At 31.1% G+C, this 72,089-nt stretch overlaps 3 protein-coding genes and 4 pseudogenes across 8 annotated transcripts; 3 read left to right on the top strand and 4 right to left on the bottom strand.

Annotated features, from left to right (window-relative positions):
- The first annotated feature begins 13,426 nt into the window (after positions 1–13,426).
- LOC111289960 (dof zinc finger protein DOF4.6-like) lies at positions 13,427–15,821 on the top strand. The gene is made up of 2 exons (XM_022881327.2): positions 13,427–13,904; positions 14,452–15,821. Exons 1-2 carry the CDS (start codon positions 13,881–13,883, stop codon positions 15,247–15,249), a joined length of 822 nt encoding a protein of 273 aa, XP_022737062.1. The 5' UTR covers positions 13,427–13,880; the 3' UTR covers positions 15,250–15,821.
- A 74-nt stretch (positions 15,822–15,895) lies between these two features.
- LOC111290150 (pentatricopeptide repeat-containing protein At2g13600-like) lies at positions 15,896–20,924 on the top strand (annotated as a pseudogene).
- On the bottom strand, positions 20,830–24,137 carry LOC111290151 (uncharacterized; annotated as a pseudogene). The gene is made up of 6 exons (XR_016346307.1): positions 23,946–24,137; positions 23,264–23,809; positions 22,969–23,174; positions 22,562–22,660; positions 21,609–21,682; positions 20,830–21,380 (listed from the first exon to the last, which is right to left on the bottom strand). The product of XR_016346307.1 is annotated as an uncharacterized LOC111290151 (transcript).
- Positions 24,138–24,188: 51 nt separating this feature from the next.
- Positions 24,189–25,822, bottom strand: LOC111291480 (protein yippee-like At4g27745). 4 transcript variants are annotated; one of them, XM_089767964.1, is made up of 3 exons: positions 25,804–25,822; positions 25,135–25,262; positions 24,189–24,685 (listed from the first exon to the last, which is right to left on the bottom strand). In XM_089767964.1, the coding sequence occupies exons 2-3, from the start codon at positions 25,225–25,227 to the stop codon at positions 24,458–24,460; spliced, it is 321 nt and encodes a 106-aa protein (XP_089624090.1). In that variant the 5' UTR covers positions 25,228–25,262; positions 25,804–25,822; the 3' UTR covers positions 24,189–24,457. The 4 variants fall into 4 exon arrangements, with proteins under 4 accessions (XP_089624090.1, XP_089624089.1, XP_089624087.1 ...); XM_089767963.1 differs by lacking the exon at positions 25,804–25,822 and adding an exon at positions 25,378–25,712; XM_089767961.1 differs by lacking the exon at positions 25,804–25,822 and adding an exon at positions 25,440–25,711.
- A 20,003-nt stretch (positions 25,823–45,825) lies between these two features.
- On the bottom strand, positions 45,826–46,431 carry LOC149516032 (protein yippee-like At4g27740 pseudogene; annotated as a pseudogene).
- A 5,123-nt stretch (positions 46,432–51,554) lies between these two features.
- Positions 51,555–54,469, top strand: LOC111289931 (RNA-binding protein 2-like; annotated as a pseudogene). The gene is made up of 6 exons (XR_016346308.1): positions 51,555–52,007; positions 53,141–53,262; positions 53,365–53,602; positions 53,680–53,741; positions 53,815–53,896; positions 54,149–54,469. The product of XR_016346308.1 is annotated as an RNA-binding protein 2-like (transcript).
- Positions 54,470–60,398: 5,929 nt separating this feature from the next.
- On the bottom strand, positions 60,399–65,071 carry LOC111291125 (U-box domain-containing protein 44-like). Its single transcript, XM_022882717.2, has 5 exons — positions 64,923–65,071; positions 63,119–64,539; positions 62,572–62,875; positions 61,908–62,398; positions 60,399–61,653 (listed from the first exon to the last, which is right to left on the bottom strand). Exons 2-5 carry the CDS (start codon positions 64,340–64,342, stop codon positions 60,658–60,660), a joined length of 3,015 nt encoding a protein of 1,004 aa, XP_022738452.2. The 5' UTR covers positions 64,343–64,539; positions 64,923–65,071; the 3' UTR covers positions 60,399–60,657.
- Between the last annotated feature and the right edge of the window lie 7,018 nt (positions 65,072–72,089).

The following is a 72,089-nucleotide window of genomic DNA, read 5'->3' on the forward strand; positions in this document are numbered from 1 at the left end:
ATGTAAGATAAAAATATTGATAAAAAATATGAAAGGAAAAAGAATAGTAATTTTCAAACATGTTTAAATGAATTATCTCTAACAAGATTTGAGATGTTAAAATAATTCATATTTGATTAAATTTTAATTTTGTTAAAGATATTTAGTGGTTAAACGGATACAGTGATATTTTTTTAGGTTAGAAGCCTTTAGTAAATAGTTAAGGATAATTTCAACATTTGTACCGACCTAACTTGTCAAGTTGATTAATACACTTTGTGCCACATCAGCTTGGTCACGTCTTTATTATCCCCTAATAGTCCTTTTATTGCTTATCTGTAAAAACGAAGGTCCAGTACCATTAAGGTAAATTCAATCTACTTTTAATTCTCTTTACTACTTTCATTCTAACCTCACTTATTTTGACTTGCATATCAGAGTGCAAATGCATAAAACATTTATTGCCTTTGTCTCTAACTGTTCTTTTTTTTTGTCTTTCCAAGAATACCCTAAGAGTAGAGCTCGACACAAACATTTGATATGTCAGGTAAGGGCTTTTTCCACTCACTAGTCAGCACAAAACATTGCCACCTAAAAAAAAACTTTAGAGGAATTGAATACCGTCATCTAGGCCGGAATGGAAACTCACAATTGCCAACACTCAAACTGACTTGTCCCACCATAAACTAGCCCAACCATGGAACAATTTCAAGCTTTTCATTAAGCAGATACATGCCCTCAAACAAATGCTACAAACCATAACCCCACCATAAGTTTTGAAAATGCTTGATCTAATCACCCCTGGCTGAGAAACCGCAGTAAGATAGCCAAGTTATGAAGAGATGAAAGCCTTATCGGCCTCTAAATAAAAGGAACATAATACCCTAGACCACAGTCATAATTCGACACATGTTACGACCCAAAAATTCAAACAAACAAACCTCGAACCCCAACTAAATAAAGACCTAAAAGCTTGAATGTAGGCCATGGAGAAAGAGCTAAAAATAAAAGCAGTAGCATTCAAGGAAGAGCTTAAATTTCTTGAAACTTCATCCTTTATCAAAGAGATCGATAGAGCCATGCCTCCCAAAAGGTTTAAATGTTGACCTTAGAAACCTACGATGGTACTTCTGACCTCTTCGATCATTTAGAACTTTATAGGACTAACATGATGATGCAATGTGCAGACGAGGCTTTAATGTGTAAGAGTTTTGGTACCACTCTAAAATGCACAGTTGGGTCTTGGTATAATAGTCAAAATCGAGGTCAATTACAACATTCAAAAAGCTCAGCCACTTTTTTTTGTCTCTATTTGTAAGTAGTCGAAAATGAAAAAGATAACTTTGAGTTTGATGTCGATCCATTAAGGTCGCCATGAATCTTTGGAGAGCTATGTCATGTGTTTTAATGCGAAAGCTCGTAGGTTAAAGAATTGGAGCAATCGACTGCTATAGCTACCCTGACAAGTGAACTTAATGACAAAGAGTACCATCTAAAGTTGACATTATCACTAGAATCACCTAAAACTCTGGTTGATGTCCTACTTATAGTTGAAAAATATATAAATGTTGAAGGTATAATGAGAAACAATCGAGGTGAGAGAAGTTTATCTCCCTTATTTGATGATTGAAGTAAGAAAGGTTCATCCTCCTTCATTAATTGTAAGAAAGGTAAGGATTTTTATGATATTCTCCCATAAAAGAGACAACATAAAGCTAGAAGTACTAGTGAAAAAAAGAACTACATTGCATTGAATACCTCCCAAGAGAAGATTCTAATGCAAATTGAAAGAAATCCTAACTTCAGATGATCGAAGCCATTGAAATAGAACACAGAAAAAGATTCAACCAAATGATGTGCCTTTCATAGGGATATAGGCCATAATACTGAAGATTGTGTTGACCTTAAAAATGAGATCAAAGCTCTAATAAAGAGAGGTCAGTTGAGAAAGTTTGTAGAGCAGTAAAGACATGGTCAACCCAAAATAGACTACAGACAAGACAAAAGAAAGCCCATCCAAGGTAAAAAATGAAGGCCAAAAAATAAAAGAAAGAAAGTCTGAAGAGATGAACTGAGACGAGAAAAAGTTTGAATAGATAACAATAGCCCGATCATTGAGGTGATTAATGTGATCACTTGAGGCAGCTTAACCTCAACAAAAAAAAAATTCAATCCAAGCATGATCATGTCATAAATACCTCGATAAAAAAAAGAAAAAGACTAGAAAGATAAACTGATCTCATTCAATTTAAAAAATTTGAAAGAAATCCAGCACTCACATGATAATGCTATAGTAATTACAACTGTAGTATACAATTATATAGTCAAAAAAATATTATTCGATAATGAGAGTTCAACTGACATCATATACTATTGGACCATAAAGAAAATAGAAATTGGTGAAGACCAGTTACAGTCAATCAACACAACACTAGGAAGATTTAAGAATGAACAAGTTTCAGTGAAAAGAACCATTAAGCTGTCGATCTCTTCGGGGGCAGAACCAAAGACCATCACATCGATCATAAAATTTATGGTTGTGGATGTTTCATTTGCATACAATATGATATTAGGCCAACCTAATCAATCTGTTATGTGACTTATAGGTTCAACTCCCCATCTGAAGATAAAATTCTCAACACCTAATGGGGTCGTAGAGGTTAGGGGAGACCAATCTGCGGTATGACAATGTTATGTCATAATAATGAAAAAAAAAACTGAAAAGTAGACTTATAGTTCAGCTGTAACTGAGAGCATTGAGAAAGGTCAAACAATGAAAACAAAGAATAAGCAAGAAACCATGAGCAAAAACATACAATAAAAGACTGACCTAACAAAAGCACACTTTTAAGCTGCTCTAAGCTTTTAAGCTCCAACAAAAAGATATGTTTTGTTTCATTTTAAAAATTTTTGAAATAACTCTAAAGATGACCGAGCTCTTACGACAGCGTAAATAATTACATGTCATTTGGATTGAGCTGATACACTGATCAAAATATAGCTTGAAATGAAAAATACGTACTAATTCAACCATGCATTTTAGCAAGTACTAATCATAAAATCAAGATTTATCTTCATAGAAAATGGTCTCAACCTAACCAAACAAAAAAAGATAATTACCAAATATTAAACTCAAGCAAAAATTAACCTAAGTCAATCTAGAATCTTGTAGCTATACCATTTTGAGATAGCGTCCCTAAAAAATACATGCATGTTAAAACTAAACTTTAGCATAAGGATTAGTTAATTCAACTTTTGAGAAATAATACCAATCTGTTTACCTAGGCATAATTCAATATGCTTGAAATTGATACCAAGATGATGGTCTATAGGTTTTACATTAATCTCAAGGTAAAATTAGTTTGGTAAAAGAAGAGAACCTTTACCTCAGAAAGATAAAGCACTATCGAGGAAGAGGTTAACATATTATCGCAAGCATGCTTTATCAGAGGGTCTATTACCTTAAATAAATAGCCAATGTGGTCATAATAAAAAAGCATAACGAAAAATAAAAAATATATATTGACTTTATCGACCTGAACAAAGCATGCTTAAAAGATAGCTTTTTCCTCCTTAGCATAAATTGATTAGTGAATGATAGTGCTGAACATGGCTTTTTTAGCTTGATGGATGCCTACTGATTACAATCAAATCAAGATACTAAAGGACAATAAAGAAAAAGTAGCTTTTATTATCGAAAAAGGCATTTACTGTTACAAGGTGATGCCATTTGGATTAAAAAATACAATGGTGACCTACCAAATGTTTATCAACAAGGTGTTTAAAAACCAAATCAGTCACAACATGAAAGTATATGTAGACAACATAATAGTCAAGAGCAAAAGCTTGATTGAGCACTTGAAAAACCTCAGAGAAACCTTTAACACCATAAAAAATGTAATATAGGTATTAACTCGAGCAAATGTGCTTTTGAAGTCACGTGGGTAAATTTTTCGATTACATGATTAATAAAAAAGGGATAGAAGTGAATCCAAAAAAGGTTAAGGCAATCCTAAACATGAAGGCATCGACCTTGGTAAAAGAAATACAAATACTAACTAGAAGAATAATCCCCTTAAGTCGATTCATGTCCAGGTTAGTAAAATGATGTCTATCATTCTTCAAAATTTTTAAAAATATTTTTGACTTTAGGTGTATCTCTCAGTGCCAAAAAGCTTTTGAAGAGCTCAAATAGTTCTTATCCTCTCCACATATCCTCTCTAAGTAAAGATCCAATGAAATCTTGTACTTAAACATGGCCACCACGAACCAGGCCATCAACTCAATCTTGGTTTAAAAAGAAGAAGAAAAGTAAAAACCAATCTATTTTATGAGTAAAATATTGATAGGGCTAGAAATTAACTATAATTGTATAAAAAAAATTAGCTTATGCGATTGTCACTTAGGCCTAAAAACTCAAGCCTATGTGATCTATGTATTGACCGATCAACCACTGAGACAAGTTTTACAAAAGTTAAAAATGTTAGAGAGGTTAATCAAATAGGCAACAGAGCTTAGCGAGTTTAACTTACACATATTACCCAAGTAAACTTTGAAACCTCAAGTGCTAATAGAATTTGTTGTAGAACTCATCTTTATCCACATTGAAAGATAACCCAAAGAAAATGAGAAAACCTCAAACTAGAAAAGTTGGAAGTTTTTTGTTGATGGACAAACCATAAACCATTGTGGAAAAATTGACCTTATTTTAATCAACTCGAAAGGACTGCAATATCCATATGCTTTGAGATTTAAATTTAGGGCATCTTACAATGTGATGGAGTATGAGGCATTGATTGCTGGATTAAGATTGACAATCGAGTTGAATATTCAATATATAATCGTGTATAATGACTTTTAATTAGTGATCGGCCAAATCAATGAGGAGTTCTAAGCTTGGAAAGAAAAAATTCAAAAATACCTAGATAAAGAACTGGCTCTAGTTTCTAGTTTTACTAAGGTTGAGGGAAAAAAAATATCAATGTCTGAAAATTTATTAGTAGATTCTTGATCTAAGTTGGCTTTAAGAATAATGACAAAAAGCTTGGATCAAGTCCTGGTAAAAGAACTAGCACATAAAAGCAAAGAGGAAAAGTTTGTAGGGTAAATCATGAAAAAATAAACTTGGATGACGTTAATCAAAACATATTTAACTACAAGAATGCTACTCGAAGATAGTATCTAAGCTAAAGCTTGATGAGAAAGGCTTCTTGATATACGATGATTAAGAAAAAAATTATACAAAAAATCTTTTAGCCTGCCTTATCTAAGATGCATTGATAAGGAAAAGACAAACTACATTTTACGAGAAATCCATAAAAGAATATGTGGAAGCCACCTTAGACCTCGACCATTAGCCTACAAAGTGTTTAGGCTATTATTAGCCTACCATCAAAAGGCACGTGACTAAATTAGTTAAGAAATATGATAAATGTTAGAGGTTTGCTCATATGCAACATCTTTCTCGATTGAGCTCACCTCTATCATCAGTTTGTGGTCTTCATGCAGTGAGGAATGGATGTTCTTGGACTGTTCACCCCAGTTATAGGTCAAAGAAAATTTATTTTAGTAACAGTAGACTACTTTGCAAAATTGCTTGAAGTCGAGGCCTTGGTCACTACGATAGAGGCTCAAGTTAAAAAATTTATATGAAAGAATATAGTTTGTAGATTCAACCTACCTTGGTCCATAATAACAAAAAATGGCAAACAATTCGAAAACTAGAGGTTTAAGGAATAATATTCAAACCTTCACATCAACTTGAGATTCAAGTTAGTCGTCTACCTTCAATTCAATGGACAGGTTGAAGTAACAAAAAAGACAATATTAGAAGCCCTAAAAAAAAAACTGGCCACAACAAAGGGGAAATAGGTCGATAAACTACCAGGGTTCTATGGGTTCTGAAGATGACCACTAAGGTACTAACAGATGAACTATTGTTTCATCTAGCATTTGGAATAGAGGTCGTGGTACCTATCAAGATCAATTTTTCAAGCTTAAAGGTCGAATTAAAGTTAAAAAAAAAATGAAAAAGCGTTTAGGGTCGATCTAGACCTCATCGAAAAACAAAAAGCATAGCCCTAACACAAAAATAACTTATCAGTAAAAGGTGTCTAGCTATTATAACAAAAGGATCTGACGTAAGCACATTAAAAAAGGTGACTGGTGCTTAAAAAAGTTAAAGTTTTAAAAGTAGATAATCAAGGTGACAAATTAACCCTAACCAGAAAAGAACTATATGTAGTTAAAGAGATTGTCCATAATGTGACCTACAAGCTATAGGATATGAATGGTAACACCATCCAAAGAACGTGAAATGTGAATAACTTAGAAATCTATTACTAATAGCTACAACTAAATTGAGCTCATATTTGTATTTTGTACTTGAATATAAAAATTAAATTATGTTCATCTGTTGACACTTACGCTTACATAGAGCTCATACCCCAACTGATCTAATAAAATCTAACTTGAAACTTAGATAAATTTTTAAGTTAGTTTAATTCGAGATATTTCTAAGTGATTAGGTCTCATGCACCTCATGCTTGACCCTTAGAGCTATCTCGAGTTTAGCATCATGGCATCATCATCATCTTCTTTCTCTTTCTCTTTTTCTTACTCAGGTTAACTTGAATAAAGCTTTGATATGATATTATTGATATTAATATCAGAGAGATCGAGATTAAGGTTGGTAAATTTGAATTGTACTTCATCTTTAGCCAGATCAAAGGCACCAAACACATTAACTTTGGAAAACTTTACTTAGAGTTGGAAGAATACACAAGAAGCCTTGAAGTTCTCAATAGCTTTATTTTTCAAAATTTTTTTTTCTTTTCACTAGCCTCTAACTCAAATTTTAGCCTTGCTATCTCGATTTAAAGATCATTAAGCTTGAGCGTCGAAGCTCTTCCTGTATTTTTCAGCCAAGATAGCCATATCTTTTTTAGCTTTCAACAGGTAGGCCATAGCAAGGTAGACGTGGTGGAGGGCCTAACTAGTGTTGTTTAAGGGCTGAGCTGAGAGCTTTTATTTGATCGCATAGGAGGAACTCAAACTTAAGTAAAATGAATAACAATAAGAAAGGGAGAGATCACGACCTTACAAAACCTCTTCATTATGTCGAAGCTCTTGGTGGGGTCATCAGTGGGTGTATACTCTAATCTTGTGTAAATTCTTTCTGAGCTGAACCTTAACACCCCTTACTTTAAAATTTTTTAAGATGGAAAAAAGATACTTTAACCTTTAGTTTCTTGGTAGGATGAGGTGTTACAAAGGGCTTTTGACAAGATATGGACTTCATTTTTTAAACTACAGGAGAGTGTTGAGTTGAAAGGTTAATGACCTTGTCTTCTCTGAAAAAGGAGGACCCAAGTTGAATTTTTTTGCTCTAAGCCTTTTTAGACTTAGTGGTATACTAGAACAGAAAAAAAGTTGAAGTCTATATTAATGGACTTCTCAACAAAATCGAGCTAATAATTAGATAAAAAATCAGGTTAAAATAAAATCTTATAAGGTTACTTCAGACCTATTCCAATACTTCATCTCATTTATTACTTTGGGAGAAGTCAGCCTGTAGGCATTAATTACAAGCTCCCCTTATGAGTGTACTCTATTATTTTATCCCAATATGATAGATCTAAGATGAAAAAAGCTATTGGTGCATCCATAAAAACATCGAACCCATTTATTATCTCTCATGCCTCAACCTCAGCAATGACCCTAACCTCGATCTCACTATTTTTATTTATTTTTTATTTTTGAAGGCAAAAGAAAAGTAACTTCTAATTCTCTATAGAGCTCAGACAATCAGTGAATAATTTTTTATTAGATCGAGCTGTTACGTAGTACCACCTCTTATCATTAGGATGCTTTTTAATGAAAAAAAATTTTTTTAATAGAGAAAGAGTGAGAAGAATGTTTAGATGTTGACAAAGAATAATAAAGCCTATTACGTACCATATATAATTAGGAATGAGTTAAGTGATAGTTAAATTATAAGAATTAAAAATTTAAATAAATAAAAAATGAAGTGAAAACCTTAAACCAACCACGAATGAATCCCAATATATATAAAGCCAATGTGGTTGCAGTTTATCAGTGACTCGATTTGAGGAGTTTGGCATTAATATACTATACCCCTATCTGGAAAAAAAGAAAGTAGTCACTAGAGCTTTGATGTAATGAGCTAAACACATGTTAGATAATTTTCAAGATTAGCCATGTCTTCTAGTTCCTTTATCACGTCCTTGGAGATTATACTGAGATCATAAAGAGTATATACAAAAACCTTGGTCAACTTATCCTGCTCCGCTTAATTTTTCTATTCGCTATCATTTTCCCCAATCGAGGTACTCCCTTCTTCCTATTCATTTTTGAAACCCTTATTATCATCAGAATCTTCACCACTAGAAGATCTGACTCTTAAGCAGAAGTAAGATTCTAAGGTTGAATTATGGCTGAAAACAACATGACCTCAAAGGAAGAAGAACGAGATAAGGACCCTTGAGGAGAAGAAGTAATCTCAACAAGAATTGATGAAGGAAGTATAGAAGTGACAACATGAGCATCTATAAGTGGCAGAGCAGAAGTAAAAGAAAACTTATGAGACTGAACCCTAGAAAGGGAATAGCTGAAGATGAAAAAAGGTCAGCCATAGAAGATGGACTAACCTGAAAGAGAAAAAAATAGATTTTCTAAGTCAAAATCTATTTGAGCACATAGTTTCTCTGTGCTTAGTACCCATTATCCCCTTGCCTAAGCATTGTCCTTGTTTCGCTGCTGCTTTTCTTTATACATCGAATGGAACCAAAAGACCATCTTTTAACAATCACAACCTTTGATGAGTGGCCAAATTTAGTCATCGTTGTTCTGCTTGAGCTAACCCTCTAGGTTCTACCTTGAAACTCCCAGCCTTCCCAAAACTAAATCTAGAAACATAATTGAAAGTACGTATCGAAGAAAGTGGAGAAAATGCACAATAAGAAAAACAACAATAAGGTCGAAAAGTTTTTTAGATAGAAAAATTTAGACCGAATGAACATCAAAGAAAATAAAAAAGTAAAAGTTGAAAGCTCTAACAGCCTTTTATATAGTCACGTCTTAGATCAGATGAACGACATAAACTATGTCATATGTCAGAGCGAAGATAGGAAGATATATTTTCGTTTTTCTTTTTAAAATTTTCTTATTCAAACTACCTCTTTCCCCATTTAATGCCACCAGACTGACCAAATCGGACGGACCTCAAGTTAAATCAACTAGATCAAATGATTTCCCATGATAGGCTGGATGCCTAATTCTTTGTCAACGTTTAAAATAGAGGCTCAAATCCAGACTCTATAAATAAAACACAAGTCCCACATCGATCAAATAAACTCCAACACTAGTCTTGGATCATCCTAAACAATTGACACTTTGGCAACCTTTAAGCTGGCTATACACTCAACCCAAGACATACATGCAAGAACAAACCCCCACTTGGTCAGAACACGACTTAAGTACTAATGGTCTCTCAACACCAACCTCTTCTATGACGTTGGTTGTGAAGAATCAAATTTGACATCATCTTCTTTTACCTATTCGCTTTGCATGGAATGCATCGATTGCATACCCATTAGTCTGATACTCAAACTATTTAATGGAAGACAGAATGTTGGGTATATTTAGTGGTTAAAAGGGTATAGTGATCTTTCTCCATGTTAGAAGCCTTCAACAGACAACCAGAGGTAATTTCGATATTTGTACCGACCTGACATGTCAGGTTGATCTAATACACTCAGTGCCATATCAACGTAGCCAAATCCTTATTGTCTCTTAATGATCCCCTATCGCTTATCTATAAATATGAAAGTCAATGCACCATTAAGGCAAGTTTAATCTATTATTAATTCTCCTTACTACTTTTTTTTCAACCTCACTCATTCTGACTTGAGCTTCAGAGTGGAAAAGCAAGGAACACTCCCTACCTTTGCCTTTAATCATCCTTCTCTTCTGTTTTTTCAAGAATACCTTAAGATCGGAACTCGGTACAAACAAATTTATTTCAATAACATAGAATTAATTTTTTTTTTAAATCGAAGATCGAGTCAGGTTTTCTTTCTAAAGTCAAGTTCGAATTAAAGTTGAATTTTAGATGGCATCACACTAAATCCAATCCAAATATATATTTATAATATTTTTTATTATTTGTTTACTTTTTATTTATATATGTATTATATTAATAAAATTATTATTTAATATTTTAATTTTAAATATTAATTTAATAAAAATATTATATTTATGTATAATTAAGATATAATTTATATTAAAAAATAAAATTTAATAAATATTATACTTAATTAAAATTATTAAAATAATTTCAAATCAAATTGAATCAATTACAATTTATAAATATACAAATTAGATTAATTATAAAAAATAATATTTTAATACCAGATAACATTCGGGTATAAATATCAAGGGGTTAGGATCAGGTCAAAGTTAGATCAAACGAAAACTTATCATGACTCAATTCATTGTCCATCTCCAAATGAAACCCACGTTTTTCCTTTACCATTTTGTCCTTTTAAAATTTATAATGAGAATAAATAAAAGCAAAGAAAAGTCTTGTGAATGAATCACGACTTCATGAATTTTCACGTGTTAACTCTGTAGCGAGTGGCAGTGGCGTAACCAGAACATTCTTTCAATTGGATCTATTAGTTATAATCTGTGTCTCATTATTATTATTTTTTTTGTTCATGTGTCTCATTTTTTTTATTTTCCAATGGCAATTACTATTATTATTTTTTATATTTCAAATTTATTTATATATGTTATTTTTTATCTAAAAATTATGAAACATCAATTTTAATAAAAAACAAAAAAATTTTAATATAAAATACACTAAACTTGAAACTTTTTTAATCTCTAAAATAATTAAAATGGGACATACAAAAATGAACTGAAAGAGCATTACTTTCACAATACATAAATATATAAATATAAAATTTTCATACATAATCTTTACATAACAACAATATATTTCATTACAAAAAATTAAGATAAATTAATAACAAAAAATATACATTATGAAGATTTTTTTTTTTCACAATTACCACAAACAAGCTTTTATATTTTAATATTGTTGTATAATTGCTTCATCATCAACATTTCCAAATGATATCTTTCTTGTTTTTATTAAATTTTTGGTTAATTTTTTAAAGACAAAAGATAAATATGTGATTTTTAGCTTCTATTAATTATAAATTGATCCTCAAAATTTTATATTTAATAAATTGACCTCTCAAATTCATTTTTAGTGAGATCAATTTGTAAATTATCCAATATTATATAAAAGAATGTTAAATTTTAATGGAATCAAATGACTCCACTAGTTTGGAATTAATTACGCCCCTGGCCAATGATGAATCCACAATTTTTTTTGAACGTGTCCACTTATAATTTATATAAAAAAAATTATCAATTTTATAAGTAAAAAAGATTTTTAGAGAAAATTTTTTTTATTTTTTAATTTTTGAGGTGTTCATTGAAAAATTTTAAATGTGTCCGAATTTTTTTCAATTTTTTTTTTAATTTTTGGACTTGAATTCAATGAAGTGGTTTTTTTTTTTTTTTTGGGTCATTTTAATTTTTAGCTCCACATTTCTATTTTAAAAGTTTAAACTAATAAGAAATGATTTAATTATTTATTTAAGTATTAGTATTTTTTTTTATTATAAGAGATCATAGTTTTGCAATAATAAAGAGATTACATATATTAAGATTTAAATTTTAAATATATTAAATATAATCTTTTAAAGATGATTACGTAAATTAATTGAATTAAGTTTTAGTTAATAGTAATATAATTTTTTTTTTCATAAAGGAAAGGCTAAGAGGTCAAAAATGACCTTAAACTATAATTTTATAATCATTTAAGTCAGTAATAATTTATTGCAATCAGTTAAGTTTTTAATCTTTTATTTCAATTCAATTTGATTCTTAAATTAATGAAATTTAGTCACGTGATAAAATTTAATCAATCAATCTTTAAGTTATAGTCAATTAAATCAGGATCTTAGAAAGAAAGGAAATAAAGAAAAAAAAGAAAAAAAGTTTATTTTATTTAATTTTTACATATATTAATTGTTCCAATAACAAACTTTCATCTATTTTATTGAAGTAACATGACATTTTAATTTAGTTGGAAAAAAAATTAATGGTGTTAACTTTTTTTATTAAGATAAAGTGTTAATTGAATGTAAATAAATATAGGAGGAGTTGATTAATTGCAGTAAAAAATAAAGGTTTGGATAATTTTTTTATTATAATTAAAGGTTTTTTTTATACTCTTTACCTTAAAGAAAACTGTATTTTGGGAATAAAAAAAGGTTATACATATTATAATTTGAATTTTAAACTTGTTAAATATTCTTTAAAAATAATTGTATTAAATTTTTTTTAATATAATGGTATGAAATAATTAAAATAAATTTATTATTAATTAATATGTTTTTTCTTGCAATAAGATGAATGAGTAAAAATTTTATATATGAATTCAAATATAAAAAATGTAACTTCAAAATGATTAGAGAAATTAAGCAAAGCACAATAAACAAAAAGATATTAAATTAAAATTAGATTTGATAATTTGTATCATTGTGTTGTGTTTTGTGTCAAATATGATGCAAATAGTCTTGATTTAAATACAAAATGAATATTTAAATAACACAAATAATTTAAGCATGAATTTGACACGTTTATTATATATATTACACATGACATTATATAACTAACATATTTTCATCTATTACAAGAATGAATAATAAAATACGACATAATTAACATGATTAGACATGATTAACTTAATTAAATACAATTAACACTAAAATATCGAATCAACAATTCAACATTAAACTAAAATAATAACATAATAAAAATATTAAAACCTTAAACACAATTAACACTTTAGTGGAATATTTTCCATGAGAAAACAAACATAACTATAACATAAATGTAAATAATTATAAGAAAAAGATATCACTTACATGTGTTATAAACGTGCTATTTATATGTGCTGACATGATAACACAATTAAAATATAATTAATTAATTATGTCTTAAACATGTGATAAACACAAAAAATGAAATACGATACTTATAATATTAATATAATTAAAATATAAAATATGATTATATAAAATATATACATAATTTATAAAATATTATTTTTATATCATATTATTTGTCTAATTTAAAATTATCAAATTAATTAAAATGGAATAATAAATTATTTTAAAAACTTAAAATGATAAAAGAAAATGACTAAATATTTAAATTTCAACATTTTAACTTTGTTGGGAATTGAAGCAAACCGATTATTAGCTTGCGCTCTTTCTATTCTCATTTCTCTCTCTCTGTACCAAGAAAAAAAAAAAACCAGTGGAAAGAGAATGGGAGAAGAATCCTTTTAGTCAGAAAAGAACCAACTAAAGTCTACAGTGCAGACGCACTCGGCACACCCCCAACAAAAAACAAGATCGAGTGACTGACTGGCTATTGCAAGAATTCAACAATATTTTTAATTGGAAAAAACATGGATGCAATTTACAGAAATTTCCCATATGTATACTGTGTAGAAACTAGTCAGGTTTTTTCTTTTTAACTATACAATAATGAAATAAGAACAGAACCGACAAAATTGTCCCTGTTTCAAGTGCGCTCTTTCATTCTCTCTCTTTCATTTCATATTAGTAGTAGGCCAACACATGGAACCACCACAAATACCATCCCTCAAAGTGTATCATCTTTTACTTTTGGCTTTAAGACCAGCTTCCTAGCAAAGTGGGGTGATTTTCCTCTCTTTGAAGACTCCATAGCTTTTTCTTTTCGTCTTTCCCCTTTTTCTAACTCTTTAATCCATGGATACAGCTCAGTGGCCACAGGTAAAGAAGGGTCTTCTTCTCTTTTTGTTTTTCTCCTCATGAAATCATGATTTCCTTTTTTTTTTTCTTTCCTGTTTTGAGTTTTTCAAAGCTCATTATATATTTATATATATGTGTGTATATATATATATATATATATATATATATGTAGCTTTGGGTTTTGAATTTTTGTTGATTACTCGCTTTAAAGTTGCACTTTTTTTTGCCATGAGATGATGTTGTTCAGCCCCACTAATGGTTGAATTTATGTTGCTGTCGTTTAAGATCTTTCATTTTTTTCTGTTTGAGAAAGTACTGCACTTTTTTCTTTCTTTTTCCGCCATCTGATAAAGGACCCGGTAAAAAGTTACTATTATTATTTGTTTTTATTGGTGGTGTAATCTTTCAAAGTGCAAAGCAGCGTCCTTTGTTTTTCTCTGTCGTGTTTGTTTCTTCTTTCATCTTTATTATCAAGTTTAGTTTTGTGAGAGACAAACGCTTTTCTTTGATCATCAAGTCATGGATTTTTCCCTTTTTTTTGTTTCTTTTTCCCTGTTAAAAATTTCAGGGAATTGGGATAGTTAAGCCCATGGAAGCTTCAAGACCTATGGTGGAGAGAAGGGCTAGGCCTCAAAAGGATCAAGCTTTGAACTGTCCCAGGTGCAATTCAACTAACACCAAGTTTTGTTACTATAATAACTACAGTCTTTCTCAGCCAAGATACTTCTGTAAGACTTGTCGAAGGTATTGGACCGATGGTGGTTCCCTCAGGAATGTTCCTGTTGGAGGAGGTTCAAGGAAGAACAAGAGATCTTCATCATCATCACCAGCTTCATCAAAGAAGCTTGGTGATCTGACTTCACCTGGTCTTCCTCATTCTGCTTCTCAAAACCCTAAGATCCATGAAGGTCAAGACCTTAACATAGCTTATCCACCACCAACTGAAGACTACGATATCTTGTCAAAATTCGTAGAGATGCCCTATAGCGCAGGTAACAAAAGTAACCAGCAAAACTCTAGCTCCTCAACTTCGACTCATCTCAATGCTATGGAGCTGCTGAAGACTGGTATTAATTCAACAGGCTTGAGTTCATTCATGTCAATGCCAATTTCTGATTCCAACACAGTGTACTCAAGTGGGTTTCCAATGCAAGACTTTAAACCGACTCTCAATTTTTCTCTTGATGGATTTGAAACTGGCTATGGGAATCTTCAAGGGATACAAGAAAGTGGTGCTAGGCTTTTGTTTCCAATGGAGGAATTGAAGCAGGTTTCAAGCAGCACCACTAACGAATTGGAGCAGAATAGAGTGCAAGGAGGATCTACTGGATATTGGAGTGGAATGTTGGACGGAGGACATTGGTGAAATGAACAGCTAAATATAACATGGTTAAACAGGGAGATGGTGGTGTTTTTCCTTTTCTTCTTACATGCTCGGTGACTAGTTTGATGTTTGATTACTAACAGTCAGGGTACATGGGGCTTCAGCCTTTCTTTCAACTTTAGCCTTTTACCTCTTTCCCTTTTACTTGTAATGCTGTAGTACCTTTCTCTACTCTTTTGATCAGTGTGGTTGTTTGAAGCTTCTTTTAGGTCAGCTTCAAAAGGTTGACATAAATGCTGTGCATAAATGTAAAAGCAGCAGGAGACTCTTTTTTCTTTGTTTCTTTTGAGAGCTTCAGCTATAAGACAAGAAAGGAGCTAGAGTTCTTGGCTACTTGCTGCTTCTTGGGGTTGCAATGCACACAGTTGCACTGTGACTTTTGTTCACATGTTTTCCACCACAGCTTGGGTTGTGATTCAAGGACCCCTTCTCCGGTGTTTTATGTTGTTGATCTTCTAATAATGTGCCATGTCGTTAATTAGGTAGCCAAAAGTTTTAAAAAAAGAAGAATGTTAGCAGTTTCATGAACAGATAATGATTTTGGTTTAATTTAACACTAGCTTTTGCGGGGGAAATTGGTACTAATTACAGCCATGGATTTTCCTTGAGCTCCAAGTGAGTTGGAATAATGGCCGTCAATGTTTTGCAGCATACTTTTCCTTCTTTTTTTGCTTTGTCAACAAGTCACAAGGGTAAGGTCTTATCGGCACATCTGGGTTTTGAGAGATTCTTCCAACCCCCTTAACCTTCAGAAGCAAGTGTACTGTCTTGAGAAGGAATATAACCAAGAAATGAATTACCGACCCCATATGAGCCATACCCCTCCCTGCACATGCTTTTCCACTTTCTGTTGCAGGCTTGGTACCTACGATCTTTATCCTTTTTTTCTTTGGTACAAACCTTTTCTTTTAAACGTGATCGGGGATGATTAATTTTGGTTCTTATAATTATTTTGAATGATTTCATGACATAAATGTAAGAATAAATATTTTAGACTAAGGTCTAGATTACTTAAAATAATCTATATGTTTTATTTATGGTTTTCTAGAACACATATCTTCCTCCCATTTAACCAGTAACATATATATTCTTATTTTTTATATATATATATATATATATATTGTGATATATATATTGTGATTTCTGTCTTGCATAGCAATGAGCTCCATTTCCATTTACTTGCCACCGTCCCACCGCATTTTCTTTCTTTACTAGTAAAATCGAAGACAAGAAGCTCTTAGCTTGACTAGGATTCCCAAATGCGGTCTGAAATGGGACCCAAAAACATTCTCCTTGGGAGCTGTGCCCAGGAATAATTTCATCCACCCTTGGCAAAATCTTTCACAGATTGTCCTACTCCTATAGATTCCATGATTTATTTATATATTAATTATTACTTATGGAACAAGTAGTGGATATATGTAGCATTAGACCCAATGGTAGTATTATATTATTTTGTCCAAGGTGTTCACCACTAAAGGGTGTTTCAAAGCCGTGAATTGAGGTTAACCAATCACTACCCCCATCATGGAGGTCTCTTTCTTGCCAAACTTGGGCATCAGAAGCTGTATTATTTTTTCCTTGGGATGGTTTTCCTTTTGCTGTCCTGAAATTGTCAATGCTATGGGGCAAGATTTTCAAACCATTCCGAGTCAGCCTCTAGAGTGTCGGTGATAATTAGAAATTATGTACGTTTTACCAGTTTTTGGCCTCCTTTTTACTGTTAAGATCAACTTTCACCAATGAAATACAAGAATATGCCTTCAGAAATATTTGCCTGCATATAGTCTCATGGTCATTAACATCAATAAGAAACCTTCCATAAGATTTGAATTAGAAAATTACCAGCTTGATTAACATATTGAAAAATCCTGAAAAGAGAGCAGCTCCTATAGCTACTACCTGTATAAGAATTCAAACATCTTAGCTTTGGAACTGTACTTCTTTTGATCTCCACAAGCTATAGCCAAATATTCCTTGTGTGCATGCCATAATTTCTCTAATCCTGAGTCGTGACCAACCGAGAAAATTACTTACAGCAAAACAGGTTTAATTTTGTGAGGTTTTTCCATTAAAGTGTCGACATGCCCCGCAACTTGCACATTGCTGGCAATAGGGGGCGTCACATATGAAACTGTTAAGCTATGTTGAAAGCCGGTGATGGTGATCGGCTTTCCGCAATGTCACCATCAGATTTGAACTTGGCATTTGCATATAACCCTTCTTTATTATTATTATTTTTTTTGTGGGGGTTATTGGTTCACGAAGGACACAAATCAAGTCATGTCGTGCGGGATAATTCTATAATTAGTGTATGCCACAACAAGTACTGCAGACAGAGCACAGCTTGAATAAATGTTGTTTTTTTGGAATGGTTTTTCTTTTTGTTATCTGAAATGAGGTATTGGTAGGGCTTTCGTATTTAAAGGTGCAATTAACAGTTCTGGGCACATGATGAATCTCTAATAGATTACAAACAAAAAGCAGGTGAAGCAGTATTGAAAATTTACGCACTTTGTTTAGCAGGAAGGCAAATTGAACAAAGGAAAAAAAATGAAAAATGAAAAATTTCTTTCCTGCACTAGGCCATAAGTACCCATGGGCGTCCTTATAACCAAGCAGACCCATAAAGATCTTTGAAAGGCAAGCTGACAGCAAAGCAACAACATTAGAATTGTGTTAATAATGACATTGCACATGTTGGTAACTCCTTGCTTTCCGTTTATAGTACTTGAGTTGGCTACCTGCCTACCTCCCATGCTCAGAAAATGATTGCTCAAATGTGGGAAACCATCACCGTCCCACCACCTTCACCATCACTTCGCCAAAATCCCTCCTAAACCTCACTTTCACATGCCCAACACTCTTGTTGCTTGATAAACATGTAAGTTCAAGCACCTGTGCTTGAATTCTCGAATCTTGCAATAACCCAATCCTTGGAAAACAGGTCCAAGCTCATAATTTCAAGTGTATGTGAAGTTTGGTTGTTTGAATGATGCGGATTTGTCATTTGATAAAATGACGCTTAGAAACTTGTATTCTTGGACAGCTATCTTTAGCTTGTATGTGGATTATGAGCTTTTTGAAGACACATTTTACCCTTTTTGAGAAATTACTGTTTGAGGATATTTTATTGGACATTTTTGTGTTTCCTGTTAATATTAAAAATTTGTTGTGGTCTTGGTAACATGGAAATAGGATGACAATTACATGGGATTTTGATTAAATATCAATTTGTTTCTAATATTTGTGTAGGTAATGCTTTGATTGATATGTATGGTAAATGTGGAAGCTTGGATCATGCTAAGAAAGTTCTAGAGACAATACCTGAAAAGGATCATGGGTCATGGAGTGCTGTTGTTACCGCTTGTGCTACCAATGGGAGGTGAACGAAGAAATAGTTTTTTCTTTTTTAAAATTTTATAAAAAAATGCTTTATTTGAGAATTCAAGACCAAATCTTGTTTCTTGCAGTGCGGCTAATTAGTAGAGGTTTCTCACAAAGTGGTTATGATGAGGAGCCATTGAGAAGTTTAGAATGGTACCAATTTCACAAACTCTAGCTAGTGTTCTTCCAGCTTGTGCTAGATCACAAAAGTTGAGCCTCGGCAAAGAATTTCATGGATATATCACGAGGCATAGGTTTATGTCTAACCCTATTGTTGTCAATGGGTTAATTGATGTGTATAGGAGGTCTGGTGATATGGCAAGTGCTTTCCGTTGGAAAGTTTTCAATTGTTTTCAAGTTCCAAGTGAAAAATGTGGTTTCTTGTAATACAGGGATTGTTGGGTGGTAATGTTTTCAAGGCCAATGAGCTATTTGATCAGATGGGGATTATGGCTATCAAGAAGGATTTAGTTTCATGGAACTCTATGATACCTGGATATATAAGCAACTTCCTGTTTCATGAAGCTTTGAACTTATTTAAGCACGTTCTGATGGAACATGGAATGCTTCGATATCTGGCTATGCCCCCGGCAATCAGATTTAAAACATTCAGCATCTGTTTAGAAAAATGAAAGAAGATGGTTTTGAACAAATGTTTATGCGTGGAATGGTATTATTTCCGGCCATGTATAAAATGACCTATACGACAAAGCCATACAGTTGGTCTCTGAAATGCAGAATTCAAAAATGAGGCCTGACTGGCATTTATACTTACTGGAATAAATTCTACCTACTTGTTCAGGGTCGGCCACCATTGAGCATGAAAGCAGGTTCATGGACATTCAATTAGATGTGGTTATGATGCTGATGTCTAAATAGGAGCAGCCCTTGTCGACATGTATGGTAAATGTGGGGAGTACACAGTACCCACTTCTAGCATATAATAGAATCTCAGACCCAAATTTGGTGTGTCCCACGATGCCGTGCTTAGAGCATATGCAATATGTCACAGGTCGAGACTTAAGTTTAGAATTTGCGTGATTCCAGGATTTGGGCATCCATTCATCTGACTTTTCAGATCAGTTTATCTGTCACGGTTCACATCCTTGTAAGGTATTGTTCGTTTTGACTCCCCCTGATCTCATGGTTTTATCTTACAAAAGGCGTCTTACAAAGAAGAGATGGTATGAACTCGATGTGGGATTCTATTGACCTCATGGTTTTGTCTTACAAAAGACGCCTCACAAGAAAGAGATGGTGTGAACTCGATGTGGGATTCAAGACTTCTCCAGGTCCGTAATATTCTCTCCCACCCAACCTCGTGACGTCTGCATCACGGAAGCTGGCCACTTTACCTACCTCTTTCAAAGCGTTTTGATACCACTTGTCACGGTTCGAGATCGAACGGTTTAAGGTTAGCTCTGATACTACTTGTCACGGGTCGAGATTTAAGCTTCAAACTCGTACGGCTCCGAGATCCGGGCATCCACTCATCCAACGTCTCAAATCAACTTACTTACCACGATTCACATACTTGTGAGGTATTGTTCGCTCTGATCTCCCTAACCTCACGATTTTATCTTACAAAAGGCATCTTTTAAAGAAAAAATAATGTGAACTCTTATATATCCCAATGATTTTTTTTTATATTCAATGTGAAATTCAAAATTTTTTCTTAAGTCCGTAACACATGCATGGACGTGAGAGGGTGGAATGGAATTGCTCTCTTTAGAAGAATGATAGCAAATGGCTTTACGCCAGATCATGTCAATTTTCTTTCCACTCTTTCTTCATGTGTTCATGTTGGATCGGTTGAGATGGGTCAGGAATTATATGATCTGATGCAGCCTTATAATGTCAAACCTACCATAAAGCACCATACATGCATGATTGATCTGCTAAGTCAATCAGATCAGCTTAAAGAAGCTTATGAACTTATCAAGCGAGTTCCAATGGAAGCTGATTCAGTGACGTGAGGCGCCTTGCTTGGCGGCTGTGTCATTCATTTAATGTTGAGTTGGGAAAAATTGCAGCAGGGGTACTCACAGCATTGGAGCCAAATAATACTGTACTGTTGGCAAAATTATACGCTTACACTGGAAAATGGTCTCATCTGGCAAGAACAAGACAAAATAATAATAATAAAGATTTTGCAATGTTTCCAAGGATGCAATTGGATTGAGGACACAGATGATATTCATTTTTTTCTTGCATATTACAAGTCCCATGAGAGAACAAAAGACATCTATGCTATACTTTGGATAAGCTAACCCTTCACAATAAAACAATCGCTTTGTAAATGCACGTAACTTGCTGCTTTGTATAATTTTGTACAAGTATACGATGAATCAGAGATCTAAATTTCTGCAATATTCTCCTCTAACATGACTAGCAGTCACTAACAACCAGCGTGGGTTCCAAAAAATAAGATATTAACTCAACAATGAAATTTTCCATGGAACTACAAGCAACTATAAAGAGCAGAAGTATAATTTCAGACTCAGTACAAGTCTAGGGATTCCAGAACCCTGCGGGCTTGGATGTGAAGAGCTGTCAGTATCTGTTCTGGATCAAGAGTTGAGCCGAATTGACTTGCTGCCCATATTAAGGAAGCAGATTTTTCACCTAAAAGTCGTCTTACATCTTCATGAATGGTTGCCATGGAAGATCTTTGCCTTCCATTTACATGTCCAACGAGTAGAAGCAAGAACTCGCCACATTTCAACCTGAACGGAATAGTGAGACATATCAGTGTTAAAAAGACAAAAAAAAAAAAAAAAAGTATTGGGAGATCAGTGTCATCTGATCAATAGGCAAGCTTCATTGATAAAATAATACATTTCCTATTTTATTTTAATTGGGTGGTTTACCGTATAGGATAACAGATAAACAGGGGCATCAGAAAAAGAGAACAAGGCCTCGAAATAAATATTCCAGCTACTATTTTTGAGTACCTGAGATTTTCATCCACTTGCTTGTCCAGTATGAGCTCTGCAACATCCTCAATGCCGTTACATACTTCAAAATCCTAGAAGCAATAGCAAAAATATCAAGCACACATACAGGATGGAATTAACATACGAAAGATATCCAGAAGCCTTATTTGGCTACAAAGTCAAGGATAAAACCTCTGCTCAACTTCAGGGATTAAAGATGTTCTCAGGTCAGTTAACCTGAGTGTTTCCAACTCTTGTTAAAGTATTTCTGCTGTAGTGATAAAACTAGGTTTACAAGAAACTAAGTTTCTGGGAAGACCTATGAGATGGAAATGGAGGGAGGATTGGTGGAGTATCTAATTACAATGGCTATTACAAACAAGAGGCTTTTGACTAGCAGATCAGAGAGGATTTTGATGGAATATTAAACATTAGCTTCCTAGAAGCCCATAGTATTAATCTTGTTGAATTGCTGGAAGTCACCAAGCCCTGTTACTTGTAAAAAATTGAAAAGGCAAGGGAGAGAATTGGCAACTTATATCTTCTTCAATAAAAGAACCAAAATCGAAGGGGAAACAAGTTCATTTTTTTTTTCCTTTTCTCCTAGACACAAAAAGGCTAAAAAAGAACACCTTTGCTATCATTTACATAGACTTTTGATGGAGATAACATTCTCTTTGACAACTAAACTTCTTTAAGGATTTATGGAAATGCTTTACCAATGGCACGAACAAATTTACAAAATAATCATACAAGCTGAAACAGATTTCAAGGTTATGCAATCATGATGATGCAGGAAACTAGGTCAGTAAGTCAGTAGCATTAGCATTAGAATACTAAGAGCTGTTAATAAAAATTGGCAGCCCAAAAGAAGATGGAAATTAAACTAGCATAAACTCTAAATTTAAACTAAAATATAAGCTAAGTTTACTATGTAAGACATTAGTACAGCCAAAGAAGTGGTAAAATACCATTTGGTTGGCTAAGGAATCCAACATTATTGAGATTAAAGCATCCAGGCATGCACCTTGTTCAAGAACTCCTGGAGTTGATAAGACATTCATCAAAACCTGTATCATATCAAGTACTCAAAGATTACATTACATCACATACTGTGAGATCTATATTCCTCAAAATATAGTGGTTAAATGCAGGCATAGTGCAGCTGTGAAATAACAACGTTCTTGTTTTGTTTTGACATAATGTGATGCTAAATTCCACAACTATATTCAATGTTCACTTTTCAATCCCAATTCCCATTTCCCATCAACAAGAAAACGGTCACTCATTAAAGCAAGCCATCTTCTTTTATTAGAAGTACAAATCTAAATCGAAATTCTGGTATATCTATACACTTCAAAGATAAATATAGAATTACCGGGATGGCTTTGTGTTGATGGGCCAAACGAGTGCTTTCAGGGTGGAGTAGACAACAACCTTCCAAGACTCTAAGCGCAAGAGCAACTTCCGCATCCGTGGAAGGACTGTTAATCTTCATTGGTTCCACACTGAATATATGATTCAAGCTTCCCATTCCATCATCCTCTGTTTCCTTCAATGAATGCTCAACCAACACTGGAACAGCTGCCCTCAAAAGACCCAAATTTCACACACGAAAATAAAAACAAGCAAAAAAACCCACATCCAAAATAAAGGATTTGAAAGTGATGGACCTTGGAGGTCAGAGATGGATTGGGTGTGGGAAAAGAGGATGATGGAGGAGTCACACTGGGCAATGGATCGGAGGATTTGAGAAGGAAACGGAGGCCACGGACTCGGAGGAAAGAGAACTCGGCGCGGGCGTCACGGAGGCGGGTGCGGAGAGCGAGGGTGACTTCTCTGTAGATTCGTTGCTTGTAGAGAGAGTTAACTAGCTCTACGACCGCACTCGTTGCAGCAGCCAATGCTGCTTCTGATTCTGGGTCTTTTGGCGATTGCGATGATGGAGACAGTTTCGTTGGAATCTGTTCTCTTGCTCCATAATGCTTCTTTCAAGTTCATCTGAAATTCTCTCAACTTTATTTTGGGTTTGAGGAAAATTTGAAGAAAATCTTGTGTTCGGTAGACGGGAAAAATGAGGAAAAAGAACGAAAAACTATGTCGTTTAAGCTGATAGAGAAAAAGTGAAGGGGCCAGACCGAAAATTAGAATACTCGACTCTCGACAACTGAAGCTCCACTCGATAATCGAATCGAATTGAATATTTTTCCAAATCCAACCTGAATAATATACAAACATAATAGGTCAAACCAACAGACCCAAGGCTAAAGGCCGAATCCAAATCCAATCATAAAAAAGACAAATGCATGCTTTGGGGATTATCCTGTTAGCTGCAAAATGCAAAGGGGGCATTACCCTGTTACTGTCTACACCAAAGTTCAGAATCTTCCAGGCTACAGCACCGCTAAACATTGAGCTCACATTGACATGGCAAGTTATGAAAAGATACTAGTTTAAGTCCAGTATCCAAACCAATCCACCAAACTCATCGGAACAAGAAGATGTAACGTTTCATCTCCTAGGGCTTGAAAAAACCAATTCTTTTTCCTGCGATAGCAAAGACATCAAGGGGAAAGAGAAAAGGAACAATGTCTCAGATTCTTGTAACAATCATTTTAATCACAGGCATTTACACAATGCTCAATGCATACTGCACAGTGGAATGTCACACAGAGTAGTTGACAATACCACAATATCCATCATGCATCCTCTGGACGTAGTACATATTAAGAATGCATGGTGGGAAGTAATGACAAATTTTCGAATAGGTTACAAGTTTCTGTACAAGATCAACATGAAGCATTGATAAAATTACATCAACACAGGAATAAATGGAATGAGATTGAGACCCTTCAAAGGTGCGGTTGCTACCAGTTCTCCTTAACAATCATTGCCTTCTCAAGTATAAATTTCCCTTCCTTGTACTTCTGCGATGCCTCATAAGCTCGTTCATATTTCCAACCTAACACCTTGCGACAATCAGCACAAAAGATATCGGCAACGGTGTGAAGACCAGTCAATAGATGCCTGTCTTCTTTTGGTCCTACAACAATATTCATTGCGTGGGAGAACAAAAATGCCCGACCATTTCTTCCCTAAGAACAAAATTATGGAAAAGAATTTTGGACAGAAGTCCCGAAGATCATTTTATCATGGTAAAAAATGAGACTAATTTCAATTCTGAAATGTTCAATTCAATTCATTATTGCTATAAGAGGATGCAGTTTTTCCTAGTTCTGTTCACATTTCACATGACATACACAAGTTATGGTCCAAGACTGATATAAACAAGTTCAAACATGCCCTATTACTTGACCAATCAATCATTAGTTTCCAGAAAGCACTTCAATTTCCATCCTGCTTCTCACTATTTATGAAGTGTTTGAATCCAATGATCATAGTTCTTCACTGTGTATGAAGTCCTTATAATCAAATGATAGTATGCAGAAAAATCCAGGCCCAATTGAAAAGTCTGAAACTAACACATAAAAGGTATGGTGCTAATAAAATTTCAAAAGACAATTTCAGGATTGTTTTGCTCTACCTGAAAAGACTTGGAAATGATATCGTCGTGGAGAGAAACACGATTTCGACAATTAGAGCAGCTGTACAATCGTGGACCCAAGGATTCAGCCATTGATCAATAATTTTCAGGCTGCAACACTCTCGCTACTGACAAAAAAAAACACGCCCAGAAAAGGGCAATATCAAATCACAACTCACAACCAGAAAGCAGAGTTAACCAAACTAAAGCCAAACCAAAACAAAAAAAGAAAACCCAGTTTACTGTAGCAGTCTATGTGATCAAGACACGAACGAGAAAAGAGAAGAAAAGATGGAACTCTTCACCTAAAACAGTGCAATAAATTAAAGGATTTGCGTGCAAGATTAAACCAAAGTGGTTTACAAGGAGGGCAAAGATTCCATATAAGAGACTATAAATTCTGATAAAGAAAATGGGTGTGACAAAGACAGGATTGGGATTAATAATAGCAACATGAACTTAAAATATTGAAGACATTAATAAGCTAAAAAAAAAAAATAATAAGAGAAGAAATCTAATTGATTAATTGAGTATTATAATTGAAATGGATGAGGATGTGAGCTGTAAAATCAAAACATCAAGTCATTAGCCAAAAAAGAATAAGGAGGGTCTGATAGAGAATGTCCAAATTCTTTGCTTGAGTGTGAACGAAAACTAGATTAGCCTGACCTTTCAGAGTGACAGTTGGCACCATTGGAGAAGAATGGGCCTGAGAGAGAGAAATTAAAAAGACAGGATTTGAGATTTTTTCTTTTTTTTTTTTTTTGCAAATATTCTTCACTCGGCTGTTTGTTGCTTAAGAAAGTGGCGATTGTAGGTGACACGCGCTGAAAGCGGAGCGCGATGTTCGCATTTGATTTCCACTTTCCTTGCTTCCAGCTTAAACATTCTTCGTTATGTTGAGACGTCAGAGAAGCGCGTGAAGTTAAGACTATCCTATGAGGAAATTTACATTTCCCTCTTAAGTCTTCCCAAAATCAATCTTCTGTATTTCTGCTATGTTTTTTTTTTTTTATTATTATTATTATTTTTATTTTTTAATCACTAATCATTTTATCTTTTACTAATACTGGAATCAATCGTTACCTTCTTTACAGTTTCCCTTATTGGTGGTGTTTGGTGCCTCGCATCTTCCATGTCTTAATTCCCATGAAATGTAATTACAAAAAATGTGTTCATTGGATATCAAGTTACTAATTGGCCAAAAATATCAAGTTAGTAGGAAAATAATATTACTATGTTTACCACGTATAACGGAAAATAATATTTCTATGTTTACCACGTATAAAAATGTTTATTTTAATTCAATTAGTTATGTAATTATTATTTAAGTAATTATCATTAATAAATAACATTTAAAAAATCTGCAATTTAAATTTTAGTATCTATATTTTTTTATTTTATCTCAAAATTTTTTAAACAAAAAAAATCATTTAAAATATTAGAAAAGTGAAATTGATAGTGTCATAACAGATAAATCCGTAAATCTATGCTAGACTTAACAAATGAAGTCGCCACCAATATTTTTTAATTAGATGTGATTGGTCACCTAAAGAATCTATTCTCTTAAGGAACCCTTAAGCTCGACTAAGGGTACTTAAAAGAATAGGTTCAGGTCTACAAATCAAAACATGGTTCGAAAGTTCGGTTACATGTGAGAAAGATTATGGCATCCCCACATGCCCATCCGAAGAATGGTATCATATTATTTTAAATTTATCATAGGATTTTAGTTCTAATGGTTACAAATTTTTATGTTGAAATATTATAAATAATTCTTAAGATTCTTCCATCAATACGATAGAATCCTTAAAAATATTCTCTCACATCAAGAATATTCAAGGATTTCATTTGTTTTCTTGAAGAAGCTCCATCGTCGAAAAAATATGTAATTAATTTTTTTTATTAAAAATATATCTAATTATTCTACCATTTAGGTCAAATTAAAAATTTTTTTTGTTTTGAATTTCTAAATTCTTCACCATTTAGGCTTATTTAAATTTTTTTTTTTTAAATTTTTCACCGTTTAAGATAATTTAAAATTTTTTTTAAAAAATTTTTAAATTTTTTATCATTTGGGCCTATTTAAAAAATTTTTTTATTTCTCTCTTTTTTTAAAAGAAAATAATATGACAATTATTTATATTGAAATTTTATTTAAATTCTTTCATCATTTGGGACAAATTTAAAGAAATTTCTCACCTAGAGATTTTTTAAAAATTTAATATTTAAAATTTTTAAGAATCTTATCCTTGAATAATTATCAAATATTTTCAACTAGAATTTTATTTGGAAAAGAATATAATTACTTTTATTGAAATTTCATCTAAATTATTTCACCATTTGTAACAAATTTAGAGAAAAATTCTCACTTAGAGATTTTTTAAAAATTTATCATTTAAAATTTCTAAGAATCTCATTATTAGGTAATTTGTACTTAATTCCAAAATTTTTATCAATATTTTTTTATTTTATTTTTTATTTTTTTGGTTTGAAAATAAATATTAATTATTATTACTGAAAACTTTATCTAAATCATTCTACCATTTGGAACAAATTTAGACAAAATTTTTAACCAAGAATTTTATAAAAATTTACTATTTGAAATTTCTATAAATTTCATCATTGGATAATTAATATTTACTCCTAAAAAATATTTTATTTTTTTATTTTTTTAAATTTAATCATGCAAAAATACTAAAAAATAAATAAATAAATAAAGTGAAAAAAAAAACCCAAAACAGGAGGCGGTTCGACTCTAATGACTACAACGCGTCTTGATTGTAGGAATAAAAGCTAGAATGAGTTAAAAAGTGGCTTCACTTGGCTTGGCTTGAGATAAAGACTAAAAAAAGTTGTTGGAATCTGGGAATTTTCTAGATTTTTTTCAAAAAAAAAAATTTTAACCCCAAAAAATCTTCAAAAATTTTTTTTGACTGCTTTATCTTATTTCTGCCTCTTTCTCTAGTTTTTTGTGTGTGTTTATGTAATCTATGTAGGTATGTATTTATAGGGTTTTGAATCTAAGAACTCCAATCCAAAAAGGAATTCCAATTTCTTTTGAATTTCAACCTTAAACCTAACTCCAACTTTACAAATAAGTTCTAACAATTTCACACAAATTCAACTACCTTTTTTTATTATTTTTTATTTTTTATTAGAAAAAATCACAAGTAGACACCCGGATAAATTGAGGTGTCTACAACTGTCCCTTTTTGCACATTTTTTATGAAACAAAAATTGTGCAAAGACGTAAACACATTTCCTATTTAGATGATCATCCCAACATATTCACCCCTTTTTCATTTTTTTTTTGTTTTTTTTTTTAAGTAAACAAAGCTTTTGTAAACTGAGAGGCTCAACAACTTTGAGAAAAATAAATGCTTTTCTAAACAAAGGCACCATAACTTTGAAAAGTAAAATGCTCCTCTAAACAGAGGCACCACAACTTTGAAAAGTAAAATGCTTCTTGACGATTATGTCTAAAGGAGTTATAGATCAGATATGATGAAATTTGTAATGAAAACTCAAAAATTCACAATTTACGTTCAAAAATCAAAGGTTCAGATTCGTAAGAACCTTACAGCTTCGCAAGCATTCACTGAAATTTGATTCTCAAAATTTTAGTTTCAAATTTGCAAGATTCGTATTTGTAAATTGCAAGACTCGCATCCAACATTTAAATATTCTCATTTGAATTTTTAAAGTTCACATCCAAAAGTTCAAAGCTTCTCATTCAAGTTCAAAGGTTCACATTTGACAAATTTAGGATCACATCTAAAAAGTTTAAAGCTTTTTCGTTCGAATTTTGAAGATTCACATCTAAAAGTCTAAAACTTCTCATTTAAGTTCAAAGATTCATATCCGATAAATTTGAAGGTTTTACATCTCAAAGATTCTTATTTGAAATTCAAAGATTCTCATTTGAGAACTCAAATAGTCTCATCAAAAGATTCACAACTTTTTTTTCAAGTGACTCAAAATTGTGCATGCAATGAATGTCATGATCAATGATGCAAATGCAACAATTTAAATTCTCACAATACCATTTTCTCAACCATGATTCAAATGTTTACTGCAAAATGCAAGTGCATATCCAACCCAAAGTTTTAAACATTCTCTAAAAAATAATGCCAACGTAATGCATGTAATGCAGATATCAATGTCATGAAATTCTAATCAAAATGTGGTAATATGGTCATTTTTTCTCCTTGTTTCTTCTCAACACTTTGGAACAAGTTTCATCAACTGATCATCATTATTTTCATCACTTGATCACCATTCATAGGCTTTTCAACACTAACAATTCCAGAACAAGTTTCGTCCATTACTCTATATCATTTAATCATAACTCATAGGCTTCTCAGTACTAACAATTTCAGTATAAATTTCATCTATTGACCTACACTATTTTTATCATAATTTATAGGCTTCTCAGTGCTAGCCATTTTAAAATAAATTCTATCCTCTGATCTACATTATGTTCATCACTTGATTACCACTAACAGGACTAGCCATTCCAAAATAAATTTTATCCACTGATTCTCATTATTTGGTCACTCACAAATTATGTTAACCAATCCATCACTACATTCATTACTTGGTCACATCATGTGTCTTTTCGAACCATCTTTTCAAGTTTTTTTTTTATTTCCTATCATTTTGGATTTCTTTTCAAAGGGATGCAAGAATCTTTTATGCATATTGCCATTCATTCATCATCATTTCAATTTTTGATAATTATAATACAATCAAATAATTTCTTAATTTATTTTGGGGATGTAATAAAGAGAGAGCACAAGGTGAATTAAGGGAAAGGTAATCAATGAAAAGTAAGTCTGGTACAAAAATAATTGGGCAAATGGGCAAATTCAAAGCATACCCTTAGGAATGGTATTGAATATATGGAGTAACAATATCCAAACAATGAATACTCAGATAATTCTTAACATTAATCCAGAATTCTTTTTCAAAAACTCATTCCATTGACTTTTGATATCATCTTTGAGCTAATTAAACTTTGTTCCAGCTTTGAGAGATCTTCAGATGTCTTTGACCTTCCTTAATGTGTCCAACTTTCAACTCAAATATTTTCTATCCAAATTGCCCTTTTGGTTTTTCAATTTGAATCTTCATTTTCTTTTATTTTCTTTTCATCTTTTTTTTTTTCATTCTTTTATTTTTTTTTCATTTTTTTGCTTTCATTTTTTTTATTTTTTTTATTTTTTATTTTTTTTTCATCCATTAGTGATATCTTTCACACTTCAATCTCTAAAGCAATGTAGCACGATTCCACTGTTCCATCACAAGCATGCCTTAGTTTAACATATGATCATTCAATTCAAGCATTCACACTTGATCCAAAGGAACTTTTAAAGGCTGTAATGTAAGTCATGGTGAGGGATCATGAAAGAAATGGATAAAATAGGATCAAAACATGTGTTTAAAGGATTCAAAACTAAAGGATCATTTCTCATCATTCGAAATAACTTGGCATTTTGCCCCATTCCACGTCATTTCCCTATTTTTTTCTTTTTTTACATCTTATTCCTCACAAAAGGATTCTTATTACTTTACCCCAACTTGTTTATGGCATTTTCTTTTCTCTCTTTCTTTCATTTTGCTTTTCTTTCCTCTTTGAGATATTTGACGATCTTTTACCCATTTTTTTTTTTAAAATGCCCTAAATGTAAAGGGTGATCTTTGGTCAAAATTCTTTAGAAAAAAAGCATAATAAGCTTAAAGGGGCAACAATAAATGATTTTTCGAATGGTAAAAAAAATGATTATTTTTCATCTCAAATGTGAATGCTTTTCTTGAACTTCATCTATTAAACAAGAATAAGCTCATGGATCTTTACACATTTTCAAGACATATCTATTTCACATCTGCTAGTAGTTAACTTTTTTTGCTCAAATAGTCTTCTCAGATTAATGTGAATGAGTTCTCAAAATTAAATTTTAGAATTATTGTTATCATTATCTAAACATTCATCATTTGAAATTTAAGAATAGAAATGAAAAGTTATGAAAGGTGATAGAGCATGGAATAATGGTTGAATGAAAGAGAAAATGTAATGAAATGCATTATCCTAGCCTTTTATTAAGATGGTTATGGTATAGGCTGGTATGAGTAAGATAAGATATTGTTCATAGCAGAATAGTATAAAGAGTAATCTTGTGGATATGGTTGATATCCCTTGAACTGTCTGTCAAAGCTCACAGTTTGAGCTTCAATCTCTTTTTTCTCTGACGCTTTCTTAATTTTTTCTCTTTTTAACTTACAATTTTTAATGGCATTCTCAATGATTTCGTCTGAGATCACCATGTCAGTGAAATTTTTTATTGCATTCTTTATCATCTTTTCATAATATGAAAATTTTAAAATGCTGACGAACAACACTATGGTCTTTTTCTTAGTCAGAAGAGGCTACACCTAAGAAGCAATATCCTTCTATCTTTGGGCATATTTTTTAAATACTCAGTCCCCTTCTTTTCTATATTTTGTAAAAAAAGATGATCAGGGACTAAGTCTATGATATGTCAATACTTATTAATAAAGTTATGGGCCATATTATTTCAAGATCGAATACGAATCTTATCCAACTAGACATACCACTTAGCAGCAGAACCAATAAGGTTATCTTGGAACACATGTATTAGTAGCTTTTCATTATTAGCATGGATAACCATTTTTTGATAATACATGGTAATGTGGGTCTTCGAACACTTAGTACCATCATACTTTTCAAACTCTAAAACCTTGAATTTTATAAGAATAACTATATTTGGGACTAAATAGAGCCCAACAACATCCACTGAACCATAAAAACTAATTTTTCCTCTACTCACAGCTTTTTCTCTAACAAGTTCATATTCTGTTCAGCTTTTAAAACTTTTAAAGTCTCCTTTTCCTTGGGCTTCAACTTTTTTTTCTTTTTTAGATCATCCAAATTAGAAATTGGTATAAGTTTTACTATCTTCTTGGTAAATATAAAATTTACAAAACTCTGATACTATCCTAAATTTGAAGCTAATGACATTTCAAGATATGTGTACCTTATAAGATAGGTAAACTGTTATGATGGTGGACTTTGTGCGGGTTGGACTTGATGTGGCTCAAAACTAAGAGGGTATAATAGGTCATCCACTTCTTATGATGGATGGTCTTGTTAGCTAGTACTTTTTTTTTATTTTTTTTCTTTATTTAACTTGTTCAAAGCTTCTAAAATCTTATTCAACTCTCTTTCTAACTTCTATTGAGCTTTCTCTATCCTCTCAAGATTATTGAAATATTCTTGTTCCATTTGTCTGGTTCGAACCATTATATTGTATTGTATTGGTGAGTGAAGTTGCTTGATGGAGCTATTCTTGAACCTTGAATACCATAATTATGATTTAAAATGCTATGTTTTATGCATGGTATGTTGATGTATAAATGAAATGTGCATTTCCATGGATGAAAATGATGCATATTCATAACATTACATATGACAATGATGCATGGCATGATAATGCAAATGCACAAAGTCAAACAAACAAAATGGTTGGATAGGCAATATATGAGTTGTTCTTTCTTATGTCTTAGTTTTAGGTTACATATATCAATGAGTAAGAAGACCTATATCCTAAGGCTGGCCTCTTAAGTGTGAACTATATGCATGGTTAGATGATTTTGACCACTAAAGGTTCCTAAATTGTTCCTTACATCATTGTTCATCACAGACTAGTAAAGCAATCCAATCCTCATCCATCACAGGCTACCAACGAAAAAGATTCAATTTGAGTGGGAGTATTTCGTTAGCCATTGCAAGGATTATCATCTCACAAGAGCGTAGGTACTTTACTCCCTCATAAAAGAGATGAAGCCCAAGTATAAATTCAACCATTAGATCAAAAGACAGGATAAATTCAAAATTTATGGCCTGACTCTCTAGCTCCCAGTAGAGTCGCTAAACTATCATAACATATAGATCTATAAATCTATAGTTAGACTTAACAAATGGAGTCACCACAAATCTTTTTTAACTAGGTGTGATTGGTCACCTAAGGAATCTATCATCTTAAAGAGTTCTTTTAATTATAATAAATACTTTTAAAAATTATATCATCTTTTGTAATAAATACTTTTAAAAATTATAAAATTATACATATTTTTTAAAGATTTTTTTGTTTGAGATCCATTTATATCAAATTTTTTTTTACCATAATTATAAAAATACTCTCCATATTACATTTGATTAAAATTATTATAATACCTTTTAACTATAATAACAAAAAATAAAATTTTGATTGTTTCATATAATGATTTTCCTATCATAATTATGAAAATATCCTTGATACTATAATTTGTAGAAATTACTATAATGCCTTTGAAGCATAATTACATAATGCCTTTTTGATTACTTTATAATTACTCATTAAATTTTAACTTCCATACAATAATATGAAATCAATTGCTTTCAAATGATCATAATGTCTTTCTAATTATTTAATAATTGAATTACATACATTCAAATTAGTTGTGGTGCCCCTTTCTGTGATTAACTAAAATTACTATAATACCAATTTTAACATATGTACTAAAATATTTCACTTAACATAATTGGCTAAAGATACTAAAATATCCCTACAAACATAATTACGAAAATACCCTCCAACCTCCATTTGCTAAAATTATTATAATGCCCCTCTTATCATAATTACGAAAATACCCTTAATATTATGTTTTACCAAAATTACTATAATGCCTTCTTATCATAATTATGAAAATACCCTTCACATTATAATTGGTTAAAATTACTATAACACCCTTTAACCATAATTAAAAGAAAAAAAAATACTTTTGATTGCTTCATATAATGCCTCTCCTACTATAATTGTGAAAATATCCCTTATATTGTAACCTTTAAGCATAATTATGAAAATACTATTTTGATTGCTTCATAATTTCTAATTAAATTTTAACATACATAAAATAATATAAAATTAATCTCATTAGAAATGATCATAATGTCCTTTTAATTACTTGACAATTGAATTATATGCATCCAAGTTAACTGTAATACCCATTTTTCTATGAGTAAATAAAATTACTATAATGCCCTCATAACATAATTACTAAAATATCCCTCTTACCATAATTACCCAAAATTACTATAATGTTTTTGCAATCATAATTATGGAGATACCTTCCCACCATAATATGCCAAAAATACTATAACGTCGTCCTATAAAAATTACAAAAATACACTTTATTATAATTTGCCAAAATTTCTATAATACCTTCTAACTATAATTACAAAAATACATTTTACTATAATTATAAAAATATTCTTTAGTTATAATTAGTTAAAATTATTATAATACACTCTAATTATAATTACAGAAAAATGCCCTTTGATTGCTTCATATAATGCATCTCTTGCCATAATTACAAAAATACCTTCATATTATAATTGGCCCAATTACTATAATACAGTTTAAGCATAATTACAAGAGTACCTTTTTTGATTGCTTCATAATTAGTTAATTACTCATTAAACTTTGACATCCATTAAATAATATAACATTAATTCCATTAGAAATGATCGTAATACCCTTTTAATTACTTAACAATTGAATTATATGTATTCAAATTGACTGTAATGCCCATCTTTTATGAGTAAATAAAATTATTATAATGCCCTTTTAACATAAGTACTAAAACACCTCTCTTACTATAATTGTCTAAAATTACTATAATACCCTTATAATCTTAATTATGGAAATGCCTTCCTACCATTGTATTCCAAAAATGCTATAATGCCCATCTTAACATAATTATGAAAATATCCCTTATATTATAATTTGTCAAAATTTCTATAATACCTTTTAACCATAGTTACGAAAATTCCTGTTATTGTAATTACGAAAATACTTTGGATATTATAATTGGCTAAAATTACTATATTACACTCTAACTATAATTATAAAAAAAAGGTCATTTTCATTGCTTCATGTAATGCATCTCCTACCATAATTATGAAAATACACATCATGTTATAATTGGCCAAATTACTATAATGCCCTCTAAGTGTGATTACAAAAATACCCTTTTGATTGCTTCATATTTACTCATTGAATTTTAATATCCATACAACAGTATAAAATTAATTCTATTAGAAATTATCATAATACCCTTTTAATTACTTGACAATTGAATTACATGTATCCAAATTGACTATAACACCCTTATTTTTATGGTTAACTAAAATTACTATTATGCCCCTCTTAATATAATTACTAAAATACCCCTCTTAACATTATCATCCAAAATTACTATAATGTCCTTACAACCATAATTACGAAAATGCTATCCTACCATCATATGCCAAAATTACTATAATGCTTCTCTTATCATAATTACAAAAATGTTTCTTATATTATAATTTACAAAAACTATGATAATACCATCTAACCATAATTACGAATATACCACTCATATTATAATGGGCTAAAATTATTATAATGCCCATTATAATGGGCTAAAATTATTATAATACCCATTAACCATAATTATAAAAAAATACACTTTTGATTGCTTCATATAATGTCTCTTCTACTATAATTATGAAATATCTCTCATATTATGATTGGCTAAAATTACTATAATACCATTTACGCATAATTACAAAAATACTCTTTTGATTACTTCATAATTACTCATTAAATTTTAACATCCATATAATAATATGAAATTAAACCCCTTAGAAATGATCATAACGCCCTTTTAATTACTTGACAATTTACTTACATGCATCAAAATTGACTATAATGCCCATTTTTCTATGATTAACTAAAATTACTATAATGCCCCTTTTAACATAATTACTAAAAAACCCATTTTACCATAATTGCTCAAAGTTACTACAATGCCTTTACAACCATAATTACGAAAATGCCCTCCTACTATCATATGCCAAAATTATAATATTGCCTTTCCTACCATAATTACGAAAACATCCCTCATATTATAATTTGCTAAAATCACTATAATATCCTTTAACCATAATTATGAAAATATCACTCATACTATAATTGGCTAAAGTTACTATAATACTCTCTACCATAATTACAAGAAATGTCCTTTTGATTGTTTTACATAATGCCTTTCCTACCATATTTACGAAAATACCCTCATATTATAATTGACTAAAATTATTATAATACCTTTTAAGCATAATTATAAAAATACTCTTTTAATTACTTCATAATTACACATTAAATTTTAGCATCCATACAATTATATGAAAGTAATCCCTTTGGAAATGATCATAATGCCCTACTAATTGCTTGACAATTGAATGACATACATCTAAATCAACTGTAATGTCTCTTCTTTTATAATTAACTAAAATTACTATAATGCCTCTCTTAAGATAATTACTAAAATACATCTTTTGTCATGATTGGTCAAAGTTGCTACAATGTTCCTACAACTATAATTATAGGAATGCCCTCCTACCATCATTGGACAAAATTACCATAGTGCCCCTCTTACCATATTAAAATTATTGGTTTTTTTTCTTTAAAAAATTAAGTTGAATGGGTGATAATATTAGTAGGCTTTAATTCCATGGGTAAATGGATTTGATATTAGTAGGCTTTAATTTCATGGGTAAATGGGTTTAAATTTGATAATTGATCAATGTTGGTAATAGGTAAATATTGTATTAGTGGGTTGGATTGTCATGTATATATTATTGGGTTTTGATTTAATTTATATAATTTTTTTAAAGTAATCTTTCTTATTTAAAATAAAAGTTGATATCTGATCAATTATAATTCAGTGACACACTTCGAGCATTAATTTTTTTTAAAAGATTATATTTTCTAAAAAAAATTAAAGAACCAACAAAATACTAAAAAATATTTATTCTTAATTATTAAATAAAAAATTATATAATTTATATTTCATCAAAATAAAAAAATTTATACGTCGAGGTAATTTTTCTAATCAAAATGAATATTACTAAGTTTCAAATAATTTTAAGCCTTTTTTACTTGTCAAAGTACATGATTAATAAAATAATTCATTAAATGAATTAGCTAAATGCTAAATAATTAAAAAAATGCTATCAAATATATAATTTAGAAAATAGTCATCCATTACAATTTTTTTTGTCAAAAATCCTAGTATAATTTGATTATCTCTTTTTGTCATAATAACTAAAAGATGAATTTATATGAATAAAAAAGTAATTTGCTACCATTTAAACAAAAATTAAATTAATTGCTTAAAAAAAACCACACGCCACATCATTTACGACATGTGGGTTTTTTTTTTTTTTTTAAAAGAAAAGAAATGTATTCATTTACTTAAAGACAAAGGTCTTGGAATACAATGTCATGAATTTCATAATAGATTTCTGCGGGAACTCTTTCTAAATAGGAATATTCTTCTCTCCCAGCTGTTGGTAGCTTTGTAAGCTTGTAAGCCACCCCATTCGCTTCACAATACGTATGGGACACCATCCATTTTGCCACATTGGACAATTCCATTCTAGTTTCCTTCAATAGATTCCTAATTCTTGAGAGATCAGTTACTTATTTACGTTGATCTGTGAGGTAACCCCCACCACATCTCCCTCCAGTATCACTCTCTACATGCCCATGTTCCTCGCAAATTTAATAGCTCTTGCAAGTGTCATTCCTTCAATAATGTCTAGGTTCCTTATGCCATTAACAGTTGGGCAGAATACTCCTTGTACTTCTCCTAGATGATTTCTAGCAACGCCACCAATGCCAACTCTGTCCTTATTTCTTTCCAATGCCCTATCAAAGTTGATTTTTATCCATCCCTCAACTGGGCTTGCCATCCTCTTAGAGTATGCTTTTGATGTGTCTTCTTTTACTGATGTATCTTATGGTACTCCTCCAGATACTATTGCACAAATGTGATCATGGTAGATGCAGGTTTTATGGTGCTCTTAACTTCTGTGTTCTTGGTTTCCCATATGGCCCAACATACCATTGCAAACCTGTCAAAATCCACTTTGTCCAATCTTTTAGCCATACATGACAACCACTGTTTAACGCTTTGTATTTGATCATTCTGCCAATCTTCACCTGGATAAACTAGTGTCCACACTTCTTTTGCTTTTACACAGTCTCTAATCGCTTGCATTATAGTTTTATCTTTTTCGTCCCGTCTTGAGCATCTTGCATGATCTATTATTTCCCTTCTTTGTAACTGCCCAAACACCAAAAGTATTTCATGCCACATCTTCTAAATAAATGTTTTGATCTTAATTGGTAAGGATGAATACCATATGCTCTTCCAGGTGGTCCTCTCTCCATTAGTGTCCATTCCTTTAATGCATGCTTCTCTGTGATTCATGTCACGAACATTTGATACCAGCAAATGGTATCCACTTCGCCCCGTATACAACCCATCCTTTATGTAATGCCACACTTGCACGTCTGCTTGGCCATTTAAACCTATAGGAATTGTTTTGATTTCTTTGGCAATTTTCTCGTGAAACATGGTCTCTAATTTGGCCACATTCTACCCTACCCCCTTTTCTTAGAAGAGGTTTTTAACCATATCATCCCCTGGCATATAATTTGTTTGAGGGCTCAAAATGAAGTGGTTTTTTTTTTTTTTTTGGTATCCACTTATCATGCCAAACTCTGATTTTCTCTTCGTTTCCCACCCCCTACCGTAATCCAAGTTTTAAGACTTCTCGCCCCATCCATATGCTACGCCATGTGTATGATGGTGCTCTTCCTAACTCTGCCTCCTGGAAGTTGGTGTTAGGGAAATACCTTGCCTTTAAAACCCTATGAACAAGTGAAGAAGAGTTTTGCATCAATCGCCACCTTTGTTTTGCAATCAGGGCCTTTTTAAACAATTTCATATCTCTGAAGCCCATGCCTTCCTCTTCCTTCCTCATATACATTTTTCACCATTTTAATTTGAGAATCTTTTTTTTTAAGGAGTGCCGTCACAAGTATCGACTTATGGTTTTGTAGAATTCTTAGCACAATCCCTTGGGGAACATGAAGCATGAGATGGCATATGAAGGCATCGACTGTAGTACCATCCACCTTGATGAGCACTTCTTGTTGGGCTAAAAGCCTCCAATCCAATCACACCAACGGAAGCGAAATCAAACAATAAAGCAAACACATAAGAGACAACAATTTAACGTGGTTCAGTCCAATTGACCTACATCCACGGATGAGAAAAAAGATCCACTAGTTGTAGAGAATTACAAACATACATCAAATCATCAATCTCACTCAACAATCAATACTCATAAGACACTCTCAATCTCCTCTAATCCACTCACAAACAAACATACACACCCATAAGACGTAGAGCCCCAATACTCCTATGGGGTATCTATCCCACAAAACTCTACAACTCTTTTATATCTTTTTCTCATACCTAACCCTGTAGAGACTTCACCTATTTATAACCATACAAACTTGCCCATTAAGAATCTCTCTCCCCTTAGAATTCTTCTCCTGTAAGTCAAACTTGCCTATTAAGAATCCCTTTCCCTTTAGAATTCTTCTCTTGCAAGTCAAACTTACCTATTAAGAATCCTCTTTCTCTTGGAATTCTTCTTTTGCAAGTCTTCTTGTCCATCAAGCAATATCTGAAAAATCTCAAACAAATCTCTAACAAATCTCTTATGGGATTTGAGTCAATATTCCCAACAATCTCCACCTTGACTCAAATTTCATCAATCATCTATCTTAATGCTAGATATGCTTGGCTCCACCTGTAATGAAAGTCTCACAATCATCTTCTCTTCTCTTGTGTTTTCACGCTTCATACAAACCAATCTTCAAAACTTGAACTCGAACTCTTTCTTTTCCCATATCTCAAACTGTCAACTTTTCCCATGTCTCGAACCTTCAGCTTTGATACCACTTGTTGAGGAACACCACAGCTATAATACCATTTGTTGGGGAATACCATAGCTCTGATACCATTTGTTGGGCTAAAAGCCTCTAATCCAATCACACCAATGAAAGCGAAATCAAACAATAAAGCAAACACATAAGAGACAACAATTTAACGTGGTTCAGTCCAATTGGCCTACATCCACGGATGAGAAAAAAGATCCACTAGTTGTAGAGAATTACAAACATACATCAAATCATCAACCTCACTCAACAATCAATACTCATAAGACACTCTCAATCTCCTCTAATCCACTCACAAACAAACATACACACCCATAAGACGTAGAGCCCCAATCCTCCTATGGGGTATCTATCCCACAAAACCCTACAACTCTCTTACATCTTTTTCTCATACCTAACCCTGTAGAGACTTCACCTATTTATAACCATATAAACTTGCCCATTAAGAATCTCTCTCCCCTTAGAATTCTTCTCCTGTAAGTCAAACTTGCCTATTAAGAATCCCTTTCCCTTTAGAATTCTTCTCTTGCAAGTCAAACTTACCTATTAAGAATCCTCTTTCTCTTGGAATTCTTCTTTTGCAAGTCTTCTTGTCCATCAAGCAATATCTGAAAAATCTCAAACAAATCTCTAACAAATCTCTTATGGGATTTGAGTCAATATTCCCACACTTCTTTCCCATCGAGCGATAACCATTTGTGACTCTATTGTTTTATTCTTCTTTCCATTTTCTCGGATGTCCTTGAAGGCATTTTTTCCCCTCCGAATGAACATTGGCAGCCCCAAATATTTCTCTAAATTGGATGTGGTTTGCGCTTCGAATATGTTCTTAGTCATTTTAACAAAATCGTTACTTGTGTTTGTGCTGAAGAATAGCCCTGACTTATCATAGTTAATCTGCTGCTCTAAACCTTTTTCATATACCTTTAGCAAGTTCTTCACCAAGTTGCATTTGGCTTATTTTGCCTTAAAGAATAACAAACTATCATCTGTAAAGATTTTTGTGGTTAATTCTTGGGTCGCAGGCACTTGTATGAACACTTTGTTATTGTCATTCCTTTTGTTTTCTATATAATAGTACTGATAGTCCTTCCGTACAAATCAGAAACAAATACGATGAAAGAGGGTCCCCTTGTCGAAGACCCTTCTCGGGAGAAATAGTGTCAATTAGAGTGCCATTTATAACCACTTTATAAGTTACAGAGGAAATACATTTCATTATCAAATTCCTCTACCTATCCTTAAAGCCTAATCTACCTATGATTTCATTGATACATTGCCATTCCACCCTATCGTAGGCTTTGCTCATAACTAACTTAAGAGTAACCCACCTATCACTACCCCTTTTTTTCCATTTCATGCTACGTAGCAGCTCATATGCGATAAGGACATTGTCCAAAATAAGCCTACCAGGCTTAAAAGCACTTTGGTTTTCACTAATGCACTTAGATAGAATAAGTTTCAATCTGTTTGCTAAAGTTTTAGTAATGATTTTGTAAAGCACGTTACACAAACTAATGGGTCTGAAGTGGGTTATTCTCCTAGGATTATTGGTTTTAGGAATAAGAACGATGTGGGTTTCGTTGATATTATCCAGACTACCATTTCCATTCAAAAAATCTAAACAGAAAATAATAACCTCTAGCCCTATGGTTTGCCAAAAAGTATGGTAAAATAATGATTGCTTACCATAAGGTCCCGGAGCTTTGGTGAGATGAATTTGTTTTACTGCCTCATAAATCTCTTTGGCTGTGAACTTTAATTGGAGAGAATCATTCATTTCGTTTATGCTGCAAGGAGTAATTGATTCCAGGATATGGTCCAGATTAATTGGTCATTGAGAGCTGAACAGGGTCTTGAAGTAGTGAATTACTTGTTCAACAACTTCTTTTTCTCTTTCATGCCACATTTCGTTCTCATCCTCTATACCAACTATTCTATTTACTCTTTTTCTCTGTGTTGCTTATGCATGGAAAAAATGTGTATTCCTATCTTCGTTTTTCAGCCAATTAATTCATGATCTTTGTTTCCAAAATATTTTTTCCTATTCCAGAGCTTCATTCAGTTTGTCTTTAGTTCCTGTTCCTTCTTCAACCCACCTTCACTTATTGCCATATGTTGTGCCGTATGAAGCTCCTTACACAAACCATTAATCCTATTGCCTAAACTATAGAATTTTGTTCTGCTCTATTTTTAGAGTATTTTATGGGTCCCATACAACTTGTTTTACAAGTTAACGTGCCTATCATTAAGCTAGCCTTAGCATACAACATCTTTACATTCAGGTTCAAACATCCAAGCTGTTTCGTAGTACTTCATCTGCCTTCCTAGCTAAAGTCATCTTATTTGGCTTGCCTCCATAGTATCAATCAAAATCGGCAGTGATCCGCTATGGAACATGTAAGATGCCTTACTAAGAAATCTAAAAAGCTATCCATCCATCCATACCAATTGCTCTATCTAACCTTTATTGGATCATTTTTTCCATCATTTTTCCTTTACCCCCGGTGAATTTAGGTCTTGTAAACCCCAAGTCATACACCTCTATTTCTTCTAGCACATTTTGAGAAGCCAACATCTGTCCTTCCGGTCTCTCGTCGCCACTTTCTTTTTCATTGGTCCATAATATCTCGTTAAAGTCCCCCATACACATCCATACTTGTGTATTGTTATGCTCCAATCTTCTAATCATATCCCATGCTCTGTATCTTTCCAAAGTAGTTGGCTCACCATAAAACCTTGTAAACCTCCATTTCTTACCATTCGCTTCCACTAAGCCTATGTCGATATGATAGTTGGAGTAACTTCTCAATGTCAAACTTATTTCTTCTCTCTATAACATAGCTAATCCTCCACTCCTCCCCAACCCATCAACTAAAAACATTCCAGTATACTGACATTGTCATTGCACCCTATCTATCTTTACTTTATTAGAGATGGTTTCTGATAGGAATGCCACGTCGGGATCTTTTCTCTTCAGAATGTTTCTAAGATCACGAATTTCTCATAAGTTCCCAAGTTCATCGCAATTCCACGTGATACACCTCATTGCTCTCAACGGGACTAGAAACCAGTTTTCGTCAATTTTTTGTGGCTATTATCCCCGTCTTTTCCTTCATCCCTCTTACTTTTTTTTTTCTTATTTTGCCAACCTTCATATCATTTATAACCAAGTTATTTCCTCCATGCTTCATTTTCCTCGTATTGCCATGCCCATTTACGTGAGTCTCTCTTATCATCCTTGTCAGCCTTTTCCATCTCAGTTTGGATTATGCTTTGTGGTCCGTCTCTTGGTCTTCATTCTTGCCCTATTTTCCATTACTTTTGTGCAAACTTGCATTATTTTCATGCAAACTTGGTGCATGTTCACTCTGTGTACCTTTATATTGTGAGTCACTCTCCAGTTGAAGTTGTTCCAATAAGACTATAAATATTCTTGCATGAAACCATCTGGTTAGGCTGTGTGCCTACGTTTGGGCCTTTGTTACCTAAATTGCGTTCATCACTAGCGGCCCATTGATTAGTGGACCCTATTCCAAAGCCTTCATCCATAGTAGTATAATCTTGGTAAACCTTCTCCTTATTCACCTCTTTATGTTTTGCATACAAATTATGGGAATTCAAATCCTGTGTAATCCTCTCCCCATTCCCTAGAAATTCTCCATCTTGATTGGTTAAATCCCACGTATCATGCTTGTGCAAATTCCTTTGCCCGACCGTTACATCCAACTTACGTGCGACGCTCCTGCCGATCGTCGACTTAGGCGTTTTGCTATTATAACCTGACTCTTTTTCAATTCCATGGACTGTATGATCTGCCTTTCCTCTCTCCCACATAGTTGATTTATTTTTCAGTGGTGAAGCGTGGAGCCAAGGTCCGTACTGTCTTGTTGTTTTAGCTGGATCCTCTTCTCCTCTCTTTCCCGTACATTCATCCTTTGTGTGTCCAATCCTCCTGCAGACATAGCAAAAGCTTGGTAGTCATTCATAGCACAATCTACCCCATATTTGCTTCCCTTCGATTTTGTTTAAGAGGAGTACTGCCCTCTGTAAGGGTTTAAAGATATTTACTTCAACTCTTATTCTCAAATCACGTCCATCCCCATGTTCGAGTGTTGCATCCACTAAGTGTAAGTGACCTATTTTTCTCTTTATTTTGGTAGCATTCCCTTGATTCATCATTCCTAGTGGAAAGCCATACACCCTTGTCTAGAAAAAGGCTTTTGTAAATACATATGCCTTCGGTCGTAGCATCCCGTCATATGTATTAAAAACAATCAATTGTTTATCAAAATGCTAGGGCGATTGCTCGATCACATTTTTCATGTCTGACCCTGAAAAAAACTTAAAGAAGAACAGGTGATCATCCATGTCTATGATTTCTACCTATTTGGCTAATTTCCAAATTATCTTAAGAGTGCTTTTCATAGCCTCCCTGTTGAACATGCATGTTGTTAGCAGTTTTCCGACCAACCATGCTTTTGTCCCTTTTCTTTCATTCCCTTTCTCCACTGTGTTAGCTTTGATCTCTTCTCTTTCCTCCTCAATTAATTGTAGCTGCTTCCATAAGTCTTCTGGTTCCTCCTCTATGTGCCTAACTTACTAACTCTATTCTATAACCACTGCAACTTAAGAACCACTGTGACTCAAACACCACCGATCGAGATAATTCTGAGACCTACTCTCTTGCATACCAAGCAAGACTTACTTACTTCCTAAAGAAAACAAACTCTCAGGAGACTTCACAGAGTGTACCTTTATTATTTTTTATGACATGTGGTTTCATATAGCAACAATCTAAAATTTCCTCATTTCCCTTACGAAATAAAATCCTTAAAATCGATTTTTTTTCTAAGAATTAATCCTTAAAAAATAAAAAGAAAGCACAAAAAGAAGAATTTGTTAGAAATTTTTTAGTGTAGTTAAGGGATCAAAATAAACTTTTAGATATTATCTGTTTTTAAACAGTGAAAACATTTATTGGTCATTGATACAGGATTTTGCCCATAAGAATAAGATTTATATTATTATTTGAGATGCGCTAAGATTTACATGAAAATCTGTAATTATCCATTGCGAGTGACCAATAACCAACAGAAAAAGCATGCAGAAAAAACATTTCTTTCCTTACTTTTTTTTTTTTTTGGGTTGTATGTAGTGTTTTAATTTATTTTCTCTCTAACCGCCCGAAATTTCATAATAATATACTAGTAGTAAATCACTAAGTTTAAGATCAATTATAGAAATGTTAGTTTACTCATAAAGCATTTATGGTGCTTATGATATACTAAGAAATTGTTGTGAGAATTAAGATCAGGGATGAAATCATAATTACCATAAAAAATATTCAACCCACCAAGCGATCCAGTTTCAAAACAGCGCGTAGAAATCCCTCCCAGTAGTCATCTAAATCAAGCATGTATCAATGATAGGTGCTTGGATTATCCTTTTGAATAGAACTCAATTTTTACTCAAGATGCACTTAAACGAAACCAAAATTAGCCATTTTAGTTAGATACTGGATCTTCATTCTATTTAGCAATGTTTGTTTTCATTCCACTCATAATTAAGGGATCAAATATTATTACCAGACAAGTTAGGAGAAAAGAGATATCAAACATAACTATCAATTTATTTACACGGTGATCGAAATATGAATACCATTTTATAAGAATGGAATATAGATTTCGAATTTTTATATACAAAAGTAAAAGTATAGTTTACAATCTGAGATCATGCTTATTTCTTTTCTTTTTTTTTCCATAGAAAGGAATAACTAGTAAGCTAGTATTCTTCAACCATCTTAAGCTTTTTGAGAACAAACTTCCCTTCCTTGAACCTGTTTTTCAAGTCATAAGCTAGCACATATTTCCAGCCCAGTTCTTCACCACACTTGATGCAATGGATATTAGCAACACTGAAAAGAGCAGTTAACATCAACCCATCCTACTTTGGCCCCAAAACAATGTTCATTGCATGATGGAACATATAAGCTTTCCCTGATCTTTCCTTTACAACCAAACCAATGGAAGGCATTAATTCAGTGAAAAATTAGAAACAAAAATAGAAGTCATGGATATAGTAGAGTAACTATGAAATTTTTAGAAAAAAGATCTTCGGCAAGGGCAAGGGGGTTCGGCAGTTTCTGCAGCTGTATAAGGGATTCCATATTCTCCACTAAGGCTTGCTAAGACCCAAACTAAAAAAGATGATCCGAATTCTGGTGTTGAGGATAAGAGAGGGAGAACAATCATGCTGGGTGTAGGATAGGAGTGGCTTAAATGTATGGTAAGCCAGAGTTAAAAGGGTTGACTAGAAAATGCATTATTGAAAATGGGAGAGTAAGGGCTTTGTCAACGTCAAGGTCGTGATACATTGACCTTATTCTAAAATTATGAGATATAATGATATTTTATGATATTTCATGATAAATTGTAAAAATAATATAAGTTAAAAAAAATGAAGAACAGGTTAACATGTAAACATTAAAAAAAGTATATATAATTTTATTTAATTTATTAATTTAAGAAATAAAAAATGATATATTTTTTAATTTTATTATATCAATTTATTTTACGAAATCAACTTAATTAATTATGTTTAATAATATATTTTTATACTTTTTTTATCACTACATTTAGAATTATTAAATTTTTTTCGAGGATAAGACATTTCAAACTCATTTTACATCTAATGATATAAATTTTATGATTATTTTCAGTTTTTTACATTAATAACTGTTTTATATAGAATTTTTTAATTTAAAAATATCAATTCTTTTACATTGTCAAGTTAATTATTTACTTTAATTTTTTGTTACATTTATTCTTACTTTTTGTTTCATTTGAAATTATCATAACTTTTTAAAAGTATTATAACGTCAAATGATATCAATTTTATGATTTTTTTTATTTTTTTTACATTAACACTCTTTTTATTTGAAATTACTTTTTATTTATAATAATAATTTTTTACGTTATCAATTTAATTATTTACGTTACAATAGTATGTTTTTACACTTGTTATTATCTTTTATTATATTTAGAATTATCATAATTTTTTTTTCTTAAGGTGTTACAACACTTCTAATATATTTTATGCCAAATGATATAAATTTTACAATTATTCTCATATTTTTACGTAAACATTTATTTTTTGATTGAATTATTTTTTATTTATAATAATAATTCTTTTATGTTGTTAACTTAATTATTTACATTAAAATAATATTTTTTTATGCTTGTTCTTATATTTCATTACGTTTAGAATTATTACAACTCTTCCTTAAGATATTACGATAATTCTAACCTACTTTGCACCAAATGATATTAATTTTATAACTATTCTTAGTTTTTTACATTACGATATTTTTAACACATTTTACGTTAAATTATACTAATTTTATGATTATTCACACATTTTTTATGTTAACACTTATATTTATGTTTAGAATTTTTTTTTATTTATAATAATAATTTTTTATGTTGTCAATTTAATTATTTACGTTACAATAAAATCTGTTATGCTTATTCCTATATTTTATTATATTTAGAATTATCACAACTTTTTCTTAAGTATTATGAAACTTCAAATATATTTTACCTCAAATTATACCAATTTCACAATTAATTTCATCTTTTTACTTTAACACTTATTTTTTAATTTAGAATTATTTTTATTCATAATACTAATTTTTTTATGTTACAAAATTATTTCATTTCAATAATATCATTTTACGTTTGTTGTTACTTTTTATTACATTTAAAATTATTACATTTTTTTTTAAAGGTGTAATGATACTTTTAAAAATTTTACATAAAATAATAATAATTTTACGATTATTCTCATTATTTTATGTTAACTCTTATTTTTTGTTTAAATTTTTTTTATTTGTAATAATAATTTTTTTTCATTACCAACTTAATTATTTATGTTATGATAATTTTTTTATGCTTATTGTTATTTTTCATTATGTTTAGAATTATTATAATTTTTTCTTAAAGGTATTACGACACTTCTAACTATTTTACGTCAAATAATATCAATTTTATGATTATTCTCATCTTTTTTATATTAACAGTTTTTTTTTTGTTTAAAATTATTATTTATTTATAATAATAATTCTTTTATATTGTCAAAAATATTATTAATGTTACAATAATATTTTTTTATACTAGTCTCTACTTTTTATTTATGTTTAGAATTATTACACTAAATGATATCAATTTTACAAATATTTTTATCATTTTACCTTATTAGATTATAACATATTTTATTATAAATAATTCCAATTTTTCAATTATTCTCACATTTTTATGTTAATATGTATTTTTTTATTTATAATTTTTTTTATTTATAATAATAATTTGTTTATGTTGTCAACTTATATTTACGTTGTAATAAAATCTTTTACGCTTGTTCTTATATTTTATTATGTTTAAAATTATTACAAATTTTTCTTAAGGTATTATGATACTTCTAATTTATTTTATGCCAAATGATATTAATTTTAACATTATTCTCACATTTTTACATTAACACTTAGTTTTTAATTGAATTATTTTTTATTTATAATACTAATTTTTTTACGTTACCAATTTATTACATTTTCGTAATATTTTTTTATATTTGTTGTTACTTTTCATTATGTTTAGAATTATTACTATTTTTTTCTTAAGGCATAACGATACTTCTAATTATTTTAAATTAAATAATATCAATTTTATAACTATTCTCATCGATTTACATTAACTTTTAACTTTTTATTTAAAATTATTTTTTTGTTTGTAATAATAGTTTTTTTATATTGCCAACTCAATTATTTATATTCTAATAATATTTTTTTATGCTTGTTACCTTTCAATACATTTATAAGTATTACAACTTTTTTTCTTAAAGGTGTTACGATACTTTTAATCATTTTACGTCAAATAATACCAATTTTATGGTTACTCTTACTTTTTTTTTTTTATACAAACACTTATTTTTTTATTGAATTTTTTTTATTTATAATACTAATTTTTTTACTTTACCAATTTATTACATTTCAATAATATTTTTTTTATATTTATTGTTATTTTTCATTATGTTTAGAATTATTACAAAATTTTTCTTAAGGTATAATAATACTTTTAACTATTTTATATTAAATAATACAAATTTTATGATTATTCTCACCATTTTACATTAACTTTTAAATTTTTTATTTAAAATTATTTTTTGTTTGTAATAATAGTTTTTTTATATTGCCAACTTAATTATTTATATTTTAATAATATTTTTTTACACTTGTTGTTACCTTTCAATACGTTTAGAAGTATTACAACTTTGTTTTAAAGGTGTTATGATACTTCTAATCATTTTATGCAAAATAATATCAATTTTACTATTACTCTTACCTTTTTTTTTTTATACTAATACTTATTTTTTAGTTTAGAATTATTATTATTTATAATAATAATATTTTACGTTGCTAAAAATATTATTTATATTACAATAATATTTTTTTGCACTTGTTGTTACCTTTCAATACGTTTAGAAGTATTACAACTTTGTTTTAAAGGTGTTATGATACTTCTAATCATTTTACGCAAAATAATATCAATTTTACTATTACTCTTACCTTTTCTTTTTTATACTAATACTTATTTTTTAGTTTAGAATTATTATTATTTATAATAATAATCTTTTACGTTGCTAAAAATATTATTTATATTACAATAATATTTTTTTGCACTTGTTCTTACTTTAAATTATATTTAAATTTATCATAATTTTTTGTTAAGGTGTTATGACAATTCTTATCCAATTTATGGAATGTGATACTAATTTCACAATTATTTTCTTTTTTACTTTACGACACTTCTAACGCATTATTATGCCAAATGATTTTAATTTTACAATTACTCTCATTTTTTTATGTTAATTTTTTTTTAGAATTATTTTTATTTATAATAATAAATTTTTTTATATTATCAACTTAATTATTTACGTTATAATAATATTATTTTACGCTTGTTGTTGCCTTTTAGTATGTTTTAGGATTACTTTAATTGTTTTTAAAGATGTTACGATATTTCTAACCATTTTAGGCAAAAAAAAAAAAATACCAATTTTACTATTATTCTTATCTTTTTACGTTAACACATTTTTTTTGTGTAGGATTATTTTTTATTTATAATACTAATTTTTTTACATTACCAATTTAATTATTTATGTTTTAATAATTTTTTTTACACTTGTTGTTATTTTTCATTACATTTATAATTATTACAATGTTTTATTAAGGTATAACGATACTTATAACCATTTTACATCAAATAATATTATTTTATGATCTTTTTACATTAACTTTTATTTTTTGGATTAAAATTATTTTTATTTGCAATAATATTTCTTTTATATTATTAACTTAATTATTTTTGTTACAATAATATCTTTTTATGTCTGTTGTTATTTTTCATTATATTTACAACTATCATAACTTTTTGTTTGGATGTTACGACATTTTAACTCATTTTACATTAAATGACACCAATTTAACGATTATTTTCACATTTTTACATTAACACTTATTTGTTGCTTTAGAATTATTATCTGAATATATAGTAATAATTGTTTTATATTATCAATTTAATTATTTACATTATAATAATATTTTTTATGTTTGTTCTTACTTTTATTATATTTAGAATTATTAAACTCTCTCTTAAGGTATTATGATATTTTTAATATATTTTATATCAAATGATACTAATTTTATGATAATTCTCATCTTTTTACGTTAACTAATTTTCAATTAAATTTTTTAAAAATATTATATTATCTTCTCTTTTTTTAAGAATTTTAAATAAATTATATTTATCTGTTAAAAATTTATTTTATTTTATTTAATAAATAATATTTAATGTAATTAATTAAAATCAAATTAACATGTTAACAAGTAATTAGTTCTTCTTATAATTAAAAAAATTAATGATTTATGTTAATTTTTTATATCTAATGGTTATTGTTTAATGACTTTATAATAAAATAAAAAATTTTAAAATTACTGTAGATTTTTTTTAGAGTAAGGAATAGAGATGGTAATGGGTCGATTCAAAGTTAAACAAGTTTTTGTTCGTATTGAATTCAATTTGATCCGATTATTTTTTTAAAAATTTTTTAATATCCAAATTCGATCTCAACATGATGTTATATAAAATTGTACTTAATATGATTTAATTTAAAATTAATAAAATATTATTTTTAATATAAATATAAAATTAAATACATATAATTATATATAATTATAAAATTAAATAATTAATTAAAAAATAATTATATATATATATATGATTGGAGCGAATTTATCTAAAATTAAATCATGACTTGACCATAATTTTATTTTATTATTATCCGATTCGATTTAAAAATTAATTAAAAAAAAATCGATGAAATTAAAACCACAAAAAATGAATAGAACTATCATCCCTAAGGAATGTGTAGCTCGGGACTAATTACATACTAAAGAAAACGATTTCTTTGGATGACTTCATTTTCCGTATGGAAACAAGATCCATGACTTCTTATCTCATGTGAATTAACTGCACTCTCTTCGTTTCTTCTTTCACCTGCGACTACCATTTATTTTATTTGTAACTTGAAGAAGTTGAGATGCCATTATATTTTAGCTGAATGTGAACGAGGAATTGTTAACAACTATCTTAAAATAATAATTAAATATTTTTTAAAATAATGATTTTTTGGGTTTTAATTTTAATTAGAAAGAAAAAAAAAAGGAGAAATAGAGAGGGAAATATATAAAATCCTCCGTTACGTCTTCTTCTTTTTATATCTTTAGCTAATAGATAAGAGGCATGGCAGATTCTTATCGGAGGTATAGCGACTCACGCCAGCCTCCCCCTTCCTCGATCCCTGCTCTCGTCGGGAAACGCCCTCGCTCCGATTACGGTAAATAAATTTGTCCTTTTTTCTTCTTTTCATTCTTTTTTAAGCTATACATTTTCTGTTAATATCTGCTCGATTTAGTGTTTAATATTTTTCCCATATCTCACAATTTTAACCTCTGTTCGGCGAAAGAGAAACCCATGGGAAGAGAAAAGGAAAATTATTTGGTGCTGATATGCATTTATTTTTCACTAGTTAGATTTTCAACTTTTAATGCATAGCTGAATTCAAATTTCCTTAATTGAAATGATTCCCATTGTCAGCGTCAATGCTTGCTGTTTAATTGATAGTTTCAAGATGTAATTGCTTGCTTAAAATATCTCAAGATTAGCGTAATTGGCTTGCTGTTTCATGATTGCATTTGCACTAAGTTCTTTTTTTGGCAGGGACGATTATTCTAATTATGGATTTAGAATCTATAAAGTCTATTGGTTCATATACAATTAAGCACTGCACAAAAAAGCTTAATTATTTTTATCTTATTATGAGAATAGAGTAATACCAGAAACCTTGGAAAGGCACTGGTTGGTCAAATGACTTTGATTGTGCATGATGTTTCATTAATTGTCTGGCTGTCTGACTACTTTTTATCTCCCTTATCGGTTCTGATGTTGAATGATAAACATGCGGCTTTGTGTCTTTAAGGATTTAAGTGATATGCATCCTTGACCAGTTTCCTGTCTGAACTTATTAATCAATTTTGTTCACCAGTATTTGGCGAGAATCAATATTTTCAATTGATCAGAAAGAGGAAAGATTTAATACCAATAAACTACTCTGGAATTATCTTGCTTAATTGGTATGCTTCATACTTATATCATATTTGTTTGTAATTTTAGCAACCTTGTCATACCATTTTTGTTTCTTGGAACCCTTTTTAGCAGATTCACTAGCCTATTCTAATTGTAATCGTCAAAAGTTTGAAGAGGTCAACACTCTGGATTTGTTGACTAAGAAAGAGAACTTGCATGCACATATTCATAACTTTATATTTAGTTTTGTGATGTTCGTCATGCCTTAATATGCTTTTGCTTTTGGAATCCTTGGATTAGTATGTTTCTCCTTCCCCTCCCGATCTTACCCCTTCTACTTTTCTTGGTGGTTTGCTTGCTGAAATGTGCCATTAATCTTTGTAGATGTCTCCAGTGGCTATGAACTTTGTAGTTATTATTCCCAGGATGATGATAGAAGAGCAATGCGGGCAATCAGAGATAGTGACTCCATTGGAGCATCTTATGATCGTTACCTTTGCAGCATGGTATTAAACCAGTTATTTTTTATTTTTCACGCTAAAGGTCCAAAGTTTTCATTCTCTACATGGTTATATTAGTAGATCTAATGAACAAAAGCACCCTTACAGTAACTTTCATCAGATAGTGGCAGTCAGTTTGCTAGACCTATGAATGGGGGAATGCCCGGCCATTCTGTTGATGATCCCCGCATAGTGGGTATTGGTGTTGTTGATCCTGGACAAACTATGAAAGATAGGACCTTAGGATTTGATGGTGGAAGGCCTGAACATCCGCTTCCTCCTGATGCATCCAGTACACTGTTTGTCGAGGGTTTGCCTTCTGACTGTACACACCGAGAAGTTTCTTGTATCCTTTCATTGGCTATAATTTTCACTTTGGCATTTTTTTTCAAATTTAGTTTTATCCTTCACCTCAGTTGGCAGATATTTTCCGCCCATTTGTTGGGTACAAGGAAGTGAGACTAGTAAGCAAATAATCAAGACATGTAAGTTTATTTATTTATTTGTTTAGACTGCAGAGTAAATAGTAAATACATTGATAATTCATGATTTGTGCAGCCTGGAGGAGATCCGCTGATACTTTGTTTTGTTGATTTTGTAAGCCCTGCTCATGCTGCCACTGTCATGGATGCTTTACAAGGTTAGCTTGACAGGTTTTTCAGTCCCATGTATATTGCCTATCAAAACGGTTATATTTCATAGCTTTTGTTTGTTATGCAATTAAGGAAGGCAGTACAAACTTAAACACACATGCATACACCAGTGAAACATAGAATAGGGGCGAGCAGGGTAATGTCACCTTTGGAAATAGCTCCGTATTTTATTCTGTCTCCTCCTCCCCTCTTTTTCCATTTTTGATTTTCCCTTCCACTTTGTTTTTTCTTTCATGTAGGGCTTTGGAGAAAGAGTTCAATTCTTGCCAAGGGTAATCAGATGTGAGAGTGGGTATAGGAATTGAGAAGATTGTAGCAAGATTTCTTTTCAAAGGAGTGGCTGCTGGACTGCTTGAGAATTTAATTGGATGGTTCAAGTTTAAAATCAAGAAGTCATTTGGATCAGTAATGCCCTTTCTGCCAACTTGTTTAAGTCTCCTTGTTTAATTTGCATAGAAAGGCACAATCGTAGGATAAGGTTCAAAATTTAAAATAAACAAAATACATGCTATGAAGGGAAGTGTCAAGCAAAAAAATCAGCCGTCATTATTCTATAACAATCTTAGCTGTCCTTTCTTTTGTTCATTTTTTTGGGCAGGGGGGGGGGGGGGGGGGTTCCATGGTTTCTTTGTGGACAAACTAAAAAGATACATTCTAAGAATTTATATAACACTTTGAGCTTATTAAGGTTATTTAATTCCTAAAATTTCTCACAAGTCGTAACTCATTAACATGTAAGTTTGATGGCCTGTGATTTCAAGGACAAATTTCAAAACACACTTTATATCAGACAATTGAAGAGGTGAAAAGGATAGTCAATGCCATTACGTTCTACTCTGCAATGTGTTCGTGGATGTTGTGGAGGGATCTTTCAGTTCATTCCATATTGATATTGAATTTCTTCACTTTATTTGATACTGGCAATAGATCCTCCCAAATTCTGCACCTTAGAATTTATGCTTCATCAGTCCAAAGCATAACCGATCCTTGGACTGGCTGCATAGACTAACTGCGACACCAAATAATCATCGTAAACTTTATTCTGTGCAGTCTTGCTAACAATGCAGTTAATATAATCATCTATTGTGGGCCTCTGCTCTCATTTTCCCGATTTCCCTTGCCATGTTGAGATCACCTCATAATAATAAGTGGGAAAAAGAGTTTTGAGGCAAAATATTTCCCAGTTTTGCCATATCTATTTTAGGTAGAAAAGAGCCTGGTTTTAACCTTTTGAGAGCTGGCGGGTCTTTCTCCGGTCCTATTTCGTTGTTGCCATTCCTTGATACAGGAAATATGAGCTGGTTCAATGTATGGTAGTTAGGATTATGAGAAAGTAAACCTTTGTACAACAAATTTGTATTTAAGGTAATGGTTCACGCCTTATCGCATGTGAGTTGTGAAGCCCTAATCACTCGTTCAAAGTGGGGTAAGTTGTGCAGTATAAATAGTTAAGCTCGATTTTGCAGTTTATAGATTCGATGAGCATGACCATGACTTGGTCAAATTAAGGTTGCAATTTGCTCCCTACTCTGGTGCAAGGTCAGGTGGCGGGCACCGTGGCTAGCGTTGAATTATGCGATTCGCAGGTGATTGATGCTTACTTTATCCACTCGACCTTTTATTATTCATGGCTGTTAGGTATTGTACAAGACTTCGTTATAAAACAATTAATGACGCTTAATCATGGAACGACACTTCTCTGTAGGATTTGCTCGAATTTGGGAGCTTATGATAATGAGGGATGGTACGACAGCCTTGTGATTTCAAGAATTACGCCAGTCTCTGAATGATCGCTTTCTTTAGGAAGAACTTGAATCGTTTAGTTTTTTATCATTCTGGGGCAACCACTAGAGATTTGAGAGTGTTTCCTTTCTGCTAGAGAGCATCAAACTATATTTGGTTTTAATTATTTGAAATGTCTTCATATGCATTTCACTGAGTGTTTCTAAACTTGTTTATGTTTGCGATTGGGAGTCATGATTTGGAAATATTTGATTAATAATGGACGGGCAGTGAAATAGGTAGAGGTGCTGTCATTCATTTGTATTCATTTTTCTCAAAATCTTTCTGCAGTTCGGTTCCCTTGTCTCCCTCTATGAGTTTGAAAAAGAAACAATGAAAGAATAAAATAAAGAACATAAAACAGGAACCTTTTCTGCTCTGATTTCTAAAAGAAGAAGCCTCCTAACTAGGGATTGTCATTTCCCATTTATATGTGGGAGGGAAGATGGCAGGCATTTGCTTTGGGCAACCACAAAAAACTTGATCATTGCCTTTTCCTGTATGCCGTTGTTTGAAGTGCAAGAAAAGACTTTTAGGTTATATTTGATTTATAGGATGATAGATAGAATAATAATCATCTTATATTATATATGTTTGATTTGTATTTGAAAAAAAATAAAATTATAAAAAAAATTAATCATCTTTTTTGTATAAAAAATTTCAATTCTTAATACATTATGATTCAGTCGTACTGACTATAAATTTCATTATGGACTTTGTCATGATGTTCTTTTTCCATTTTTGAAGCTTGCTGGCATAGGTTGAGCAGTTATTATTGATGTGATGATTATTATTTTTGGATGGCCAGATGAAGCTGTTTAGATGTTTTAAATAAATATGGTACTATGTTCTTCTCTTTTGAAGATTCAGTTAAGTACAAGGTTAGTTCATCTATACAGAATTAGTACTATTTGTTAGGAGTGAGTAAAAATCGATTGGAATCGATTATTGATCAAAATCGAATGAATTCGGTTGAATCAATTTGATTTATTCGATTTTAGTTATAATCGATTTTTTAAATCGATTAAATTGATTAATTAGATCGGTTTTTAAAATTGATAACCGTACTAATTAAATTAACCGACTTTTTAATAATTAAAAATAAAAAAAAATTAAGGTAAATATTTTTATTTATTTATTTTTGTAAAATATTATTGAAATTGTTAAATTCTTTAGTAATTTAGTTTGAATGATACTAGAGTTTGAATTTTATTGAATTAAATTTGTGGTTAAATAATTATTAATAATAAAAAAAAAATAAAAAAAAATTGATTATTTAACCGAACTGATCGAATTGAACCGATTTTTCGATTTGGTTATGATCAATTATTTAATAATATTCGATCGATTTAATTATTTATTAAATGAAAATCGATTAAATCAATTATTTATTTTTTCAAACTAAACCGATTGAACCGATCATTTACTCACACATACTATTTGTAATTGCTAATGTATTTTATGGCAAGATTTGCGGGTGCTAGGCCTGATAACAATAATTAACTACATTATCTTACTTTTTAACCCGAAGCAAACCTTGTTCTCTTTGACGGGGTCGGGTGGCATATATGTGTTAGGCCCTTAGCCATGTTGCAAAGGAGATGATGCATTGATGGTTAAATTCACGTAAGGTAACAAGTCCAGTTATACAGCTGTTAGACCACCGACCGTAAATGTTGCTCTCCTAATTTCAGCTAAAGAAGTTTCACATACAGTGAAGAAAACACGAGCATAGATACTCGGGAGTGACGAGATGGAAAATCCTTGGCTGCTGGAGATTATTGTTCAGATTTGAGAGAGAATTTAATGCACTCACACTTGTCGACGGTGTCTTTTTTATGGCAATACAGTTTTTCCGTTGTTAAACCAAGCCACCCATATCTTTATTGAGTTTTTAAGAATAAAGGGGAGTTCTAAACGTACTTCAGTTTTTACTCTATACATCCTCACTTTTTGTTTTAAAATTTTTTTTATAAGTGAAATTATGTAATATCAAAATGCAATTTCGAAAAATTATTACACTTCTCGTGAATACATTTTTTGAATTTTATAATACTTCTTGAAAATTCATTTTCAATAAAATATAATATTTATAAAAAATGTATGAAATATTATAAAAAATTACGAAAAGGAAATTTTATTAAAATTATTTGTAAATAAATATAATAAAAAGATTATTTTCACTGTTTTGATTTTATAGGTGCACGTCTTTGAATATTATCAAGAATATGCTTGTTGGGATTTTTTTATAACATTTCAAAGAGTGAAAAAAAAAAAATTATTGCCATGCTTTCGACGTCATACAAATTTGAAAATCAATAGAAAAAGTATTGAAAGAATTGGAATGAATTCAAAGGTGAAGATATTTTTTTATCATAGTTGCATAGTTATGAATAAAGAAACAATAATATTATATAATTTTATCTAAATTTAATATATTAATTAAAAAAATTAGTCGTGATAAGTAGACAGAAGTACTTATCCAAGAAATTCAATTTAATTAAAATTATTATAAAATTTTAATAATTGATATAAAAATTTATTTACTAAAAAATAATAAAATTTTAATTTATAAAAAAATTATATTTTCTATTATATTTTTAATTTAATTATTCTCTTAAGATATTATTCTTTCTTTAATAATAATTTTTTATGACATTTATTTATAAATCATTTTAATAAAAAAAGTTTTTTTGTAATTTTTGATAAAATTTTACTTTTAATACTCTTGGAAATGCATTTTGAAAAAATGTAATGAGTTTTTGGAAATGTATTTTTGAAAATTATAAAATTTATGAAAAAGATATTTTAATAATTTTACTAATAAAAAATTTTGGTAAAAGAAGGGGTATATGAAGCAAATACAGTGATGCAAATAGAATTCTCCTAGAATAAAATATGAAATTTTTAATTTTAAATGAGCTACTTTATTTCGCTTTTATCATTCTAATTTTTTTCTCTCTTCCTGCCACTGTTTTCCTCTAAATACTTTTTAATCTTATTTCTTAATCGGGTTTCCTTTAAACTAAGCTCCACATCAGCATTTTATTCCACCTCATTATCTTCTTTTTTCGGTTTCTTTACATTCAAAGAGAATGAGGAAAACGGAAGCACGGCATTGGCAGGCTAAAGAATGCTTTTTTTTTTTTTTTTAATTTTTCCTTTAATTTTGTCGATTTCCTTTCACCATTCTCTTTTTTCTTTGATCTGGAATTTTTCCTTTCATAGCTGGACCTGTAAGAATTTTGCCCTCGCCTGAAGCATTAATGTAATCAAATCCGTTGTCCTCCACTAGTTTGTATTCTCTTCGGGATCTGCCATTGGATGTCCATCTTGATAAATTTTAAGGTTCTGCTCAGAAATTGATTGATGATAAAGCTCAGTTCCCATGTCTTTCAACTCCATTGAGGGCGCGTGAAGGAAAACAAGTTGAGCAATCTAATATTGGTGAGGTAGACAATAAAGTTTTGGGGCAAAATGGTGGCCATTGGCGTTCCTATATATGGACCTTCTCAATCAGAGCAGTCTCTTCACTTTTTCCCTCTATTTAAGGTCGAAGTTCGAGTTTCAGTTAAGCCTCCAGAAGAGGCATTTGAAGAAGGTTTTGTTACTTGCCAAAATTGTCTTGTTGCCAAGTTCTGGGGCCATGCCCCTAATTATAGCAATATGCAATTAAAAAAAAAAAAATTGTTAATATATTGTGAGGAAAGAAAGGTTCTGTTGGAATCAATGCAGGTCTGAAAATGTTTCTCTTCAAATTTTCCAATACAAAAACTTGCAATTGGGGATTGGAATCTGGTCCTTGGCACATTAATAATAGGCTTATCTTTTTGAGAAAGTGGAAACCTGGAATGAAACTTGTGATACTTGATTTTGCTAAAATCTCTTTCAATTTTTTTTTTTTTTTTTTTAATTTTCAAAACCGTTCTCAAAGGCAAATATTTTTGCTAGAGAGATTTAAATTGAATTAAGGGGTCTAGATTTCAATTTTATATTTTAGTTTCTGGAAAACAAAAGCATGTTGTCTCTTTGATGTTGGCTGCAACTTGCCATTAGATTTACACACTCAAAGTCAAAGATGTGATGCTGCAAGTTGGGACTCAAGGGGATTATAGGAATGTATAGTTGCTTATAAGTAATACCAGAGATCAGAAAGCTGAAAAAGGTTTTGTCATCTTAGCATTCGTGGATATTAATGAGAATAAGGAAGTTGCATTAATGATTTTAGTACCCTCATTAAGATCATACATTTTTCTTTATTTATGGTTTTAAATTACAAAGCTATTAATCATTTTTTAGTCGTATATATAAAATAATAATATGGAATTGATTTCAATTTATGAACATGACAAGTGTGAGTAGTTTTATTAGATCCAATGTTTAGTTTTTTAAACATTTAAGTTATATAGAAGGACACGGAATGGAGCCACATCATTGTTTGAAATAGTTTGTTTTGCACAATTATATTTTCATATACTGTTAATATTTTTATACAGTCCTTAACTAATAATCCATGGTTGATATCAGGACCAACCCCATTACTAAAAAAAATTGAATCAACCCAGAAAAGCCAACACACACAGCCTGCCATGGTACATCATGGACGGGAGAAATCCTATTACATAGGCCAAGGAACCTCGGCCTAATCAAATCATCATTCTGGATTCATGTCGAAAACATATTATTAAAAAAAAAGGGAAAATAAAATTAAATAGAATACTGAATGCAGCACAGTAAATTTTTTTTTTTAAAAAAGGAAGAACTGTTTTGTTGATTACCCTGAATGCTTTGGTCAAATAATTACACTGAATAACCTGATGAATGTTCTCTTTCTGGAAACAAACATAACTCTAACTATTCATTTCAGGCCAACCAAGCATTTAAGCAAAGTTTTGGCACATGATGTTCTTCGTCCCTGAGTTAAGGGAATAATAAATCCTTCGATCTAAAGAATTTATTTTTGATATTAGAAATATGAAGACTGTTCACCAAGAACATTCAACTGAGCTAGCACTTTAGCAGCAAGGGATTTCATTCCACCACTACCCCTTTGAGCAATGTCGACTAATGGCATTTGGGCCAAAGTTGCATACCTCTGCTTCATCTCAGCCATCCGAAATATCCTTTCTAAAGCCCCAAGAGCCTTCTCCTGTAACTTTGTAGAAGTTGAACTCAGTAACTTTATAATTGGAGGTATGGCATTTACTTTTGCGAGCTCTTGGCAGCCACTTTGCAGTCTTTCATCGTCAATCAAGGTCAAGAGCGCGTCTAAAGAAGCTTCACAGGCTCCCAAATCTCCCTCCCCAAGAATCCTTACTAAGGGTTCTACAGCGTTAGCCTCTAAAATGCAGAATGAAGATTCCACGGTACATATTCCCCGGTGTACTGGGCAGCCTGTTTGTGCTGCAGCCAAGCAGCAAATAAAAACCCTTGTCTTCTTGACTGGGTGGCTCAAGGCAGTGGAACTTTCTGAAAACTGTTTAAGCGAAACAGCTGCATTTTGTTTTGTCAAACAAGTACCAGAAACTAGTAACTGTACCAAAACTGGAATAAAGCCAGCTTCTGCTACTTTTTTCTGCCATTCCCTATTTATTGAAACCGTGAAACGACAAAGTGCTCTAACAGCACTCTCTATTTCCTGTTTCTTGTGCGAGGCATTTCTATTTCCATCAGTTATGGTAGCAAAAATTATATCCAGTGCCCCAGAATCTAGAAGCCATTGAGTTATCTGTATGTCCTTTGGAAGATTGGAGATGATACCCATTGCAGCTGCAGCTTCTTCTTCATCACTCAAAGTTTTTATGATCCTGAGCAATGTGCCAATGCATCTCTGACCAACATGCTCCTGAAAACTGATATCATCACCATCCACTGTCAAGCAATAGAATAGCTTCACAGCACTTGTTCTCACCATTTGGTTGTTTACCTCACATAATTGAACCAATACTTGGACAGCAGAGAGCTGTTCATCAAATAAACATTTGAATAATATAAAATGTTAGAAACAAATTCCTGATTTCTTAGGGAAAAAAAAAAGAAAAAGAAAAATAGAAGAGGGGAGGTGTTTGATACAATCTTAGAAGTCCAAAAATGCCAAACATAAGCACATCTATCCAAGTCCTAGGAATGGTTTTCCTTATGCAAACTAGTTAACCAAGTGTACTGCAGATAGGATTTTGCATATCAGGTATTGAAACTGCTTGGAAGCATGCGTACCTGTCTCAACTTTGCTCTGATGTCCCGACCAGAAGAAGACTGGCACATTTCACAAAAAGCTTGAAGAATGTTTCTTTGAATTTCAGGCCCCGTCAAGGAAACCAGAGAAAATAGTTTGAAGATATCTTCATCAGATTCCAGCAATGAGATTTGCTCATGACCAGCTTCTTGGCTATTAGTTGATTTGGCAAGGTGCATAATCACAACTGCAACCTGTTCACGCAAACTTGGGGATGACAAGCTATGACAATAGAGTATTTCAAATAATGGTCCAAGTGCACCTTCTTTAATCATCAGCAGGCCATTTTGAGGCAAGTTTGACAGGTTCTGAAAGGCTCTAACTGCCACTGTTTTCATACCTAGATTATCATGAGAGAGTAACTGAAGAAGAGGTCCTAGTGCTCCATCTTTAAATAGGGATAATTTATGATGATCAGTCAACTCAATTTCTGACAATGTCTTAGCCATGAGCAATCTAACATTATCTGGTCCTGCACCCGTCAGAATGTCCTTACTGATTATGACTTACAAATTCACGCCATTGTTGCAAGTTAAAGAAAAGAAAAACATAATGCACTAAGAACTTTTGATCATTATAGCGCCAAGAACTTTCCAAGCGCTTTGACCCGGTACAGTGAGAGGAGAACCATTATAGAAAACTTACCCGCAGAAAGAAGCTGCAACAATGGTTTGAAAAAGTTTGCCTTCGCCATCTCTATAACATTTTGATGGAGGAAAGAAAGATTATCCAAAAGCTCTCTTGAGTCTCCAGAAGCTTGATCATCATCACTGTTTAGCATAGTTACTACAAGAAATATACAGCCTTGAATGGTTCCAATGACATCTCGCACTGCACTGCTTCTTGATAGTTCCAACAACAACTGTAATGCTAACTTGCTTTCTTTTATCTGGCGGGCAAGTGACCGGACAATGGATTCAAATGCATGATCTACTTTTGCAATTCTTTCCTATAAAGTTAACAACACCGGTTTAAGAAAAAAAAAAATAGTCTGTACATTAAATTGTTTGTCTTTACAATCATAAACAATAGCCCTTTATCATAAAAAGGTCCAACATGAAGGTCAGTTTCGTCAGTAAAGGTAGTATGTAAGAAACTGTGCCACAAACTTCAAATTTTATGTAGTTTATTCCCAAATGAATAGATTGGAGTTTTAGCCCTCTCCATATGAAAGGAAGTAAACTAGAAGTACCTTGTTATCATGACTATCTTTTGCAAGAATGCAGAGAATGGCTAGAGCATGCGTTCTTATTTCTCGATTTTTCGCACTAAGAAGTCCAATGAGAATTGGTATATTACCCTCAAATGTCACCCACTCTCTGTGCAGCTCTTGTTCGGCACATAGATCCTGCAGCTCACAGAGAGATTGGAGCACTTCTTGCTCTTCATTTGACTGAAGTTTAGGTTTGATGGAAACAATAGTGATCATCTTGTTCCTATCTTTCCATTCTTCAATTGATTGGCGAAGAGTTTTATTAGGCTGTAAAACCAAAGTGTCCAAGTGAATTGAGGTTGATGGACAGAGTTTGTTTCCATCTGCAAACCACCTCTCTATGGCACTTCTCTCAAATGTCCGACCAGAGGAAATCTCCACCGGGTCAACCATGACATCCATAGTGATAGGGCAATAAAACGACTGAAGAGGCTGCAAAAGTTGCATACCAAGAGAATTCCGCTCATCGAGGTACCTCTTTGCTTTCTCCTCATAGGATGTTATAGCATCAGCCTTTTCAAGCAACACAACATTCTGTTTCATTCTTGGAGCTTCAGCAGTGTCTATTCCCAGTTTTGAATCTTCTATTTCAGTCTTAAATTCTTCGAATTCCTTCTTTGAGGCCAATTGCTCATCAGGAACCCCAACTGCCTCAGCAACAGAAACAAGCAAATCATTTGCATAACATCTGTCAACATTCCTCTCTTGTATACCAGACTCATTCTTCTCCAAAATTTTATCCTCCACTATGCCTGGACTATATTCAGCCCCCAGCATATCCTTGCATAACCTACTAATCTTATTACTAATTCTCAGACCATCCACAGAGTCCAAGGGGATGAGACTTAGTGCTTGAGAAATCTCCTTTGAGCTGTTCTCTAACTGCTTCAAGATTTTCCTGCAGCTGATCATGAGCTTGTTTCTAGTTCCACACTCAAGAGCTAACTGCTTCACAACTTTAACCTCCAGGTTAAGAATATCCAAAGCATTTCGTAAGCTTTCCGAATCATCTACATTTGACTTTGACAACTCCTTTAAGACAAGTGTGATCTTCTCCATGTAATTTGAGAATTTCTCGAAATTCTCCATCTGAGTAAGGACGCTCTTGGCAGCACGAATGCAATCAAATATGGCAAGTATGGTTTGAGAGAACAGCTCGGGCAGCGAAACCAGTGATGTAGTAGTTATGCCTTTTGCCATCATTGAGTATTAAAACAATAATAAAAAAATATAAACAAAAAATTATAGAAGAAGATCCTCAAATATGATGATGTTTGATCCAAATTAGAGATCAAAAACTGGTAAAACTCAGGTCATATGGCAATGCCAAGAGCAACCTCTGGAATTCAATTTCTGAGGAAAAAGATTGGGTAGATTTGTCCTCAATGATATCAATCAATCTGTCAAGAATTCAAGCAGTAGAAATAAAACCAGCTATTAATATGGGTGAAATTTTTAGAAGAAAATCAAAAAGATCTTCAGTCAAGCAGCATCAAATGGGATGCTCAGGCTTAACTCTTTCATTTTTTCTTGGCCAGACAGGCTTGATTCATTTAAAGCAGTCATTTCCATTTATTACAACCAATTGAAAAACGAAAAAAGAAAAAACATTCATTTTCTTCTCTCTTAACGCTTAAGCAGGTTCTTTTTTTTTTTTTTTTTTTTTTTCTCAGGATAAAAATAACACTGCATCCAAAAACAGCCTTTCTCAAGTCATTAAGATTACTTGACATGTTAGCATTTAGAAGTTAGCAGAGAAACAGAGAAAGAAGCAGCAGCTGACCTGGATATAATTAGTCAACGAACCTCTCTTGTTTTATGGGGGGAAAGAAACCACTCGAATTTTCCTGGAAAATAATCCCAGCGAGAAAAATGTAGCTTTGGAGAGCTTCTGTTAAGAAAGGAGGTCTTTTCTTCTGCAAATTGTTCCACGTATAGACATATAGATATTTATATTTATATATATTTCCATCGTATCTCTGTCTAGAGTCTGAGACCCGTGTTTCTATGCCTTTTAGAAGCGAGATTGTTGACAAAGTCAATGGTGTATTTTCTTGGTGATCTGCTGCGGTAAGGTCTACATAGGCTCGTAGATAAAAGCTACTCGATGTTGGCACATCATGGGCAAGAAAAAAAGGTACATCTGAATGGACGCTTGGCGCAATTAGAATGGCAGTTGTAAGAAAAGGAGCAATTGGTTGGAGTATGGGGTTTGAACTTGCAGAGTAGAAGACGTTAAGGTGGAAATGGCGGCAACCAAACGGTAAATTTTACGTAATGCCTAATTTTCCACAGATTTTCTACGAGTACCATGTTAGTGTTGTTGTCATGCACGATAATTAGTGTAGCATACTCAATGCCCAAAAACATACATAGTAGCAATTGCAAGGGCCATATCAAAGTTTAAGTTTGATTGTTTCGAATCAATTATATATAAATTATTTTATCTTTTCAAAATACATATCTATAAAATAAATAAAGTTGTCCCCCAATTTTTACTGTTTTAATTTGCTCAACATGTTTTCAAAGTCATAAAAAAAATTGGAGAATAAATTTGGGAAAAAAAAACTAAAGCTTCTCCATAAGCTTTTTCATTTTTTTTTTTATAATTTCATTGTTGTTGAAATAAATCAATGTCTAAATGGAGCTTTTAGAGATAGACGATTCTAAAAAACAAAAAGAAAAAGAACGGAATAGGAAAGAAGGAGAAGCCATGCAAAAGAGAAGAAATCACCAACGAACATTAATGAAAGCTGTAATCAATGCTAGAGGACTAAATTGAGAGGCAAGAAGAAAGAGAGAGATAGAGAGATAAGATGGGTTGATGCTTTGTGATAGGTATCACATTTTGTCTATTCATATTTTTCTCTGTTTTCATCTTTTTTTTTTGGATTTTTCACTTATAATTAAAGATTTTTTTTGTTATTTCCTTTATGGAAGTTTGAATTTTGATTAAAAATATTAATTAAATTCTTATTTACCCATTTGATAGAAGAAGGAGAATATCACTCCAATCAATTCAAAAATTACATTAAGTTTTGGATTTTTTTACTATATTTAATTTATCATTTTCTTCTTTTATTCTAACAAAAAAAAATGTGTTTGATTTGAGTCATTTAAGTTTTTAACTTTCAATTTTGTGTGAGGTTTTAGGAATTAAATGAATAAAGGACTTAGCTACTCAGTAGAATTCAAAGGTTGAAATAGGTAATCATGAAAAATATAACTCTTTTTTTTTTTTAATTTTTACATTTTTCTATATTTTGAGTTATATATTCTAAGAATCTTTTTCCTATTGCAAAGTTAGACACCCAAGTTAAAATTTACCATGATGTAAGTTCAATTTTGCATTTTATCTCTTCAAAAAAATTTTCTGGTTGTCATAATATACTATTGATGTATTATTTTTCATGGCTTTTTTTCATTCTTTTGGTTTATTCATGCTTAGGTTGTCAGTATTATATAGTGATAGGAAAGGCTTGGAAACAAAATTTATGGGAATGAATGTTTCATGTCATTCTAAATAAGTGTTTAATAGTTGAAGTTGATGGATCTTTTACTATGGAATGAAGGTTCTCTTAAATCAATTGAAGCTATATTTTCCCCTACTTGATTATTTCATTCGTAGGAAACAAACAATCATATCTTTTGTATGTTATGTACACAATTACAATTGAATTAAGAAATACAATTGAGTTTACTCATACATGTCTTTGCTACTTATCAAAGTCTTAAATATTAACAAACGTGTGAGCAATGAGCTTAACTTTGGAGAAATTTTATGCGTGTTTATGATATAAAATGAACATGAGACTATTAATAAAATATATTAAGATCTTAAATATGAATACAAATATGTTTATGTATTTAAAGTCTTGAACCATTGAGTGGATAGATGTTTGCCCAGGCTTTTTGTGTTTCTACATTCAAGTTGACGGTTTTTCGATATGACAAGCATTTTATGAATGGTTTGCATAATCTATTTTAAAATTTGAAAGACATCCAATCATTTGTTTTCTCCTAGCTCTATTGTAGTTCTTGATTGTTAAGCATAGTTTTGTCAATTTTTTTTGATGATATTGGCTATGCATTCATTTTAATTGTTTGTAGACTGTCATTTTCAAAGTTAGTATATCATGCCAAGGTTGTATTGTAACTATGAATAGAATTTTGGGAAAAATGGAAGATGTATTCTAACTCTTGCTTTTTGACCTTTATTTTTTTCTAAATAACTTTAGTGCTCAACATTAGCTAAAACTTTGCATTCATTATCTTTCTTTTCTTTGGAATAAATAACTCTAGATATTTTCCCTTGTTTTTTTTATTAAATTAGTGAATGATTGGCTTTTTTTTTTACATTTAAGTGGAAAATTCTACTCGAAGTCTAAGTTATCACTTTTCACTAAACATGCAATCATCCAATTCAGTTGCTTTTTTTTTTTCTGCTTTGGTTTGATAACTAATATCTTTATTTTGTGATAAAACATTTATCAAACGTAGAATCATATGAGGTAGATCTTAAAGTGCAGAAAGTTATTGTGAAGTGCAATGCCTAATCTAATGTAATTCTACTTCTAAAAAGCAAAAACTCTAATAGAACCTGAGGGAAAGTTTGTAAAAGCTATTGTTGTTGCTCAATACGTGTCCTAGTTTACTTACTAAATTGATGTGAGTGCATTCAAAATTTTGTATATAATAGTAATTTATTTATTTTACATTGTTCAAATACTATTTATCAAGGCAGCCAATTTCATGTTAATTTTGTAACTCTTGATTGGGTTTTAAAGTGTAGGCAATTTAAAATTGAAAAAAAAAAGTGAAAGATAGAGAAGCTTTTGGGAAAAAAAAATGTTAATCCATTGAAATTTGGTAAAACAATTATTAATCATTCTCTAACAACCCTCTCACAAATACTAAGATTGGTTTCATTTTTTTTTAGTAGATGAAAAAGCCTTAATAATTTTATCATGTTTACCTCTTATAGCTCACTCTTATAACTGCTCTTACAAAGGCATGAGGATTTATTTTTAGGCAGCCTCCTCTCAACCAAAATTTTTCATAATCTTCTTTTACTAAAGTTCATTAATATTATTATTGTCTACCATTGAGAAAGTGTCACCATCTATTTCATCCTCACAAGCAATCCCTCATTATCACTATCTTTTATTAGCCTGTTATTTAGCCCTAATTCTTAAAACTTTTGTTGTTTAATTTTACTGATTTTTAAGTTTTTTTTAACAGCCCTAAAGGAATTAATAAATGGGGCAAGATAGTGTGGTATGTAGATATGGATTATATAGTAAGGAATAAATTCAATCCTTCTATTGTTTATGGCTTTAATTAGCAATTTTTTTCTCTTATTTTACATTTTAAAGTTTTAAGAGTGTAGTAAATTTTCATTAAAGGAACAAATAATTTCTTTTAATTAATAGACTTGCCCAACGTTTTGAATTTTTGTATGGCTTTTTTTCATTAACTTTCTTATTGGATATTTTAGTGCAATAGTGAAAAAAAAAGAACTAAAGGTCTTAGTAGAAATCAAATCTAACATTATTCATGTGAGGTTGTTCATTATTGGTTATACCATTTAATTTTTTTTTTATTCATGAAAAAACTTACCTGTATGAAGTTATTTATTCATCTATAAAGCTAGACATGACTGTGGTAGCAAGATATTGATACTAATTCAACAAGTTGTATGAACTTTTTAAGGTCCACTTTTGAATTAGAAACTAACTAGACAAGGTATGTGTAGCATAATTTTGTAACAATCAAGTTATTTGCAGAAAGAAGTTTATAATGCATATTTATTATAGTAGTTTTGCACTATATAGATACCATTTTTATTGCAATAATCTATAATGGCTACAATGATAGTTGCCCATTTTTTAGAATTTCTAACCTTCATTGCTTTTCTTTTTGTCATTTAAATGTTATAGAAATGAAAAGAATACCTATACCATGTCAAAAAGATGTTCTAATAATAAATATTCATGTTTTTACTTTTCTTTGCAATGTTCACTTGCCAAACCTTTTATTGAAACTCGAGAAGAAATAGTCAATTTACTTGAAGCTACTCAAGCAGTAAAAAGAGGTTAAAAAAGAAACTACATATTAGATAATACAATATTGTACCATATTGGGTTACAATTTCACATGCTAAACCCTAAATGATTAAACAAATTTAATTTCAAATTAATTGCATTCATTCCTCTATTTTGCACTTTTATAGAGTATTTTTGTACATATTTTTCATCTAACTAGATTATTGACTTCTATTCTTAGGTCAGGATGGAATTGATCTAGAGATAAATCTAAATGAAATAGATTTAAAATAAAAGATGATGACTGGGATGATATGGTATTATGCTTTCTTTAAACCCTCTCTTCGTTAATGTTTACATTATATATAACCAAATTGAACACATTTTAATAAGCATGAGTTTAAGGTGCCAACCTTCTAATAGCATGTATTGCAACTTAATTGTGTGTTGGACATCAAGCTTCAGAACGCGGCTAAATTAACATCTTTATTTCTCATTTGATATTAGACTTTGATAGTTTTGTGTCTTTTATTGATGTCAATCTCAAATGCTATTGTTTCATAATTATGTCATTTAAGTATTCAATGAACATCACATAACAAAGCTAAAACAAAATAAGGCATTCACAACTAAGAGAGAAAGGAAAATCCAATATGTAAGTGCTAATAAGCAGGTTTTTTTTTTTTTTTTTTGTGTTGGCCAAGGTATAAGTTATAATCTTCTATTCTTTATTTCAAGTCTAAATGTCATTAAAGAAAACAATGTAGAGTTTTTGAATGGAAAAATTCAATTTACAATTTCAAATTTGAGTAGTATAGAGTTTTTATTTAAAACAAAAGTTAATTGATAAACTTCTTATTTCAAACGAATAGTAACTTTGAAATTGTAAATTTGAGCAGTGTAGAGTTTTTGAATGAAAAGATCTAAAATTATGTAATTTCAAATCTAGATAAATCTAGAATTTGTAAAGAAGTGTAGGTGAATGGTTTGATTTAGAGTTTGTAGAATTCTTGAATGGATAGATTTAGAGTTGTATAGTCTCAAATCTTGAATTATCTTAATTTTAAATATTAGCATTTTGTTATATTCCATTATCTATTGAATTTGACATTAAAAAAAAATATATTTATTACTTATTTAAAGCTTCCACATTTAATTTGTTACTCAATTTTAATAACTAATAATGTCACATTAAGTTTTTAGTTAATTGAATTAAGATTTTTTTAAAAATTTTAAATTTAATTTAAATAATTCATTTATCTTTTTAAGAATTAAGATGTAAATAAATTAAATTTGTAAGATATTTGAATTTGATTTAAAAAAATTTTTGAATTCAATTTATGTATCATCGAATCAATTTGAATTTTGTATCATGAAATTTCAAATTGAATTAAATTTAAGTTTCATAATATATCAAGTTTATTATATTTGGTGGAGTCTACAAATTTAGGTTTGATTATGATTTTTCATGCATAAAAAAATTAAATATTTTCTATAAACAAGTATTACATTTATCCTTCAAAAAATAATATATTCCAATAAAAGCATGAGCAGAATATATTTAGTATTTAAAAAAAAAAAAACATAAGTTCCAAATGCAAAGAAAAATAAAACAATAATAGTACTCCCTCTATCCCTTATTAATTGTCCATTAAGAATTTGCAAAAATTTTAAGAAAGAAAACTTAAGTTCATTTTACCCTTTTTACTTATTTTTAGCAGAGTTAAAATTTTGATATTTAGCGCCAAGATAATTTTTTTGCAAAACTTTGGGTGCTTCACCAAACTAATAAAAATAATAATTTGCAAAGCTTTAAGTGCATCATCATTTTTCATGGTGACCAACGACCTCTATTTTAGAACAAAAAAACAAAGCAATATGTAATAACCATGTTGTTCAAAATCTATAGTGGCCATCTTATTCACATTTCATCTCTAATTATCAAAAGCACCATTTTTTACTTTAATCCTTATATTTATCTTAAATAACACATAGATTATTTGATACAAATAAACTCTGTTCCATTTAAATCTAAAAGAAATTTAACTAACCATCAATGCTAAACACATTTATGAGATGTTGTTAAAGGGAAGCAACAATGGAATGCTACAAAAGGCTCTTTATCCACTAATGCTTCCATGTTTTCTATTTCTTCAAAGACAATTGGTAGAATTTGGAAACAATCAAAATACTTTTTAGATAATGGATTGGTAGTTGATGTGTTTTTCAAGCTTTTGAGAAATATTAAACGTAAAAGAATTCAAATTGATCCATTTAAAGTATCTGAAGTTCCTTTGCGTCGTCATACCAACATTCAATCATTGGTAATAGTATTGAATGTGCCAAAATCAACATTTCATAGGCGTGTTAAAGAAGAATTTGTCAGATCACATTCAAATGCATTGAAGCCATTCTTATATGATGAAACTAAGAAGACAAGGTTGTTATTTTGCTTATCAATAGTCAATCTTGCCAGTAGTGGAAATAATATAGCCTTTAATGATATGTCTATTATTGTGCATATTGATGAAAAGTCGTTTTATATGTCTTAAGAATTAGAAAAGTATTATCTACTCCTTGGAGAAAATGAGCCTCTACATACCTGGAAAAGCAAGCAATTCATCATAAAAATTATGTTTCTAGTTGCGGTAACTTGGCCAAGATTTGATACAACAGGTAATGTAGAATTCTCAGAAAAAATTAATATTTTTTCTTTTGTATATAAAGAGCTTGCCAAAAGCAATAGTAAGAATCGAATTGCAAGAACAGTGGAAACGAAACCAATTTTGTCAGTGACAAAAGATGTCACATGAGCATGTTTGATTGAAAAGCTTCTACCAGCAATTCGATCTAAATGGCCACAATATGATACAATGGAGACTATTTGTATTCAACAAGACAATGTA

This window comes from Durio zibethinus, chromosome 11 (genome assembly GCF_047325235.1).
Source record: "Durio zibethinus cultivar Kanyao isolate XHJ-2024 chromosome 11, ASM4732523v1, whole genome shotgun sequence".
NCBI classification, from domain to species: Eukaryota; Viridiplantae; Streptophyta; class Magnoliopsida; order Malvales; family Malvaceae; genus Durio; species Durio zibethinus.

Excerpts from the sequence above, each read along its gene's own strand:
- LOC111289960 (XM_022881327.2), top strand. The coding sequence starts at position 13,881 with ATGGATACAGCTCAGTGGCCACAG. Across the intron at positions 13,905-14,451 it reads ATACAGCTCAGTGGCCACAG|GGAATTGGGATAGTTAAGCC; the intron begins GTAAAGAAGGGT and ends TAAAAATTTCAG.
- LOC111291480 (XM_089767964.1), bottom strand. The coding sequence starts at position 25,227 with ATGGCTGAATCCTTGGGTCCACGATTGTACAGCTGCTCTAATTGTCGA. Across the intron at positions 24,686-25,134 it reads TCATTTCCAAGTCTTTTCAG|GGAAGAAATGGTCGGGCATT; the intron begins GTAGAGCAAAAC and ends TTTTGTTCTTAG.
- LOC111291125 (XM_022882717.2), bottom strand. The coding sequence starts at position 64,342 with ATGATGGCAAAAGGCATAACTACTACATCACTGGTTTCGCTGCCCGAG. Across the intron at positions 62,876-63,118 it reads AAGATAGTCATGATAACAAG|GAAAGAATTGCAAAAGTAGA; the intron begins GTACTTCTAGTT and ends TTAACTTTATAG. Across the intron at positions 62,399-62,571 it reads GTTGCAGCTTCTTTCTGCGG|GACCAGATAATGTTAGATTG; the intron begins GTAAGTTTTCTA and ends TGACGGGTGCAG.